Raw genomic sequence first — 72,089 nt, 5'->3', positions numbered from 1 at the left:
CGTAAAGAGTCAAGCTCCCCTGTTAAGAAACTTGTGTACCTAACCGGTGCAGATTCAAGCTCTTTTGTTCGTGGGAACGAGATGCGTTTTAATTTGTTTACTGGGAACCAAAATTTTGCTGAGAGAGAATCGTTTTCAGGTCATCACTTGGTAACTCTTACAAGGCTAATAACTTGAGTTTCCTTATCATTCTATGCTTCTTGATTGCTGATTGCTATTTTGTTGTGATCAGGTGAGTGAGACAGTTTCGGTGCACTGTGGGGTTTTCAACGAGAATGGAGGGTTTAGTATTTCGGATGAAGATAATAAGTATATGCGAAGTTGTAAAATTGTAGTCTCCGCATGTGCCTTTGGACCTTTGGTGGGGGAGATAACCTTTACCAACCCATTGGATTGTCTAAGGCATCAACTCAAAAGGTTTGTCAATCTGATTCTCTTGAACTGTTTTAATTTTTGAACACATCTTTAGTCTTTTGTTGAATTGTTCTGTATGCTGCATTCATTCCAATTGAAGTTTTTATTGTGAAATCAGGTTTGCTACGTTGCGTTTTGGGATGATGTTACACTCGCAACGAAGGAAGCAGAGGGTCATAAAACTGGCGAGAATTCTCTTTGGATAAATTCATAGATAATATGAGAAGTTTCATAAAAGCAAAAGCAACAAATATTCATATGCCATAATAGTAAATGGTCATCAAAATCAGTAGAATCAAAGATAATATGTGACATAAATTATTTTGGAAGGTGGCATGCTCACATGCGATATGTATATGCTATTGTTCATCTTTGTCAGCCAGAAAATTACATTGTTATAAATTAAAGAACCTTCTTCGTTTGATTATGAACTGAAGAACCTTATCTTTTATACTATAAAACACAAGTCAATTGGCAATTTTGGAAGTAATAACTGTCACCAATTTTTTTAAAACATTTGTTTTCTATGTTTTTTCGGAAACAAACGGTTGCACAAAAATGAATTATGACAACTATTATGGGAGAATTGCCAAGTGTGACTCAAAACTTGGAGTCAAACCCAAAACAATACCCCAACTTGGGTCAAACGCAAAAGTAACCTAAAAGGCTATTGAAATTACAACTATCCCCTTGTGACCAAACAAAAAAAAGGAATTTTTTTTACGTTTCTACCCCTCGCAAGTCGTCTGTTTAGACGACTTAAAAATAAGTCGTCCAGACGACTTAACTGAAAGTCGTCTGGACAGTTAGTCTTAAACATAATTTAAAAATTTTGTAAAAAATATTTTGATAAGTGAAAAATGGGAATTATGTAATTAACATATGTCTTAGGAGGTATAAATTAAGATATAACAAATTTCAATTGTTTTCAGCATAGATGAGTGAAAGTAGTGAGTCATGATATTCTTTAGTTTATGTTTCATCAACATATGTTGTAGTATTGTATGTGTTCTTAGGGTTAGATTTTGGAAAGCATTAAAACCGTTTTTGAAAATTTTTAAAATTACTTATGCGTGTTCATTTCTGTGTATAGTAAACACTATTTAAGTATAATTTGATTTTATAACGTGGTTAGTTAGTTAATCTAGTCATTTTAGTTTAGGGGTTCATTTTAGGGTCTAGGACGACTTAATATTTTGTCGTCTGAAAACAGACGACTAAATATTAAGTCGTCTGTTGTACATTATCAGCCAGAATAAGTCGTCTAAACCGGACCAAACCTTAAAGTTTACCAATGTACTTTTAAAGCTAACCGGATTATTTACCCAATATATAAGGTGATTTTTTTTTTTGTTTCATTTTTCGCGAAATTCAGAAACCCTAACAGTTCTCTCTCAAAACCCTAACAGTTCTCTCTCAAAGGCGATTTCGAATTCCCACGATTTCCGAACAAACCATCGTTCTCAACGTCGGCTATCTATCTCACTTCATTCTCACCGTTGTCGCCGCAGCTTCTTCTAACCCTAGCGCCGCCGATTCCTCTAAACCCTAGCGCCGCCGATTCCTCTAAACCCTAGCGCCGCCGCTTCCACTATTTCCGAACAAACCGTCGCCCTCGCCACCGTGGTCACCAACGTTCTCACCGCCGCTTCCTCTAAACACTAGCGCCGCCGCTTCTTCTAAACCCTAGCGCCGCCGCTTCTTCTCTGTAAACCTTAGCGCCGTTTCTCTGTAAACCCTAACGCCGCTAAGTCATCAATCTCGAGGAAAAGATGAACATAAAACGTTGTCTCTATCAATTTACTCATTCTCACCGTTTCACGTTTATTTTTTCAGATCTATAACCGCAATGACGAGTACTCCAACTCCTTCTGCGACTGGAAGACTTGTAAGTAATTTAAGTCGTCCGGCTTTGTCTTCCAACTGGACGACTTAGTAGATGACTTAAATATAAGTCGTCCATTTGGAAGACTTTCCAGACGACTTAATTATAAGTCGTCTACTAAGTCGTCTGGACTTATATTGTTGTCTTTGATTATTTTGCAGACAAAAAGGATGGATATTCCAGAACTCCCCCGTAGGTTATACACATCAGGGGAAGAGCCAGAAGCCCACAATAGCATTTCGTATCATACGGATAACAGCAAGTTGCATACTGCTCTTAGGAAAGCTCTTACTGATGACGAATTTGAAGAGCTCAAGGAGTCGAGTTTGGGAGTTTTCATCAAGTTCAAGGAGCAGGGATTTGGTTGGGCTTCAAGGCTGGTTCACTACATGCTCAGTTTCAAGCTGGACATTAAGAAGAAGTATGAGATGTGGTCTCTCGTTGGTCCAGAACCTTTGAGGTTTTCACTGTTAGAGTTTGAAAACCTCACTGGTCTAAACTGCGAGTACATCGAGGACCTTGAGACACCAAAATGTGACGTTACCCCAGAGATGGTTTCTTTCTGGGGGATGCTGGGAGTTCATCTGGAAGCTGGGCCAACTACTGATCAGATAATAGCAGCACTGAAGAGATGCGGGGATTGGTCCAGGGAAGATCGCAAGCGGCTCGCGTACCTCTCCATCTTCACTGGATTCATTGAAGGGAGAAAGTTTTCAACCGCTACACGATCTACTCTGGCAAGGCTAGTGATGGATTTAGAACGGTTTGAGAATTATCCATGGGGGAGAGTCGCGTTTAAGGTGCTGATGGACTCTTTGTGGAACAAAGAAATTGCTGGCTGTTACACCGTGGATGGGTTTATACAAGTTCTTCAAGTCTGGACGTACACAGCTATGCCGGAATTGGGTGCTAGTATTGGTGGTCCCAGAGCAGACAGTCCGTCTCCACCGATACTGGCTTACGAGGGCAGCAGAGGCCGCAGATCAATGAAAGCTGCTATCTTGAGTCAGGTATTTACTTCAATCCAAAAGACTGCGCAGACGACTGGAAGTCGTCTGGAAGGTCGTCCAGCTTGACGACTTATCGGACGACTTATAATAAGTCGTCTGGAAAGTCTTCCCAGCTGGACGACTTATCGGACGACTTAATTTAGTCGTCTGGAAAGTCTTCCATCTGGACGACTTATTAGACGACTTATAATAAGGCGTCTGGAAAGTCTTCCCAGCTGGACGACTTATCGGACGACTTAATTAAGTCGTCTGGAAAGTCTTCCATCTGGACGACTTATTAGACGACTTATTATAAGTCGTCTGGAAGGTCTTCCAGCTGGACGACTTAGTAGACGACTTATAATTAAGTCGTCTATTTAGTATTTTTTTTCAAATATCTAACTCGATTCTTCTATTTACTGCAGACCCGCGTGATCAACTTTGTTGAGAAGGACATTAGTGAAATGTGGCCAAAATGGGACTCTGAGGTTGAGGACCTGCCCGCGGAGAACATCATTAAAGTCATGTATGAGCGGAGACCGTGGAAGTGGACCATGGATTGCTGGGAAGTCACTGGTACTAAGGTCAATACAAAACCTAAGGTTGTGACTCCATCGAAGAAGGCCAAAGAGATGGTTGTGTTGGAGGAGGAGGAGGAGGAGGAAGACAATCCAAGACCTCGGAAGAAAGCTCGTAAAGAGGCTCCTGAAGAGGCTAGAGAAGAGGCTAGAGAAGAGGCTAGAGGGGTGACCAGAGAGGAGTTGGAAATTATGTTCAAGGGCGTAGCTGAGGCTATGAAAAAAGGGTTTAATAAGTGCATGAGGGAGTTTAGGAAGTTGTCTGATAGATTGGAAGCTGTGGAGAAGAAGGTTGGTGTCACCAATCAGGCTACCCCTCCACCTCTAACCAATCAGGCTACCCCTCAAGATAAACAGCCTACCCCTCTTGCCAAAGAAACCGGGGGTAGAAACAAACAGGCTACCCCTCATGCCAATGAAACCGTGGTTAGTAACCAGCCTCCTCCTCATCAAACCAAACAGCAGCCTCCTCCTCCTCAAAAGAAACAGCAGCAGCCTCCTCCTCTTCAAAAGAAACAGCCTCCTCCTCAAAAGAAACAGCCTCCTCAAATCAAATATGTTAGTATCAAATCCAGGGTTAACTAGTTGTCCAGACGACTGTAAAAGTTGTCTGGACGACTAGTTGACCCTGGACGACTTAAACGTAAGTTGTCTGGACGACTAGTTGACCACGGAAGACTTAATTTTAAGTCGTCCAGGGTCAACTAGTCGTCCAGACAACTTTTATTTAAGTCGTCCAGGGTCAACTAGTCGTCCAGACAACTTTTATTTAAGTCGTCCAGGGTTAACTTGTGTGCAACTTTTATTGCAGAGATGGTTGCCGGAGGATACAGCAACCGAGGCGAACTCGGTAAATAAAGCAGATGGTGTCACCTCCAAAGAGATTGTTGCTGTCACTTCCACCGATCACCAACCGAGCCTCGCTTCCACAGATCAACAACCGAGCCTCGCTTCCACCGAGCCAAGCGATCCAGTTTCACAACCGAGCCTGGTTGTATTGGACAAGCGTGCAAAGAGTAAACGAGCGAAGAAACCTGCTCCTACTGTGAGATCTCCTTATATGGCAGAGAAAAAAAAAGATAAAGTGGCAGCCTATAATCCATTTCCGCCAGTAAACAAAGAAAAGTTGAAGGAACTCGCTGATTGGTTGAAAACTGATCCGTAAGTGATTGCTTTACCCATAATAGCTTGATTTAGTCGTCCAAAACTGATTGCTTTTTTGTTTGCAGTCATTATTTAACTAAGATCGAGGACAAACCACGTACATCACCAACAAGGTGGTACCACTTCCTCCGGACAGCCAGAGGATGGCTGGAAGACTGCGTAAGTCTTCTGCACACGATTTAAGTCGTCTACAAAGTCGTCCAAGTAGACTACTTTCCAGACGACTTAAAGATAAATCGTCTGGAAAGTCGTCTACTTGGACGACCACGTAGACGACTTAAATATAAGTCGTCTTCGTCTGGTAACTTCTAACTTGTTATATTTAATATGCAGCATATAGATGCTTGGATTAATGTGCTAAGGCAGAGGTATCAGGAGAACCCACAAGCTTTCAGGAGCGAGCGAATGTGCTTCCTGGATCACAACTTTTCTCAGTCTTGGAGAGAGCAGTATCAGCTCTTCAAAACATCGGAACCTGATCACAAAGGTTTAGGAAGAGTTCTACCTGGTGGGGCGTCGTATTTTTATGACGGATCAATACCTTCATTTTGCCAATCAAACAAGAAGTGGGGGGAGGACATTGATGATATCTATGCGCCAGTGAACTTGGACGACAAGCATTGGGTTGCTATTTGGATATCGATCCCTAAGAGGCACATAGTCGTCTGGGACAGCATACCTTCATCTAGTGTACCAGACGCATGGGATGCGATAATGGAGCCTTTTCTCCAGATGGTCCCTTATCTGCTTGTTGAGTGCGCAGCCACCGACGAAATGCGGGTCAAATACGGGTTGGAGCCATACACATATGAGAGACCGCTGAAAGGTGTACCCACGGCCAACAATGGTGATTGTGGCGTGTACACTGTAAAGTACATTGAATGTCATGCGCTCGGGGGCTCCTTTGACCCTAAAGACTTTGCTAGGTGCAACGCGAAGAAAATGAGGGATAATATGGCGGTGGATATATGGAAGGAGCTTGTTGATCAGCATCTGAAAGAAAATGTGGATGGTGATAAGTTCGTGGGCATGTATGATTAGATTTGTATTTGAACATGATTTTTTAACATGATTTTTGTATTTGAACATGATTTTTTAACATGATTTTTGTATTTGAACATGATTTTTTAACATGATTTTTGTATTTGAACATGATATAAGTTGTCTGGAAGAAATAAGTCGTCTGGAAGGTTTTCCAACTGGACGACTTACAAATAAGTCGTCTGGAAGGTTTTCCAACTGGACGACTTACAAATAAGTCGTCTAGAAGGTTTGGACGACTTATTATAAGTCGTCTGGAAGGTTTTCCAACTGGACGACTTACAAATAAGTCGTCTAGAAGGTTTGGACGACTTATTATAAGTCGTCTGGAAGGTTTTCCAACTGGACGACTTACAAATAAGTCGTCTAGAAGGTTTGGACGACTTGAAGGGATAGTAGAAGGTAGTCTAAAAATAAAATACACTTGAAGGGATAGTAGAAGGTCGTCTAAAAATAAAATACACTGGACGACTTAGTAGAAGGTCGTCTAAAAATAAAATACACTAGACGACTTAGTAGAAGGTCGTCTAAAAATAAAATACACTGGACGACTAAAAATTTAGTCGTCTGGACGGGTAATCAAGACTGGACGACTTAAATTTAGGTCGTCTGGACAACTAGTCAACTGGTTGTGTACATTGTGGTTTCGTATGGCCAGTTTCCTTGCAGTTTGAGCATCTCCGTGCCCTGTGTTTCTTCCTGGGTTTGTGTCCTCTCATCCTAGATAGCTCCAACCAAGATTGCCATCTTGATTTCTTCGGTCTCCCCCGACCACGCTTTAGTTCTGGAGGAAAGCATTCTCGTTCCTCAATATGTTGTGACACGATAGGATATATATTCTCTGAGTATCCTGCATACAGATAATTCTTTGAGTACAGTGGACATACAAGTGTGGAGATATGCAAACCAGCATGTATTCCAGCAGCTATAGCATGAGAGCAAGGTATTTTCTCCACTCCATAGACACCACAATCACACTTTGCATGTTCCAAATCAACCACACAGTCCATTTTGCCACCTTTGACAAAGAAATGCCATCCATCAATTGGTTCGACCGTCATCGTACCCGCTATCTCTTCTCGAACAGCAAGCAAGTATTCAACACCCCCGCTATGTTCAGTTGTGAGACTCAAAGCATCTTGTCTCCTTTTCCAATACCATTTTCCTAACTTCTGCCTTATGAACTCCAGCAGGAACGTAATCGGAAATCCTCTTGCTCGCTTCAGTGCGGAATTAATAGATTCAGCAATGTTGCTTGTTTTTATGTTGAACCTGTTCCCCTTACAATAAACCCTTGACCATAGCCTGACGTCGGCTTTCTCCAAATACGTTGCAAGTTCCGGGTTTGCACTCCGTATCTCAGCCATGTACCGGTCAAAATCGTAAACCGTGTGAGCATAAGCAGCCCCTTTCACCAAGTACATGAGATGTTTCCCTTTAAACTTTTTGACAATGTTATCTTGAAGGTGATAATAACATATTCCTCGGGTTGCCCAAGGAAACACCTTATCACACGCACTTTTAATGGCCTTGTGCCGGTCGGAGACTATCACCAGAGGCTTGTCATGAGATATACAACTAGCCAATTTTGTGAAAAACCATTCCCAAGAAGGTATATCTTCCTCATCCACGATCCCAAAAGCCAATGGGAATATCTGAAAATTGCCATCTTGTGCGGCTGCAACTAACATAGTTCCTCCATACTTTCCACTTAGGTGAGTTCCATCCACCACAATGACCCTTCTCTGATACTTAAAACCTTTGATAGAAGCTCCAAAAGAGAGAAATAGATACTTAAATCTTTTCATAGAATCAAGTTCTATCGCCGTGATAGAATCAGGATTTGCAATGGAGATTTGCTCGAGATATGATGCCAGACGCGAATACCCTTCTTCTGCTGATCCTCTCACCAATCTTTGTGCATATAACAGTGCTCTGTATGAAGTGGTGTAATCAAGCGCCATGCCAAACATGTTCCTCATTGCATCAGTGATATGCTGCGGAGTTATCCCATCAATGATTCCAACACGATCAATGAAAAGACTACCTACATACTTCGGAGTACAGTGTCTCCGCTGAGCGATTCGGTCTCCCGCTGAGCATAAATGTTTTTCCACATACTTTGTTACCCAAAACGTGTTTGTCCCATGTTTGACACTCGCTCTGACCTTCCATCCACAATAGCTAACCGGACATGTTGCCACAACGAGAGTTTTCGTTGATTTGTATAATCTGAAAGAAAACTTACCCCTCACTGCTGCCAACCGCAGCTCTGAAAGCAGTGCACCCTTGCTAACAAAACTCTGGTTGACATAGATACTGGTACCATTCGATTTTCCTCCTTCAATAGCATTTGTCTTAGCATATGTCTTTTGGATTTCTTCAAAACAAATATTATCATCATCTTCCTCGTCCTCATCTGGAACCTTTCCATAAAGACTGTAATCCCCACCATTCTGATCCGTTTCACCAACAATAGAATTATCAGCATCCTCCTCCCCATTTTCCTCCTCCTCATTATCACCAACATCTTCAAAACATTCATCAGCTTCATCATCATCACCAACATCTTCTTCCCATTCACCAGCTTCATCATTATCACCAACATCTTTTTCCCATTCACCAGCTTCATCAATATCCCTTTTCTCTGAAACCGTTTCGACCTTGCTGCGGCTTGATACACAAAGACATACTCTATGGGTTTTGAGTATCTCCAGCAAGTTTCGAACTTGTCTATCACTTGTAACATGAATGGGAAGACTGCCTGGAGCCATCATCATTTCTGCTGGTAATGAGTAGCTAATCTCCACACTCACTGTTCTCATGTCCAGGTTATAATCTTCTTGAGCCATTGCAACAAGTTCAGCATGTGTTGAATCTTCATTCAATAAAAACAATCTTGCTCCTTTGAGATCATCAACCACAAAATCCCAACGGAAATCTCTCAACAACCATTCTCCATACACTGCATGTAACTGAAAAATCATCTGCAAATATTCAAAATAAAACACATTAGTAAACATAGAGAAAATGAAGAAGTTCAATAAACATTGCCGCAGACGACTTAGCATTAAGTCGTCCAGAAGACTTAAAGGTAAGTCGTCTAAAGAGGTCACTTTTGCAATTGAAAATTAAAAGGGACGACTTAATTCTAAGTCGTCCGGCTTTGTTTGTTAAAAAAAAAACTTCAGACGACTTATATATAAGTCGTCTACGAGAAACGGGCTAGTTTTGCATTTGACCGAATCGTGTCAGATCTTTGACTATTTCTGGACGACTTATAATTCAGTCGTCTCTGGGAAAGTTAAAATTTCAATATTTTATGAAAACTTGACGACTTACGTGTAAGTCGTCCTAGGTTAGTTTTGTAATTGAAAAATAAAACTTGAAATTTAACTTTCTCCAGACGACTTAGATGAAAGTCGTCCAGCTAAACGACTTAATTTAAGGTCGTCCGGGATAAGCAAGGTTTGACCAGAAAATTGGGAAAAATTCTGGACGACTTTGCTTTCCCCGGACGACTTTAAATTAAGTCTTCTGGAGGGACGACTTTATATTAAGTCGTCTGGTTAAAGTTAAATTATGAAGTTTTATTTTTCAATTACAAAACTAACCTAGGACGACTTACACGTAAGTCGTCAAGTTTTCATAAAATATTGAAATTTTAACTTTCCCAGAGACGACTGAATTATAAGTCGTCCAGAAATAGTCAAAGATCTGACACGATTCGGTCAAATGCAAAACTAGCCCGTTTCTCGTAGACGACGTATATATAAGTCGTCTGGAGTGTTTTTTTTTAACAAACAAAGCTGGACGACTTAATTTAAGTCGTCCGTTTGACCAGAAGACTCATTAGTAAGTCTTCTACGCGAACAGATCTTGAAAAAAAATTCAAATTCGTACCTTAAACTAGGTGAGATGACTTCGTTTGCACACAGGGTCTTCTCCAACCACCCAGAACCTCAAACGAAAGCAACCGTAAGTCAAAACGAAAGAAATATGGCTCTGTCAACCATAGCCCATATTTTGAATCAAAAGCTTGAGTTTTTTGGATGAATATAGAGAGAAAGTGAAAGAAATGTTGTTTTTAGTTCATAACAATTGAAACAGAGAGAGTGTAAAGAGATTTACGTGCATTAAAGGGTAATAAAAGCTCCAAACAGTTCGTACAAGGTTGTTGCCACTATTCATTGCAGTGGCAATATTGTAAATACTTGAAGAAGATGAGGTTGAGACAGTAAAGAAGCCATTTTTGAAAAAAAAAAAAAAAATGTTAATGGCATTTTCGTAGATAAAATGCAGGTGTGGGGTTAAAATCTCAAAAAAAAAGGAGTCAAAAGAAAATGTTAGTTTTCTGTTTGACTCCAAGTTTTGAGTCACTTTTGCAAAAAGCCCCAACTATTATTTCCCATGATCTCTTTAACCGTTTTTATGTCCACTATCTCAATTCATATTGGAATTACATAAATAGCGCCTCTGGAGCCTCTGCCATGAGCAGACTGGGGACGGGCATACGCAAAAAAACGATCACCAAAGTAGCGCCATCTCCACGAAAGAGAATCTCAAGAAAAATCCCTTGTAAAGAGGCGAACCATAATGGACAGGGACCTTCTTCTTCAGGTCCTAGTAATATTCCAAAAGCCCCCAGGCCTCGTGCTGCTCGCGGAGGAGCTGCTAAAAATCCAGCTGCACCAGCTAAGACAAAGAGAACGGATTTTCGGGATCCGTCTTCTCTTCTTCCTTAAAGATGGTAGCTTGGAACTGTCAAGGAATTGGGAATCCCTGGACAGTTCGTTGTTTCACAGAGATCTGCAAAAAAGTAGACCCTGATGTATTATTCCTCTCTGAGACAAAAAATTCCCACAAGGTGATAGCTAAGAAACTTGATAAACTGGGCTTTACAAACTTGCGAACAGTAGCTCCTCAAGGGATTGCTAGTGGAGGATTAGCTATCTTATGGAAGGAAGGCTTAAACTTAACTATTATCTCCTCTTGTAAGAACTATTTTGACACAAAGATATGCTATGAAGGAAAGTTAAGCTACTGTACTTTTGTTTACGGTAACAATGATAAGAAACAGAGGAAACGATCCTGGGACTTCCTCACTTCTCTAGCCCTGATCCGTGATGCAGCCTGGTTTGTTACAGGAGACTTCAATGACATTACATGCAATGCGGAGAAAACTGGAGGGACAGAAAGACTAGAAACCTCTTTTGACGACTTCAGAACCTTTCTCTCCGAAGGGGACTTATATGACTTGCAACATGAAGGTGATCCATTGTCGTGGAAAGGTAAAAGAGGAACCCAAACTGTCCGGTGCAGACTTGATAGAGCCCTCCCCAACAGCACATGGGCAGAAGAATACCCTTCTGGGAGATGCGAGTATCTCCGGTTCGAAGGCTCGGACCACAGACCTCTAGTTACATACTTTGATCCCCTGCATAGAAAGAAAAAGAGCATTTTCAGATATGATAGACGTCTAAATCACAATGAAGAAGTCTCAAAGCTAGTGGAAGATAAATGGACAGAGGAGGTGCATTTACAGGTGAAGCTAAAGATAGACAAATGCCGAACTGCAATCATCCTATGGTCCAAAGAGCAACAAGTATGTAGCAAAGCTCACCTGGAACGTATCAAAAGAGAGATAGAAGAGGCAATGGTGGCTGCTCAACCAGATGAAATACTCCTCAAAAATTTAAACACTGAACTCACCACCGCATATAAGGCCGAGGAGGAATTTTGGAAACAAAGAAGCAGGCAGCTTTGGTTAAATTTGGGAGACAAAAATACAGGGTTCTTTCATGCCTCAACAAAGAGTAGAAAGACTATGAATAAATTCTCAATGCTAGAAGGAGCAGATGGAGAACCTGTTTATTTGGAGGAAGAGATCACAAGCACCATTGTGAACTACTTTCAGAATCTCTTCACAGCCACCAACGAAGACCACCTGTTCATCTCAACAACACTTTCAGAAGCGATACAGCCATGTGTCTCGGATGAACAGAATGCTTACCTGATCAAACTACCACTGGCTGCCGAAATAAAGGAAGCCCTCTTCTCCATCAATGCGGAAAAGGCCCCTGGCCCGGATGGCTTCTCGTCTTGCTTCTTCCAAACCAACTGTAATATAGTAGGCCCTGACATCATCAAAGAGGTCCAAGAATTCTTCACTTCCGGCTGTATGCTGAGAACCATAAATGAAACACATGTGAGGCTAATTCCAAAAGGGAGGGAAGCAAAGAAAGTACTGGATTACAGACCTATTGCATTGTGTAATGTATACTACAAGGTCATCTCAAAAATCCTCACTAGACGCCTCCTGCCTCTGCTCAAAAATGCCATAGCTGAGACCCAATCTGCATTTGTTCCAAAAAGAGCCATATCAGATAATGTTTTGATCACACACGAAGTACTACACTATCTCAAGACATCAAAGGCTCAAACCCACTGCTCTATGGCTATTAAGACTGACATGAGTAAAGCCTACGACATGCTAGAATGGAGTTTCATACAAGAGGTTATGAAAAACTGGGCTTTCATCCTAAATGTGTCAATTGGATCATGCAATGCATAACGTCAGTGAGCTACACCTTTATTGTAAATGGAGCTTCTCGGGGATTTGTCAAACCAGGCAGGGGCATAAGGCAGGGAGATCCCCTCTCCCCCTACATTTTCATTCTATGTAGCGAAGTTCTTTCAGGACTGCCGAAGTGCACAAAGAAGAGGGAAAATAAAAGGAGTTAAGATTGCTACCAATTGCCCTAGCATTAATCACCTGCTCTTTGCAGATGATACAATGTTCTTCTGTAAAGCTAACAAGACTACAGCCCTAGCTCTCAAGACTCTAATCAAGACGTATGAACGTGTCTCGGGCCAGCTTATCAATGCACAAAAATCATCTATTAACTTCTCCAGACGCACCAATCAGACAACAAAAGATCTCATGAAGCAACTACTAGAAATAGACAAAGAGGGAGGGATTAGAAAATACCATGGGCTCCCGGAGAACTTTGGCAGGAAGAAGACGGATTTGTTTGCTGAGATAGTGACCAAAATCAAGATAAAATCTGTCAGCTGGTCCACCAAATTCCTATCAAAGGCAGGGAAGATGGTGATGCTCAAGAGTGTTCTGTCCTCCATGCCAACACACTCTATGTCTTCCTTCAAACTCCCACAAACCATGTGTGACATGATCCAAACTGTCCTGACAAGATTCTGGTGGGATAATGAACCTGAAAAGCGCAAAATGTCATGAGTAGCATGGAAAAAGATGGCAAGACCAAAGAAGAAGGGAGGCCTGGGGTTTAAAGATCTTACCGCCTTTAACGATGCTCTTCTCGCAAAGATCAGTTGGAGAATCTTGAAATCACACTCCTGCCTCTTAGCACGCTGCCTCCTTGGCAAGTGCTGTCATGCCTCATCTTTCCTATCTTGTAAAGTGGCTACCTCTGCCTCACATGGTTGGCGTGGGATCCTTATAGGCAGAGACCTATTACTAAAGCAGACAGGTTGGATAGTAGGATCAGGGACCTCAATCAATGCGTGGAACGACCCATGGCTATCCTTCTCAGAAGTTCTTAGACCCATGGGCCCTCCCCCTGAGCATCTGCAATCACTAAGAGTCTCGGATCTGCTCCTTGATGACTCCTCTAACTGGGACCACGCTAAGATAGACCGCTTCCTGCCGTTCCATAAAGAGCAAATTTTGAAGATTAAAATCAGTGGTGAGGGCACATAAGATTCACTCTAGTGGCTTAAAAATCCATCAGGCATCTACACATCACGCTCTGGATACCGAGTCATCACGGAAGAACTTCTCCCTTTACCTCCATTAGCCCCAGAGACAACGCTTGACTGGTTTGCTAATGTCTGGAACCTTAAGACCTCCCAAAAGATAAAAATCTTCATCTGGAACTCCCTACATGGTGCTCTACCAGTAGGAGAACAATTCGCAATCAGGCAAATCCCACTTCCTAATCAATGCCCAAGATGCAGAGCAGAGGAATCAATAACACATGTGCTCTTCACTTGCCCTTTTGCTACAAAAGTCTGGGATCTAGCACCATTTTCATACCTTTCCATGCCAATCTAGTGGAGAATACGCTCTCAGGACTTGAGGCCTCAAGGAAGATTCCATCTCTGCCCCCTGTAGGTTTAGCTGCAGGATCGCTCTCATCTTGGATCGTGTGGTCCATCTGGCTCTCCAGAAACCAACTTCTCTTCCAACGCAGAGACTTCACCCCAGAAGAAACTGTAACAAAAGCGATTACAGATGCCAGAGAATGGACTCTGGCGCAAAACCATCCTACCAACGTCTCCCCTGGTCAGCGGATGATCAACCTCGAACCAAACCCTAATCGACCGGCCCATTCCTCGATCTTCATAGATGCTGCTTGGAATCCTTCAACGGGTTGTGCAGGTTTCGGTTGGATTATTGATGATCCAGTAACACCATCCCAACATGCAGCGACCGAGACATTTGTCTCATCGCCCCTAATGGCGGAAGCCTTGGCTCTTCGACAAGCCATAATCTTCGCCCTCAACACTGGAATTCGATCGGCGGTGCTCCACTCGAACTCCCTCTCGCTTATCAAGATGATAAGAAGTAAAACTTTTGTCCTGGAGGTCTACGGCGGCCTCCACGACATCTTCTCGCTTTCTAATTTTTTTTCTTTCATTGAGTTTGTGTTTGTCCCTAGAGCTGCCAATGATAAGGCAGACTCTGTAGCCAAACAGGCTCTGTATGCACTAAACCACTTCTAAATTAAATCAATTTCGGTTTGCACAAAAAAAAAACTACAACTCTTCTCTTGAAATCAGAGTCCGTTTTCAAAGTGGGTCGCGCAAAAGTTTTAATTGTGACTTTGGGTCGGCCCAAGTGTTTATTTGAGTTTTGCATACCTAAGGGAGTGAGAAATAATTGATTACAATTTTGGCCTTTTGACCCAATAACTTTCAACTTCTGACCCACATAACTTAATTTTTTAACAATTAAAAAATGACCCTAACACTTTCGGACCCAACGAAAAGCAGGTCCGCACACGTGCGAGTCAGACCCCACCTTCCGCTGGATATTTTTTTTTTCTCAACCCGTCGGAGTTACTTTATGTGACTGGTTACCGGTTTTACCTGGGTAAATGTGGGACCTTTTCTTGCTTTTTCCCGCCAGAATTGTGTTGATATTTTGGTTATTATAATAATAATAAAGATTTGGGTCTGTTTAATCGTTAATGGTGAGACATAATAAAGACATGTGGATGATAAAGAGGAACCCTAATAGCTGAAGAGCTTTTGTGCCTCTGATTTCACCGAGATGCATCCACCAAATTTGAAATTGATGGACACTACTAATGGAGTTTGGAGCTGCGGTGAAAGTTCTTTTGGTAAAGGGAAGGAAATCAGTAACAGCATCAGCGAAGGTACAATATTTTATCCAGATTCTACATGAAATTGAGTTGAAATGTGTGTGTTATTGTCAGATAAAATTTAACGGGAACTTTATCTTCGAGTGTAGGTCTCTCTAAGTCGTACATTGTCGTAATTGCGGGAAGGTGGATAATGTATGACAATGGAGCTTGGGATTTCAAGATAGATAATGATAAAATGGGTAGAACAGTTGATTGCTCGAAAATCAAAGGCGTTGACGGGTTAAAAGAAAGTATTTATGCGGAGTATTGTCTGTTGGGAAGGGAAATTTTGGCTGAAATGTCCTATTGGCTTAATGATGGAGAGTGTGATATGGTTGGTGTAGGAGCTGCACCAGTTCAGATAACAGCCGACACTGATTACAAAATTTTCAGGGCTCTTCACCGAGCAGACAAATCAGTTAATGTCTTCGTCACATTTAGAGAGTTTGTCGGGGGTGAAATGATATTTCTAAGGTCGGAACGAGTAATTATGTCGCAAATTAATGCAGCTGACGGTGCTCCTGACAATGATGAAGCTCTACTACAGCTCGTTGAAGCAATTGAAGAATCTTTTGGAGTTAACACAAAGAATGGTAGGATGGGGGAAAATTCGAAGGATCAAGATAAATCCAGAGAACATTTTGATGCAGGATGTGGGATCTTGCTTCTGTGTTTCCGCGTCAACATAGCGTTAGCGAACATGAGAAGGAAAAGATTTGTGGAGGAAATTCGGCGGTGGATAATGGGAAAAATAAGGAAGCTAATGTTGAAGTAGGATGTGGAGTTAATCCGGGTTCAGATGATCTTCCTCAACAAAACTGTATTGTACAAGATAAGGAAAAGAGTTGTGGAGCAGATATGGCAGTGGACAATGAATAGTTTGGTTTGCGTGGAGCAGATATGGCGATCGACAGTGGAGAAAACAAGGGAGATGATATGGGAGAAGATGAAGACGACGATGGCGACTATGACTATAATTACTGGCATGAGTATTGTAGAAATGATTGCGTGACAGATGAAGAAGACGATTTCGAAGGAAGTCCACCAAAAAGAAGGGGTGGTGGACAGAGTGGAAGTAACCGATCTAGGCCGATGAGTGGTAGAGGCCAAGGATCTGGAAAACCAGCGTCTGGTAGAGGTCAACGAACAAGTGCTATGGGCGTGTCTAAAGCAACGAAAAAGGCTTGCATCCGGAGACGTTCCGAGGTGAACACCGATGAAGTAAGAGATATATATGCACTTCTAGAACAGTTGGGTTTGCGTACACCGAAGAAACATATACCAAAGAAGGCGTAGATGTTGTTCATTTAACTCTACCAAAACCTAACAACCAACACAATCGTGTTATTGAAGATGATGATGATTTTGTTGAAAATGTTCGCAGCGGTGACACCGGCAAAAGTGTTGATGTTGTACTGGTTACTCCACCAAAACAATATAACAAACACATCCGTGTGAGCGAAGACAATGATGAGGCAGTTGATCCTCCTATCACCGAGTGTACTGATGATGATTTTGTTGAAAGTGTTCGCAGCGGTGACACCGGGCAAAGTGTTGATGTTGTGCTGGTTACTCCACCAAAACATTATCACCGAGTGTACGGAAGGTCATGATGGAGTAGGGGCTGATGATGATTTTGTTGAAAGTGTTTGCAGTGGTGACACCGGCCAAAGTGTTGATGTTGTGCTGTTTACTCTACCAAAACAATATAACAAACACATCCGTGTGATCGAAGACGATGATGAGGCCGTTGATCCTCCTATCACCAAGTGTATGGAAGGTCATGATGGAGTAGGGGCTGATGATGAGTTTGTTGATCCTCGTAGGTGTACACCTCGAAAACAAAATTGTGTGATCGAAGATAGTGAAGAGTTTGTTGATCCTCCCATCACCCAGTCTACACAAGTTCAGGGTGGAGTATCATTCATGAGAGGTATACAAGTTTCGGAAATTTATGGATATAATGATGTAGATCATGTGTTTGATGAAATGAGGGGAAGCAGTTTCGAGCCGCCGGAGATCGAGTACACCAAGGAGGACTCAGATATATACGTTGGAAGGCTGTTTAAAGACAAAGCACAGTTCAAGTTGACAATGGCGATCTATGCATTAGCGAAGGTGTGCAGGTTTAAGCTGAGGCATTGCAAATGCTTCATCACGGCGAAATGCGTTGACAAACAATGTAGTTTGAGGGGAATGGCTAAGCTACTCGGTGATTCTCCTATTTATATGGTGAAAAAGGCAATTTTGGGACATGTATGCACTTCCGACGTTCGAGAATAGTACAAAAAAAAATGGTACATCAAAAGTGCTTGCAGCTCTTTTGCGGTCGAAATACGAAAGACTCCACTGTGGACCTCGTGCAATGGAACTTCCAGAAGTATTGCAAACAGAATTCAGCTATACATGCACATACTGGAAAGCATGGAAAGCGAAAGAACTAGCAATTGCGTCTGCACAAGGAACAGAAGAGAAGTCTGACAAGATGCTACCACAGTACTTCCACGTACTTAAATACGCAAATCCTTGAACAATCACCGATATTAAAACTGAAGTGGATAAAGAAGGAAAAACAAGGTTCAAGTATGCATTCCTATCGCTGAAGGCATGTATTGATGGGTGGAAGCATCTGCGGAAGGTCCGTGTGGTGGACGGCACCCACATGTTTGGGAAGTATAAAGGGGTTTTGCTTAGTGCCAGCGGGCAAGATGCAAAAAGCCACGTATTCCCTGTTGCTTTCGCAGTGGTGGATAGCGAGAACGGGGTTTTTTGGAAGTGGTTTTTCGAGAGGTTGTCAACTATTGTAGAAGATACCTGTGAATTAAGTATAATTTCCGATAGATGCGCCGTAATTTTTGCAGCTAAAGAGAAATGGTATCCACATGCACACCATGGTATTTGTCTTGTAAACCTTCAGGGAAATGTGTCTGACAAGTATAAAGGGCTGCAACAGAAGGATATGGTCGGCAGAGCAGGGGAAGCATTCAAGGTTTCAGAATTTAATAAGCTCTATGAGCTTATAAAGCTTACGGATTGGAGATGTTGAGATTATTTGGAGAAAATCGACCGCAAGTTGTGGACACGTTCACATTTCGAAGGGAAGAGGTATAACATGATGACTTCAAACATTGCCGAATCTTTGAATAATGCTCTGATTCCAGCGCGTGATAGTCCTATAATGGCCCTGCTAGAGTTTATTCGACGGATGCTGACTAGATGGTATGAGAGCAGACACTGCGAGATCAGTAAGATGAAGGGAAATATTCCAAAGGATATTGAAACAATACTGGTTGAACAGTTAGTTTTGTCTACGGGCCTTCTGGTTTTGCCATGTTTCACTTGGGAATTCGAAGTTACACACGCCCCAACTGGATTCGGTTTCACTGTTGATCTTGAAAAACGAACTTGCACGTGCCTAGAATTCCAGATGCTTGGGTTGCCATGCCGACACGCCATTGTTGCTGCTTCTTCTCGGAAAATGGAATATAGCCTGTTTGTTTCTGAATACCATTTGAAACAAACATGGGCTGAAACTGTAAATGGTATCATACTACCTATTCCAGATCCAAAAGATGTCTTTGTTCCCGCCGAAATACTAAAGGTCAAGCTTTATCCACCAATGACCAAAAGAACGAAGGGAAGGCCATGCATTAAAAGGAAACTTTCAGCCGGAGAGTTTCCGGTAAAACAGTTTGTTTACACCTTCACTAATATTTTAGAAAGGCATACTACACACATTCCAATAATATATACTTTTCTTTTATAGGAGGGGCCGAACAAAAAGAAGAAACCGAACAAGTGTTTTAGGTGTTTTAAGGAAGGGAACAAGAAGACTACATGCAAGGAACCAGTGCCCTGATCTCAATTACGAACTCGTTATTTTGTAACTTGGACCAACCCCTTATTGTTGATAAAAAAAAAGACCAACCCCTTATTTTGGATTTCTTGTTGTTTGTGGAATGATATAAGTTTCATTAAGTAGTAGTTCTTTATTTTCACTTAAAGCATTTTGCGTACTAAAACATGTGCATTTCTTTTGTGCATGAATTATATTGAATCACATTGTGTAGTAAGTTAAACGATAAACTCGTTAGGGAATAGTATTGAGAGGTTACGTTCTAGGGTTTTGATCTTTAGATTTTAGTGTTTAGGGTTTAGGGTTTAGGGTTTAGGGTTTAGTGGTTTAGGGTTTAGGGTATGGTGTTAGGGTTTAGGGTATGGTGTTAGGGTTTGGTACATTCGGTTTTGCGCATTGGGGTTTGGTGCATTGGGTTCATCGAGAAGACAATCTTCGCGTTCTTTGCAAACTTTTGCATAATCTGCTTACAGTTGCAAGTGTTGGTTTAATCCACAAGACACTCTTTCGAAAACACATCCCTCCATTTGTGTTGGTTCCTTACAGGTCCACTCCTTGTTAATACTACTTGTCTGTTAGAATATTTCTCTCTGTACTAGTTCTTAAAACACATCTCCCGATAATAGTAGGGTATCATCAGATATCTTCTCATAATGGCAGAATTCCCAATACTCAGCCTCCCGGCAGAGGTCTAGGCTTTAGTGGTGCAAAGCGTGGCACATAACTCATTTGCAGATCTTTATAGACTCTGCGATACCTGCAAGTCTATGCGTGTGTTGGCTGACGATGGTGGGGTTTATGCTGCGTTCGATTTGTTCAAATACCCTTGGTACGTCGGCATGAGAAATTTATTGTTGAGAAGATGCTTTGAGGAGGGAAACCCTAGTACTCTTTTCGTCAAGGGTGTATAGTATTTCTACAGGCTAGATCGTCACGTAGAGGGACTTGCTTGGATAAAGAGAGCAGCAGATGCAGGATTCGAGCGAGCGTCGTATACCTATGCAATGACAAGAAAAATATTCAGTGACGATGGGGAGTACTTGTCTCGATTTACAAGAGAATAAGTTCCTAAGATCGGAATGGTGGTTAGATCCTCTGAGGGGATATGGAATAGGGATCATAACGATGTGTTCCTCATGAAGAGGCACATGTTCATATCAACAGTCGTTCCGTTGTTCTACAGTTGCCCTTGTTCTCCTATTTTGCAACAGGATTGGGTTCTTTGGCACATTGAGCACAGCAAGGCTGAAGACATGTGCAACCGCTGCTTCTGGACAAAAGAGGTTGCTCTTTTTCTACGTGAAATTCAGCCATGTACCAGTTTTCCGGACTTTGATACTTGGCGGTAAGGGTTCGTCGTCGGTGATAATCTAGGTGTACACTCTTTAGACATATTGTGTACACTCTTTAGACATCTGGTGTACAATGTCTAAAAACTCGAAGGAGATACATTGTATTCAAATTTATGAGGTTTCAATATTTATAATCTAAGAACATCCTATCATATCTGCGTAGGTGATAAACTCGAAGGAGATTTATTGTATTCTTGGTGTCCACTTTTTTTATGAAGTTGGAGTATTTATTTTTAATACACGATTATAAGTTACGAATTTGAAAAAAAACATATAAATAGTAGATGATTTCCAATAATTATAAATGTCAATCGGTTACAGGGCTCATTTCTGATTTTATTAAATAACTCTTCTAATCAGATAAATGTGGGCGGTGGAAACACATTTTAACTTAACATCAAAAGGTGAGATTTTCATTAAATTCTGACATCCCCAATACACATCCATACTTAGCAATCATTTTGTTTAAACGTATAAGTCAACCACGCCATCAGTTACCGGCGAGGGATAATTAATAAAAGTTTTTATTAATTACGGCATTTAATTGTTTAAATGGTATCTCAGCCTTTAACCCTTTCATCTCCATCTCCGCAAACATTTCAAACAAATATTTATCTACGAGATAACTTAAGTTTTACGAATTCTAAACATGGTTTTAGACATCAACCAAGGATCCATGAGCGTAGCTGAATACGAGGAATTCTTCCTCGCTCATGAGATCGTGAGACAAAAAAAGAGCAGTATCTGATTCAACTCGCTCGTGATGGATTAAAGGAAGGTATCCGTGAGGGTTTAGAATCAACAAAGTTTGCAACGCTTGGAGCACTCTTTCAAGAAGTAGCCGAAGTGGAAGAGATTCTGAAGAACCATCGTCGACGACGTAAGAGGAGGAGTGTGATGATCGACCCGGAAGATGAGTACCCCTGGGACCAACCGGAAGAGTAATTACTAGTGTCAGAGAGTGAAGACGAAGAGAGTGACGACGACTGGCTGTATGAAGGAGATACGCGGGGTGAAGTTGATGAAGACGACATGAGTGACAATGCGCTGGTTTCTGGTGAGTTGATGATCTATGAGGACACCGACGAGGAAGGTGAACACGTCGCTGTTGAACAAACCCGTTCCGGCAGCGGCCCTAGCGAAGCAGGTGCTGGCTCCGCCGCATCAGGTGCTACATCTGGCTCGAACAGCACCGTCTTAGGAGACTCCATCGTAGGAGGCTCCGTCGCTGACTTAAGCGCCTCCGGAGTAGCCTCCGTCTCTGGCTCTAACTCAGCCGGATTTGGCTCCTTTGCTGATTCCTGTCCAACGAGCTCAACTATTTTGGACATGATTTCGTCAGGAAGATATTGAAGTTGTGGATTAGCCATATTTGTTTCAACTGTAGGGGTGCTTTGAGTTTTTTTGTTGTCCAATGAGTTTATTGAACATTAAAAAGCAAATTAAATAGAGGAACTAGTATTCGAAGTTGTGTGAATCTAATACAAAATTTATTGTTCCACCAGTATTTGAAACCTAACCCCGTCCCTCAAATAGTTAATGTCACGCTATATATTAGCTCAATAGTTACGCATATTTATATAAAACTTCCTTATAGTGTACGCATATTAAAATATAGTGTACGTATATTAAAATATAGTGTATGCATATTTAAATAAATATAGTACGCATATTTAAATAAAACTTCCTTATAGTGTACGCATATTTAATATAGTGTACGTATATAGTGTACACATATTTAAATAAATAAAGTATACGCATATTTAGATAAAACTTCCTTGTATTCAGAAAATATGGAAACTAAATAACGTACTTCATGTCGAATACAAATAACGCTTCCTTATACAATACTAATGAACCATACTACATAAACCAAAATACTACTGAAAATTATATCCCTTTCAGGCCGAAATACTAATAAAATAGAAAACCTTATCCGCTCCCGACATTGATACGACCTCTTCTTCCCCTTCGAGTTGAACTCTCCGCTTCGACCCCGTTAATCCACTGTGGATGTCCAATAAGGGGTTCATCACCTTTAAGAGCAGTAATCTCCCTCTGAAGAATGAGTGTCTGATAGTTAAGGTTGGGGAAAATAATTTTCTTGTCAGCGTCAGATTCACGAGCCATAACCACGACTTGGTCATAAACCAACCGACCAAAGTCTATCAGCTTGTTTCTGACTTGTCAGGGAACTTATACTTCTAGCAACTCAACCGTCACGTCAGTCATTCTAAAACCACTTAATGGCAGTTAGTTCGGCGAACCACCACGAAATCGGTCTTAATGAGCCTGCAATGATAAACATCGAAATACATTTGGGCCATACTTCTAACCAGTATCGGTTCAAACTAAAGGTAAGAGTAAAGGTAAGAGTAAAGGTAGTTTGGTTGAGAGTTAAGGTTAGAGTAATTGCTTAGGTGATATATTTCAATAAAAATGTACACAACTTCATTTATGGCTATCAAACTCTAACAGTATATGTAAAATACAATATGTGAATCATCTTTCTCCAATTTATTAGGGGTGTACGTGTCATCATTGGATGTGTACATTACATAATAAATTTGACATTAGTTGGTAAATGTTAAATTTAATTCCACGCTTACTTTCACCCTTTTTGTCATAGGAGGCTACGCAATATCAGAACTGCATTTACTGTTTGGGAGTGGGTGGTAAAATAACTTTTCTATTTAACTCAGACAACATTATCAACCTCCTAACAAAGCCATTTTTCACCGAATACGATGGCAGGTCAACTTCTTCGTAATCTTCTCGACGAAATTATTTGCAAAATAATTGGATTGGTTGGGGAGGATTCAATTTGACACCTTGGACTTTTCTTGCGTGCTGGGAAGCGCGGATATGCCCTTGTCCATGAACCCTCGGTCTTGCATACGTGTAATGTCACTCCTATACTTATAAACTTAGAAATCCGCTTAGGTGGAAAATTCCACGAGTTCTTTCTCAAGTGCGTTAGTACTGCAAATATAGACGCCGTCTACTACGAAGGTCTCTACGCAGCAACATTTTATGTGGAGCATGCCATCAAAGTCTTGGAACCAAACGTCCCAACGCACACATTGTCAACGTTGGCCATCGGTGTTTTCAACGTTTGTCTTGGTAAAGATAAAGAAGCTAGTAAAGTTTTTCTGGAGTTCGCTGCAATTCATGACGACCTTACGTCAGATGCCATATTGGAACTGGCCGATGAGCTTGAGTGGAGATTGACTCTATTCCTGGCGCCACATTTAAACAGCTACGCTCTAACCTTCAAATTTCCTGATGATGAGGTCATCAAATCGCCAAAGTGCCTCTATTGCCATGATTACACAATGAACCTTGAAGGTTCCTGCAAAAACTGCATGCTTTTTTGGATCTGTTCCAATATTGCTCACATGCTCTAAAATCTCCCTTCGCTATGTTTTCTTGTTTTCTTTTTTAACACCGGCTATGGTTATGTTGGTTTATCTATTTTCTTAACAAATCCCAGTGCATTAACCAAGTGGTGCACATAATATTTAGTATTTATGTACATGGATGCTGGTGTCCGTGGATGTGGTGTACACGATTATCCACATAAACATGTATTCAGTATTCAAGTACATAAACAACTGTCATCAACTATATTGTGGGTTATCTATTTTCTATACAAAGCGCAGCGCATTAATTGGTGTACCTAACGACGTGTGTAGACCATTTAAAGGGTATATTACGACTGTTGTACATGTATATAAGTGTATATGAGGACTGGTGTACATGGATATACGCGTCCATGAATAGTAGTGTACAACAATTAAAGTGGACATGACCACTGGTGTTCATGGATATTGGTGTACATGACCACTAGTGTACACATATATTGGACAACATGGCTAAGGTTGTACATCGTAATAAGTGTCTATTACAACCGGTGTACATGGATCGATATATGTACATGACTATTGGTGTACATTGAGGGCTTGTGTACGTGATCAAAAAGTGTACATGACTTCAATTAACAATAACTTCAAACACTCCTTAATTTAACAACAATCTGAAGCACGAAAATTACAACGACATAACTGACAAACACACTAAACCTTGAAGTTAAAACCAATGATCCCTCCCAAAACAACAAAAAATCTAACCGACGATGCCACCAACACATTACAAAGCACCGAACTCCTCTCAGTAAGTACCAACACTGCTCTCTTCAAAGCTTCACATTCTTCACTTTTGTCATTCAGCTGTTCAACAAGATCATTCGAAATTTGGACATGCGAGTTCTGGTGTGGCTGTTTACTTACTTGGTTCCTCAGCTTGGAGATCTCCTCTTTTTGCTCATTAATTATATCCCTCGCTTCAAGTAAAGAAAGGTGTTGCCATCCATGTGGTGGTTCCAGATCAAACCACTGAAAGAAATCGCACTTAACATAGTCCCGACCAACTCGCCGACCTCTGCAACTAAGGAATCTCCGCCCGGGGTTTTTACGCGTCCACACCCTCACAGGATTCGCCGTAAGGTTAGAGTCGCAACGTATCCCATGCTTGGTTAAGGATGACGAAATGATACTCTCGGAGTTCGCAGCCACAAAATTTCCACTCTCTGACATTTTCTCCAATAACTATGAAGATCTCTTAATTTTCAATCTCCCGAACCCTAGATCCCCTTTTAATCGATTTACTCATTTGTGGGGATTAAATAGACGAACCGACTAATGAGACCAATTTAACACGATTTATAGTTAAAGATATATAATAATTTTAAAATTTGAAACTAAAAAAAAAACAAATAAATAATTTTCAAATTAACATAATGTAATTCTAATAAAAGACACTGTGTTTGACATATCTCCCGAAACCGTTAATCCCCTTTTACATTTGAAATTTACTCATTCCTGGAGATTAAATAAACAAACTGATTCAAGGGCCCGTATTGGAATCTTCACTGGAATCAGAATCGGACTTGTGGTGCTTCTCTAGGTATTACTGATAGTCTTTAAGATCAACCTTACTGTCCGACTCATCATCACTCTCTTCGACCGGATCCGGAAGAGACCACTCACTTTCGGTATCAGCAGAAGTCTCATTTTCTTGTTCAACATCATGGTCTTCGTCTTCTCGGTCGTCGTTATGATTCTTTTCGGTTCTAGCCTTCTTCTTCGGCCGCCTTCCCGATTCGTCTGATCCGGAATCATCGGATTCTGTGTCAGAGCCATTACTGTCACAAGGGCTTTCACCTTCTTCAACATCCAAAGCTGCCTGCATAATTTCATCTATGGTCGAAAAGACTGTTGTTCCGATCCCTGACCGTATGTCCTCTCGTAAGCCATCTCGATACATCTTTATCAATGTAGCTTCGTCGTGTTTGTCAAGCAAAACCCCTCCCAGAAACTTTGTATTATATTCTCGCACAGAAGTGTCTCCTTGATTCATTTTGCCAACGAAAACGTTGGTCCGGTCTAATTTTGTTAAAGGCATCAATTTGCATCATTTTAATGTTGTCAAGCGACCATTGGGAACCGAGAAGGCATCGTTAGGCGGCGTTTCGTTTATGAACACTGTAATAATGAAATTGTTTAACTGTTCGAGCATGATATTTGAAGAAAGGTGACCGTTTATAACTTAGAGAGCTAATTAAAGTAAGCTGTTTGATCTCATCACACATTCTAATAATCTCATCATCCATCATGACATCATTTAAATTATTTTAATCAAACATAACAGAACACATTAATTAAACACCGGGGACACATAACTAAACATCGAACATAACATCGAACAGAACAAAAAACATTAATTGAAACATAACAGATTATTTATAAAGAGCACAACACCAGGGACACTTAACAGATTCCTTGAGCAGGTTTATCTCTTCACACATTTCCTTAATCTCATCCTCCATCTTCATTCGGCTCTTCGTCTGGTCAACAACTTCCTCCTTCAACTCTTCCAACTCTTCTTCAATAGCATTGAAACAACGATGTCGAATGTGGAACCCATCATCCTGAAGAATAAATATTTGGATTGGGTGGTTAGTGAAACTAGTAAATGCATATAAGATTATGAACTTCGTAATATCACCTCAAACTCTTTGCATTCGTAGTAACTCATTCCTTGCTCGTCGGTTCCCAATCTGATAGGTCCACCGCAGGTACACTTTTTCGGTATTTTATGGTGAGCATAGAGAATACACTCACGCCAATCCGCATCCCTTCTGTGTTGCTTCATATCTGCGTAGTAAGGATCCGTCATTATAATTTGCGAAGGGGCTTTTGAATATACCTTATGGTGTTTGTTGAGAATAGAAAGCATCATCGTTCATTCTCTTTAAATAGGGAAACAAAGTCGACTTTTCTAAATCCTAACGGTAATATTGGTTATCAATCTCTCCCAACGGCTAGATATGTTTTGAATATCACCTAACGGCTCTATTTGTTTTGAATATCACCTACACTATTTAAAATTACATGTGCCAACTGTTATTGCCACATATCACTCCTAAAGACTATTCTCCTTATAAATCTCATTTCTTTTCCTTGTAAATCTCCTTAAATCTAATTTCATTTCCTTATTTCTCTAATTTCATTCAACATGTGTACATCTACACAGAACGCATGTACACCTAAGACAATTCTCCTTAAAAATCTTATTCCATTTCCTTATTTCTCTAATTTCATTCAACAGGAGTACATCTACACCTAACACCTAAAGCCTGTACACCATTCAACAGGTATACATTTTAATATTCGAGTATTTCTCTAATTTCATTTTATTATTTCTGTAACTGCGTTATTTTAAAATTAAAAGATCTTGCAGTTGAATTATTATTGCATGTGCAGCTGCATTTGATTGGTGTACGCATGTTATTTTACATACGGTCTAGAACTCAAAATAGTAAACAGCAATACAAGATTATAATAACACACCTTGAGTTCATTGGTTAACTAGGCAAACACAGCCAACGAAACATTAAGTCCAGACACCATTATAACAACACACCTTAAGTGATCATGCATGCGGAAAACGTTTTGGAAAACTGACAGGTGAAAGAGAGAAACTTCTACTTCATTAAGCCCTCGTTTGCAACTCTAAAATCGCCAACGAATTCTTCGTAGCAGTTCATTGCATACTTCTCTCGAAATCTGTCAACAATTTTGTCCGTAATCAGACTCATCTCCTCCTTGCCATCACCATAGGAATGCATCTCAATGAACTTAGCTGCACATGTCCCGCAGTCGCCAGTCTTTCTGTTGTGATAGATCCCTACAAGGCGACTCCACGAGTAATATCGCTGTCCTTCCTTCATGTGGTGAATAGTATACCCCACGTACTGTTCCAATATATATGGTAAGGAGCTAAGCAGCGGAGCCATGTGTGCATCGACTTCTTCTATAGTTCCACTGTGCGGGATGTAAGAATCAAGGATCGTCACTTTCTCGGTGAGCAAGTTAATACATAGACCCACCCAATGATCTGCACCCCACATCATTGGAGCGTACTGTTGAGATGAGATCAATATATGGGAAGAGAAAGACATGAGGAGTTGAGTATGATGAAGAGGCCGTACATGGCGTAGTAATACTAGTTACCCGAGTAACTTCCAAAGGTTAAACCAAAGTTACCCTAGTTATCCTAGTATACTAGTTATACTAGTTACCCGAGTAACTTTGGATGAAGAAGAGAAGCCGTATTCCCTTTGCTAAGGCATCAGACCGTTGCAAGGGAAGAGGAGGCGCGTGTGACAGGCTGGAGAAGAGCTGGATAAAGCAAAAGGAGCTTTATGCACAAGGAAGAAGCTCACTGGATGGTTTGAATTAAAGCAAACCTTATCTCTTGTAATAGTGCCTCTTTATGAAATCCTCATCCTAGTGTTGCCTCCTCATATATATTGTAAACTCTTATCAGATTAATAATTAAGAATTTTGAGATTATCTCTCTAGACTCTCTCTCTTGTTCATGATGATTCTTAAATACTCTTAAACATGATTACTACCTAATCTCTCTACAAATCTTCCATTAATCTTCTCTAATCTACCTTTAATCTCTCAATACCTACTCTATTCTCTAAAATCATATGGTATCAGAGCAAGGTTGGCTTTGGTATTGAGAAACCTCGTTCCATTTCTTTCTTTCTCTAGCTCTTGTGTTCTTGTGTTCTTGCTCTTGTGTTCTTGAGTCTTCCGTGAAGCTGTGTGATAAAGTTGAGTCATGTGGTGCTGTGCTTTGAGTTCGTGTGTTCTTGAAGTCTGGTACTATGTGTTCTTCAGCTGAGTTGCCAGTTTTAAGCTTTCTGGTCATTTCTGGGTCAAGCAAGAGAAGATGGAGGGAAACAACTTCAGCAAGCTAGTTACTGTCCCGGTTGCGTTGAAAGGTGGTTCAAACTACCTCTTGTGGTCTTGATTGGTGAAGACTGCTATTGGAAGGCTAGGGCTGTGGAACCACATCACTGATGATGGTCCGAAGCCAGTGGCCAAAGAAACTGAAGAAGATGAAGAGGAAAAGACTCTCACCAAAGCTGAAGCAAAGAAGTGGGTGCAAGAAGACTTGATGGTGTTCTCCGTGCTGCAAGGATCTCTTGATGTCCCTCTTCTTGAAGCTTACAGCTACTGTGAGACTCCCAAACACTTGTGGGAGACCCTCTTAAAGACGTTTGGAAACGTCTCCAACATCAGCCGTGTGTTTGAGCTGAAGAGAACCATTAACTCCATGAAGCAAGATGGAGGAGAGCTCACCAAACACATGTGAAAGTTTGGATCATTATGGTCTGAACTTGAAAGTCTAAGACCTAGCACCACTGATCAAGCAGCTCTTATGGAAAGAAGAGAACAAGATCAAGTGTTTGGGTTGTTGATAACATTGGATCCTTGCTACAAGGATGTCATCAAACACATCTTGAGATCGCCTAACCTACCATCCATGGAGGAAGTATGCGCACAACTTCAGAAGGAGGAGGAATCTCTTGGCCTGTTTGGAGGCAAGGGTGAGCTCACTATGGCGCATCAAGCTGAAGGAATGCAAGCAAACAAGGCGGCATACAGAGGCTCATGAAGGAAGTATGAAAAGTATGAGGGAAGCTGTGAGCATTGCAAGAGGACCAGTCACAAGAAGAGTGAGTGTTGGATCTTACATCCTCACCTCAGGCCACGCGAGTTCAACAAGGATAGGGAAGCAAAGGCTCATCTTTCTGCTGAAGCAAATGGTGCTGGTTCATCCGGAGCTAGCTCAAGCGCTAAGGTGGGTGAAAGTGAAGGTAGAGCCTTGGCATCTCATCAACTAATTGGAAAGGGTATGGATCAGGAGGTATTCAAGAGAGCTGACCTTGAAGCCTTCTTCAAAGCTTTTAAGGAGTCAGGTAACACTCTCGGAAACACCCTTGGATACTCATATGCTGCTCATACATTGCCTAGTACTACTGATAAGTTACTAGACATTTTTAAAAGCTCTTACACTGCTGCTAGTAATCCTAGTAATACTGATAAGTTACTAGACATGTTTAAAAGCGCTTACACTGCTACTAGTGAGCCGAGTATAACTAGTAAGATGTTAGGATTACTAGGAAACCTGATAAAACAAAATGAACCATCAAGGACTGAGATTACTAGAAACATGCATAAACCTTTGATCATTGATTCTGGTGCATCTCATCATATGATTAGTGATAATAACCTGATTAAAGACATAGAACCGGCTCATGGACATGTTATGATTGCTAATGGAGATAGAATTCCTATTAGAGGAATTGGTAAACTGAAATTGTTTAATAAGGACTCTAAAGCATTTTTCATGCCTGAGTTTACTTCTAATCTTTTATCTGTCAAAAGATGCACCACTGATCTTCAATGTAATGTTATCTTTAGTCCTGATGATGTTAAGTTTCAGGATATTAAGAGCAGTAAGTTGATTGCGCAAGGAGCAACCAAAAGAGACCTTTATATGCTTGAAGATCTTAGTCTCATCTCTAGTTCTTGCTTCTCATTTAGTTCTGTCTCTTCCTTAAGTAAAGATGCATTGTGGCATGCTAGACTTGGACATCCACATGTTAGGGCTTTAAGAATTATGTTACCAGGTGTCATGTTTAAAAATAATGTTTGTGAGGCATGTATTTTGGGCAAACATTGTAGGACTGTGTTTCAAAGATCATCCACTATTTATGAGAATTGCTTTGATTTGATTCACTCTGATGTTTGGACTGCACCTTGTTTATCTAGGGATGATTATAAGTATTATGTCACATTCATTGATGAAAAATCCAAATACACCTGGTTAACACTCATTAAAACAAAAGATAGGGTTCTTGATGCATTTAAAAAATTTCAAAGCTATGTTACTAACCATTATCATGCCAAGATTAAGATTTTCAGGTCAGATAATGGTGGTGAATACATAGGCCACACATTCAAAGATCACCTAGCTCAACATGGGATTCTACATCAGACTAAGCTATCCTTACACTCCACAACAGAATGGAGTTGCTGAAAGGAAGAACATACACCTCTTGGAAGTGGCCCGTTCAATGATGTTCCACAAGAGTGTCCCTAAGAGATTTTGGAGTGATGTTGTGATGACTGCTTGCTATCTGATCAACAGGATACCAACCAGAATCCTAGAGGATCAGTCTCCATTTGAGATACTCAACAAGAGTCGACCAGTTCTGGATCACTTGACGACATTTGGGTGTGTGTGCTATGTACTGGTGCCAGGAGAGATGAGAAACAAACTTGAAGCAAAGAGCACCATGGCTATGCTTATTGGATATTCCACATCTCAAAAGGGATACAAGTGCTTTGATCCCACTGCTAGAAGAGTCTTGGTGTCTAGGGATGTGAAGTTCATGGAAGATAAATGGTATTATGAAGAGAAGAATTGGGAGGATCTTGAAGAGCTTTCTCAACCATCAGATAGAGCTGTTAGTTTGAGAAACATACTAGAAAAACTCGGTATTGGCGTGTCCCAGGATCAGAGCAGGCGTGAAGAGCCTACTCAAGTGGCCGCTGAAGAACCATCCCACTTTGAACATGAGGGGGGGGGGAAGTGAATCTGAAGCTGAATGGTTAAAAGATCAAGGCTCAGAAGAAGCTGGAGGTCTAGAAGATCAAGTCTTAGATTCTCCTATCCAAAGTGGAGATGAATCAGTAAGAGAAGTTCAGAATGAAGGTCATGAAGCTGGAGAAGAAATCCAGATACAAGAAGAAGCTGTTGAGGAACAAGTAGAAGTTCCTTTGAGAAGAAGAACACGGGTAAGGAGGGATGCTTCCGAGTGGGCAAACACGAGAAACTGGGTAAACACGAGAGTGTACTACAATGCCCAGGCTGTGGAGTATCCTTCCCAAGCTGTGTGCTAATTTGCTGAGTTTCCGGAAAAGCACTACTCCTTTATGGTAAGCTTAGATGAAAGCTATGTGCCAAGAAGCTATGAAGAAGCAATGCTGATTCAAGAGTGGAGGGATTCAGTCAATGATGAGGCTGATGCCATGATTATGGAGCATTTAGAAGCTTAAAAGAGATTTCATCCGATCTGACCATTAGAGGTCGATACGAAGAAGAAGAAAACGATCGATGTACATCCTGTACCATCGATCGATGTCGAGACGCGAGATGCGCGACTTGGTTCCAGCCGACTTTAAACCCAAAGCTTCACCAAATTACAAGATTACCCCTGACGAGTTTTTAACCTAATAGTTATATACTTGCCTAAGTGTTAGGAGGCAAGAGGAGAGCTTTTAGCCACCATTGTATTCTTACTTTCAGGAAGAGAGAGAGAGAGAGTTTTAGGAGAGAAAATCATAGAGAGATTTGTGATTGGAACTCCATTGATTCATCTATTCTATTCTATGCAGTTTTTATCTATATTTTGTGTCATGAATTGCTTAGCTATGTCTGAGTAGTTTACTTGTTAGAGGGACTAGCCCCAACTATAGAATTTCTGAATTGTGATATTCATTGATTGATTGTTCTTAATGCTTGTTTTAGCCTTGCTAACTAGAACATGAACCTAGGAATTTGCATGAGTCAAGCATCCTTGATCATCCTGTCCTGAATCTAATCTGTCATGCTAGGACTGCTAGAGAGAGCTAACCGCTGATCTAGGAGACTAGTGAGCATTATCAACCCGTGCCTAGGGCTTAGCTAGAAGCATCGATCGATATTGTCTTCTGACAATCGATCGATATTTGCGAAAGATGTATCGATCGATATCCATATAGGATCATCAATCAACACTTTCTTGTGATCAAAAGACGACCGCTGAGATCCAAGATCTAGTTAGTTAACCAGTGAAACATTGCCATCGCTGATCACTATGATTAAGGAGTTGAGCTCTAATATATCATGCATGCAACTGTTAGGCATCTATAGGATTATAATCTCCAACACCTGAACAGAAACCATGCATCTAATATCTTCCAATAAAGTTACACCCCCAATCATCTTGTTAGTCGAGCAATAGACTTGCTCAATTAGGATTGCTATTTACTTTTAAACCCATAAAACAACAAACACCTAGAATTAATAACTTGACTAGATTTAATAGGTTCCCTAACTCCTTGTGGATTCGATCCCTAAGTACTGCAACTAAACCTCTTATTTGAGAGAGTAATTCACTCCTTAGGGTAATTTGAGTGGTATCAGGTGGTGACACATAAGACTGAGGCCGAACTAATAAAATATTCGAATACAATGTGAGCTCAGTGCCTGATTTTTCTGGTTGCAGACAATCCACAGCAGCGTTGGGTGTACGCATACCCTGTAAGAAAACCGTATACCACTTATAAAAGTGTACACCAATTACAAACCAACCTAATAACAAAACAAGAGTCACAGACTTAACCTCATCGGCGATATTTTCATCGAATGGTAGACTACGAGTGTTGTGATACTCGTTTTCAAAACATTTCTCCCTCTCAAATAGCGCTGGGGTGTCTCCTTTGGTTGCATGAAAAAAGCGGTCGGGTCAGAACATATAAAATATCAGAATATGTTCAACTTAGTTCATGATCACTTGGGTGTACCACTTCAGATGTGTCGTTGCCGTCTCCGGAGCGAAGTGCATAAGAATGTTTTTTCCTTCCTGGACTACTAGCCGTCGGTTTTTTTTTTTTTTGCCATACGGATTAGCGACCGTGTTCGTTTCCCACCACTGAACTGGAACTTAGACGGTCCATGATTATCCTCGTTCGCCTTCCTCTTCCGGCACTTGTTGATGGTAGCCTCCGGCACCCAGAAGCGCCTACATATATTTTTCTCCATTTCACATAACTGGTGCTTAAACTCAGTCGACAGCTTTTTCAACTGCTCAGCAAACCACAGCTTCAAATCTTCGTGTGTACACCCGCCTGTTTGAGGAGGTCCCTCTGGTCCGCCATCTCCCGATGATGATTCGTCATTGCAAATAACAACCACAGGTTTGCGTGGACGTAAATTCCGGCGGTGGACGGTTCCACCACCAGGTTTCTCGTCCTTAAGCACACGTCCACCGGTTTTTTTCCTCTATCTTAGGGGCAAATGACCTGTCTCCACCTGGGAAATCTTCAGGTTTAAATATTTCTCCACTACGCATCATCTCAACCAAACGAGTTACTCGGTCATCTTCAACCTCCTTCAACCACATATGTTTTTCTCTTTCAGGAATCAGGTCCAGGTGTACGGATAACTATTGACAAAAATAATAATTATTTTAATAAAATTGCAAAAGGACAATGAACCTAATAAATCTATTTTCTACTATCAAGGGAGAATGAACTTACAGTTGCATCTGCTTTGACGACAAGAATGTCCTGTACACTGAGGATAGTAACAGTATCTTTGCAAGCTGTAGGGTCCTCCAAGAAAGTTGCAGAATCTTACACAACACCTGAGGCAAAGTTTCAAAATCGAACAACTAGAGAGCTAGTGGAAAGCCATAGCAAGCTGTTGTCTGTTGAGATAACCGGACCCGCATTGCTTGCACTGGGTCTTTTATAACTTTACTGACTGGGGGAGGTAAAAAACAAGGTAAGGTCGCCAAGAACGATTCTCTACCCCATGGATACGCCAAGAAGCTTTCAATGTCGCCGAGCATCTCGACATACCTCGGGGTGATTTGAGGGTTTTGTTATTGCAACACACAACCCCGTCCACCAAGGCTATTAGAGCCAAAGGAACACATTTCCATCCAGCTAGGAATGGATTCCGCAGCATCTCAAGAACGTGACTCACGGTAACGGTACCCAGTGTTGTATCAAATATCTTGTTCCACATTGTAGAACCTGGGACTTCGTCAGCCTCAGAATCTCCAACATCGAATGATCCGCAGTTTAAACCAGTGACGGCGTGGATGTCATCGAGCGAGAAGCGTAGAGGATGACGACCGAAGGTGAACCAAAGTTCAAATTTGCAGATCATAATAAGCTGACGGCAGAGGAGACTACCAATGAGCTTTGTAGAGTTCTGGCAGCGGACGACATGCAGCTGAAAAAGCTTGCCAAACTGAGAGTGGAGCAAAATGCCCATGTCGGGCAAACCTTGAAGACAATCCGCCACAGCACCGATTACGTTTGCCTTCGAGTAAATGTTCAGACGCAAAGCAGTTGGGTAAGAATTCACAGCAAAAAGTTTCGAAGGAAATTACGACGCCGAAGAACCGACGCCCCCCCCCCCCCCCTTGGGGCTCTACTGGCTAAGATCCCTCTGCGGTCGAGTCCATCAACGATCCCGCTTCACCCGCGTCGGAGTCAGAAACTAAAAAAACAGAAAAAGATAAATAAAAAAGATGAGAAAAGAAAAATTAAGACAAAAACTTTACAAAAACTTTATTCTACCCATAATCGAGACTGACATGCAAGGAACCGGCGGCATACTTGAAAAAAAATCAATAAAGGAGCAGACGAGCCTGGGTACCGTTGATCTTTCGTAGGTGGGGGTGTTTCTGTTTTTCGCTCCTCGATCTGGTAGGCCGCCGCACCAACTTCTCTGTTTTCTCCGCTTCCAACACCATACCCGTATAATATAAGACGATTTGCCGCTCTCCGAGCTGAAACAGAGCTCACAGCCGCGAAAGAGCTCTGGGGATTTAGAAATTCCACGACTAACCGCTGCAGCGAGGAGAGAGGTGTGAGAGCGAGAGATAGAGAGAGAGAGAGACAGAGATAGAGAGAGAGAGAGAGATATAGAGAGAGAGAGATATAGAGAGAGAGACAGTAAAGGTGTTTAATCACCGCGGTGGTTTACCGCCAATAACAGGTCAGTCAGTAAAGACGACGAAGTTAATGGGTCGACGGTGTTGGGAATCGAGACAGTCTCTCACGTGCAAGGATTCAATGGCGTTTTTGTGATTACAGTGGTTGACCAGGGTGTTCGGCGTATTTTACACGTAACTTGCACAGGCTCGCAAATCGCCGCGACCCATTACACAAATCGCCGCGACCCATTACACAAATAAAAACTTAACGTGACTCGAAACCTAAATTGATAACTCGGCTGCAACCCACTTTCCCAATTTTTTCCTTGAAATCATCATCAACGATAACTTTACTTTTTATTCTGTGTAAAAAACAGCAAACATAGTCATACGATTTTTCTGGGTTTGACCTATAAAGATGCCAAAGTTAAGAAATTTTATGCTCTTGGGTAAGTATTTCTTTCTATTGAATTGTCATTTTTTAAGATTTCAATTAACACTCTTCCCAAATTCGCAGATAAGATTGGTGACGATCATGATCCCACTAGTTCCCGAGTCCATTCATTTTTGCAAATCATGTTTTTAACATGTGTTCTCTTTTTACCTTAGGTATTGTTTATTGTTTTATTGTGAATTTGGTTTGGTTAATATGTTTAATTGGAGAAAATAATAATATTGTGTTTAATTGCTAATATATAATTTTTTTAAATGTGTATGCTTTTACTTTTTTAAAAATATGTAAAACTATTTAATCATTTTGATAAATATTTTCATATTTTATAAATATCTTAATATTTTTATAAATATTTTATTCAATCATAAAAAAATTATATTATATTTTAAGAAAAATGTATATTTTACATCACTCATATCTTTTCAAATCTTAATATATTTTTTACTAACATTTGTATTAAGAAAATTAATGTGCTCCTGCATAGCATGGGCCATAATACTAATTTTTTATACATCTCACCCTCTCTACATTTTTTTTTTCAAATACCCTTTCTACATAAGTTTAATAAATTTACACTACACAAAAGTCAAAAAGCAAATGATAGTTTATTATAATAACAGCTTAAGCATTTTAAGAAGAGAAACACAACCGAATAATGAGACATGAAATAAAAATTGATTACCTATTGAATACAAATAAATAAAAAAGATAACATGTTTATAACAAACAATATCTTATAAGCTCTTTTGAAAAACCAATATTTTGGAGGTGATTGGTTGGGCTTTATTTCCTTACTTTAGCTTTATTTACTTTTAAATCACTAAACTTTATCAATCGTGTTGTAACTCTATTTTTAATAGTTAAAACCTAAATCAAGTTTCTATAAACTTTTACCAATCATGCTTTACCTTTATTTTTAAAGTTACAGCAAAAAAAACTAAAGCAAAATTTTTTTTAATGTATTTTAGGTAAAAAACCTAAAGTTTTCTTTTATAGGCTGTAGAATCTGTGAAATAAAAAAATTATCTATAATATCAAATAAATTAGATAATCATAATTAAAAACATCTATAAATATTTAGGTGATGATTGGTTCGACTGTGGCTGTAAAATTTTAAATGTAAAAGTTTAGCTGTAGATAAATTGGTTGTAGCTGTAAAATTGTTACTGTAGATTATTTTTGCAGAAACTTTTGCTGTAGTTAAATTTGTTGTAGCTGTAAGCTATAGGCTGCAGATATTTTAAAATAAAAGATGTGAAATATGTGATGTATATATAAAATAATTATTATTTTTATGACTTAAAATAATTTATATTAATATTTTTTAAAATTATCAAAGTATACTGTTATTTAAAATGTGATATGTAAATAATATTTATTATTTAAAATATTTCAATAATTTAAAAGCACCCAAAATTAGAGTAAAATATTTATAGATTTTTTTTTATTATGATTATCTTATTTATTTGATATTATAGATATTTTTTTTATTCTATAGTTTCTACAGCTTATAAATGAAAGATGTAGGTTTTTTTAACTAAAATACATTAGAAAAATGTTTGCATTATTTATTTTGCTGTACCTTTAAAAATAAAGCTAAAGCATGATTGGTAAAAATTAATAGAAATTTGTTGTACGCTTTAACTTTGAAAAGTAAAGGTAAAGCATGATTGGTAAAGTTTAATGATTTAAAAAAATAAAGCTAAAGTAGGTAGATAAAGCTCAACCAATCACCCCCTTAATTCAATTTTGAGTGTTGTAAAAATTACTGAAATATTTTAAATAAAATATATATTATTTACATATCACATTTTAAATAACAATAAACTTTGAGAATTTATAAAAAAAATATTAATATAAATTATTTAATTGATAAAAATAACTATTTTATATATACATCACAGATTTCACATATTTTATTTTAAAAATATCTAAAGTCTATAATTTACAGCTACAACAAATTTAACTACATCAAAAGTCTCTGCAAAAAAAAAATCTACAATAACAACTTTACAGCTACACCCAATTTACATACAGCTAAACTTTTACATCTAAATTTTTAGAGCCACAATTGAACCAATCATCACCAAATTATAAGTTAAATCACAACCGCTCATATATGAAGTATATATATTACATTTAATTTGCAGCAAAAAAAACATTACGAAGTCAAAAAGGACACATGAAAAATAACAGAAACAAAGCAAAGTTATCATAACAGAAAACATAAAACTACCCTTTTTGGCAAACATAAAACTAACTAATATAGCAACAAAAATTATAATTAGTAACTAAAACCACAATCTATATAAGGTTGTTACCCCCAATAGTTAATTAAAAAGTAATTCTATATTTCACAATAAAATGTACTCCCTCTATTCGGTGAATGTATATGTTTTGGAAATTTATTTTTGTATAGTTTCTATAAATCATTTTTTAGTTAATAATAAAAGATAATTAAACTACAAAAATAATTAATCCTATCTAAAATCGATACATCACATCCTGCGCGTACGCATAGCGCGGACCTACCCTAGTTTTAAAATATATTTAAGTATAAATACTATACTGATGCAAAATTAATAAAATGTGAATTTTACTCAAAACGAGATATGCAATATGTTACAATTTAACAAAGTTACTAAGGGCATCTCCAACCATGACACCAAATTTGGTTTTGAAATAACTCCAAATTGGTGTTTTGATGTCATTATTGTTTTTGCCATCTCCAACCAAAACACCAAATATTACACCAAAAATGATATTATATATTATTTAATATTTTTAGTTTTAATAATTTTTATATTTTTATTATTTTGTAATTGATAAATAATTATTTTATCACACTTAGATATTATGGTTGTTAAATTTGTATAATTTTATGTTTATAAATTATTTAAATTTATTATTTTTTCTTAACAAAATTATACTTTTATGTATTTATTTTATATTAAAAATTATATTAAAAATTACAAACAATTAATTATGAAAATACATAAAAATAATATATTTATTTTATGTTTTGAGTCTTTATTTCAAATTAATATGCATTTTAATCTTATCACCTTATATTATAAATTTCTATATTTGATAAAATACTAATTAAAATTTATATTATTAAAATAAATATAAAAGTTCAATGAAATTTATCTTTTTACAATATAAAATAAATAATAATAATATTTTAGTAATTTTTATTTGAAAAAGAAAAAAATTAATCATGTTAAAATAATTTAAAAATACAAATAATGCATCATATTTCTGTTTAATTACAAATTTGAACTAATTAATAATAATTAAACTATATTATTAAATGAAAATAATAGTATATATATATATATATATATTAAATAGTTGGTGTAACACTATTCACTCTACACCAAATTTGGTGAAATTGTATAATTTTTAGTGTCCCATTGGAGATGAAACTACAACAAATTTGATGTTTTGGTGTCCCATTGGAGTTGGTCTAAGAAAAAAAATGAATCTAGATCATTTAAAATAAAACAAACATATCAAGAGATACACCGTCAAAATACAAAAAAATAGCCCCATTCAAGTTATCTCAAAAACCTGAAATTTATTTAACCTCAACGAAATTGAAACTCAGCATCATAATCAAGGAGAAATTTTATGTTTATCACTTTCATGGTACTACTTTTCATCTTTGCCACCACCAAAAGGACATTTTCAAAAATATTTTCTTTATTAAGTGACAAAAGACTCTTATACCCTTGTTATCTATATATATAATAAATTATTATTTAAATAAAAAAATTATGTTTTCGAATTATACTTTTTCAAATTCGAACTTTTTTATAATTTTTTTTTTGAATTTTTTAATATTTTTATATATTTTTTTAATTTCTTATGAAAATCGAAAATTATGTTTGAAACTATTTAATAAATTTTTTTTATATTTTTTAAGTATTTATTTATATATTTATTAGAATCATAAATTTCAAATTCCAAAAACCCTACCCCACCCTTCAACTCTAGACCCTAAGTCTAGATTAGTTACTTTAGAGGTAGAAGTGTCTTTTATCCTGCATTAAAGTGATGGTAAAAGTGATTAGTGTAAACATGAAAAATAGTACTATGAATGTGGTATTTGTGGCAATTTTCCCGTAATCAAATAGCTTCAAGAGAAAAATGATAAAATAATGAAAATAAATCACCGAAATAATGATTCTAATACAATATATAATTAAGCATTTCAAAATAAATTCAAGTGTTTAAAATATTTAATAAAAGTGCATGAATCACGGATGAACCCTAGTCTAGAATATTTATCAACTAAAAATAGAGGTCGTAGAGTAGGTATAAGATGCAAGGTAATAGGTTTAAGACCAATTTAGTTGTTCCCACTCCCAAAAAGGTTGTGATAGCCCATCAACCATCTCTGAAATGGTTTGTGTAGTAGAAGGATTCACGGGCAACTGAACTTGGTCTCCTCCTCCTGAATCTGATGTTTCCTGTGAGGTTGTGAATGTGTCATATGATGATGTCTCAACACTATTCTTAGGAAGCTTTCTCTCTCGGAGTTGTGATAGCCCATCAACCATCTCAGAGGTTCTTCGTGTAGCAGTAGCACGAGATGATGTCTCAATTCCAAATCGAGGAAGCTTTCTCTCTATGGCATAAACTTCCGTGGGGCGTCTGTCAAAGGCTCTCGAGCTTCCGGATTTTATGTAGATTCGACAGACACTGAATTCGTGCCTCAACTATATTAATAAAAACAAAAGTATCATGTTAAAACCTTTTTGATCTGGAAAACGACATTTTTTTTAACATATATATGAATCAACATTTCTTTTGCAAAGTCTATGGCTCTTTGATACTAGCTAATTAGGGTAGAAATTAAATGAATATAATATTAATAATTATTAGAAAAGACTATACGCGTGAGTTTTTTTTTTTTTTTTTATCGTGTATGTATGTTATTAGGTGGTTGTAATTTTTTAAGCTGTTGTTAGTTGTTGTAATTAATTTCTAAAACCACAAAAACATGTATGTTTTAAAAAATCGACCGCACACTTTTCTAAGTGTAGCACTTTAGAACAGTATAACGAAGTTAGAAGTATGTTCTATATATATATATATATATCAAAAATATGAAAACTCCTCTGTAAGAGGAGTGTTGGACATAACCAAAATGCAGTTCGTTTAAGCACTTCACATGTTTGTCTCAACGGTGTGACATATAATAATAATAATAATAATAATAATAATAATAATAATAATAATGATGATGATAATAATCGGTACTTGAAAAAAGGCTCACAAATCAAAAGAAAATTTTAAGTGGTTTAAAACAAATAGTATTTGAGAAAATGTCACTTTAAAAAAAATGTGCACTTTAAATATGTAGCTAGGCACCTTAGGAATGGTAGATACACTGGCTGTTTCGTCAATTCCTTTATATTCATTCATTTTCCATTTTGTCTTTCTCCCCGTAGGTGCTTTCCCGATGTAGAAAACCATCGTCTTCTTAACTCCGATTACACGATTTTCAGGCGAGAAAACAGGCCCTGGTGAACCAGTTGCTTTCCAGTATCCTAAACCAGTGGTCCTGCTCGGTCTTCCTCCTCTAGCTTCCCGCTCTTGTCTTGGCACGAAGAAAAGCCATTGTTCTGCGTCTCCTCGACAACTCTCTCCCGCAAGATCTGCAAATAAATACCCATCCACATAAACACACACTTTTGCGGCGTAAGGCCTCAATTTATGTGATTTTCCGTTTGCGGTTATATGCCAATTTGTTTTTCACATTTTTTAAAAACCTATTTTTTTCTTGAACATAAACATAAACGCAGATGTCAAATTTAATGGGAAGGTCCTCTGATACTAAATTAAAGTTGTTTTCTATAATAATTGTAACCCGATTTCTTCTTTTTTGTTCTTTTAAAATTTACGTTCGGTGTGTATTTTTTCTAAATAAACTCAATTTCTTAGTATCTTATTAAACAATCTTTACAAAAGCAACAAAAAATTATGAAAGAACACTTAATTAAGTTTTGCGTTTGGGTTTACACTTCAAAAATACTTAATATAGAAAATAAAAAAAATGATGCATTTTAGAAATTTGATTTTCGTGTAAACGATTTTTACATTACATGTTTAGTCAGGTAAAACGAACTTCGCAAACAAGAAATCGAAACCTAGGTCTCATGCATACAATCCCTATATGATCGCATTATTTTACTTAACGAACGCAAAACGTATAACTTTTCAGTGAGACGTATCCGTATAATCTTCTTCATATATAAGTTAAATTATTGACCAGAAATCAACGACTCAACATAATCGTCGAGAATGGTGATTGCATACGTACTTGGAAGCTGAGTAGGCTCAACGCTAAACACATCGAGAATGGGTATGAGACTGTGAATGGTAGCATTTCCTCCGTTAAGCTGGAATCTTAAGTAGAACGAAATCAGCTCAACTTCCGTCGGATAGAAACGAAACCCTACGGGAATCTCGTGCTCCATTTTTTGTTTTGTTTTGTTTTCTGTGTTTCAGAACATTTGCTTTCTAAACCATAGGCTCATGATGAGTTTAAATAGGCGCAAGATATTTTGAAGTAGAAATTGGTTTTTCTGAGTGAAATAGGATTTTTTTTTACGCGTTTGGACTTTAGTTTTTATTGTTTATTACTATTTGTCTTTTCATATTTTGTTTGGGAATTGAGAGGGCCCATATTTTGGTGCTGTTTCAGACGTTTCTACGTAAGAGGTGAGTGCTTTTCACAAGCCAACATACCTTATCATTGAATTAGTCAAGGCACCTTCTCATTAGTTTCCCATTCAATATCTAATGATAAAATTTTAATTTCTTCATATGATTCTTCAATCTTTATTATTCTGATTTTGTACTAGTTTCATTCATATAAAAAAAATAGAAATGCTTAAGAGAATTGTGTTAAAAATATCATTTCAAAATTCTTAAATCAATCATTTTTTCTAAATTAGAGTTTTGTCTTTAGGGTTTATTTTTACAAAAAAGAGTTCTAGGGTTCAGAAATTTTTGGACTAGGGTTTAGGATTTTGAACTTGGGGTTTAGATTTTTTAGAATTTAAATAGTATAGGGTTTATGATTTAGTATTTTATCTTAGATTATTTTCTTATTTTAAAGAAAAAAAATATAAACTACCTTGAAATTTTTAGTTCAATAAAGCATACTGTTCTAAGAACACGTACGTACGAGCATTTGGACTACATTTCTTTCAATAAAGCATACTGTTCTAACGTAATATAGATCTGGTTCGTGGATTGGTTTAAATTGTAGTTATACTTCTCCTACTCCATTTCACAGATCTTAGACTAAAGTGAGGACTGTGGTGATCTCTTCCTACTACTTTCATTCTTGTGCCATAGAGAAGTATTCAAGTGAATCATTCATGCTTTCATGTTATCATAACTACACCCATATTTGTTTGTTGTTAAACCTATATCGTATATATAATATGTATATACATATCGATTTACTTGCAAAATTTGTTGCTTTGTGAACACCTAGATACATCTATAGGTTGCTAAAATAATATTGTTGTGTGACGTTTGAGGCTAATTGTTTGATAGTGTTTGTATTGTTTGATTGGAATTCGCATACGTAGATAAGAGATAAGTTGCAGTTATGAAGCATGTGTGCCAATACAAGTAAGGAGACATGTGCTTTATGCTCAACTATGCTTTCTTGGGCCATTATGGGCAGCGGTGATCACCAGAGGTGGAAAATGGGGAGCCTAAACGCGACTTGAGAACAATCATTAATTGGAGTGGCCAATTAAAACCACATGTGGGTATGGATCGCATTGACTCACTTGGGTGGGCTCACTTCATTTTGAGAAGCATTGGCCTGGGATTTTCCCACGGTCTTTGTTGTTTTCATTGTTATACTGTATTAGTTATACACTTGTACTATGACGTGTGTTTATTGTCTGTGGATGTTGTTCAGGCTCCTCAAGTTTGCCTCACCAAGTATTTGTTGAAATACACTATTTTTTAATTTTCAGGTGAGTTCCAGGAAGTTTTAGACTTATTGTCTCGGTGTGGTTCATGGTATAAGGGTTTTTGTGAGCTTCTCAGTTCTTTATTAAGGGCTTGACTGGTTACACCGCAGCGGTTGCAGTTGCGATAATTTGCGAATGGTTGCGGTTTTAAGCGGTTTTAAAAAATTTGTACGACTGGTACTGCGGTTAGAAATTGATGCGTATTGCGGGATACTTATAACTGGTTAACCACCAAATACAATAGTGGTTAAATAATAAATTAAAAATATTTACATTTTATATAATTATAAAAATATTAAACATTATAATATTATAATAAATATAAAAAATATATTTATAAAATTATATTTTTAATTTTTTAAAAAATTATAGAAAATATTTTTATCTTAAAAATTTATAATATAAATTAAAATATAGCAGATATATTTTAGAATTTCTATTATTTCAATTTAAAATTTTTATTTTTATTTTTGTATTTATATTATTTTTTAAAAAAATTACATTCCCACATCCGTCCGCAACCGCAAACGCTAGCTGAGATCACCTTTTGAATTTAAGAGGTTTAGAGCGGTTTGAAACGGTTTAAAACAGTTTGAGTGATCGTTGCAAATCACCAACAACCGCTAACAATCCAAAAACCACGTTTGCGGGTGGTAGCGGAGAAACCAGTCATACCCTAAGTCATTTTGGTTTAAGAACTTCGTAGCTTGATTTATGCGTTTTCTATTAAGTTAATATATTTTTGTAAGAATTTTCAATTATGGATTTATGGTAGATTTGCATTTGCTTTTTAAATGTTTCTTGTGAGTGAAGGAAATGTAAATAATATGGCGGTGTTTCAAAACCTATTCACGAAGAGAGTTTAATCAACGAAGTTAGACCGCGAACTAACCTGAAGGAAGGTGTAGTCAAGCCAAAGATTAATTGAAATGGAAGTTCATTCGTTGTTGTTCAAAAAAGAAAAAAAAAGGAAGTTCATTCGTTCTGAAACGGAACAGCCAAGCGACGGAAAATACGTTTAATACGATAAAAATGTGTAATTATCAAAGATTAATGAGGTTTAGAAACATAAGCTTGGACAATAAAAGAAAAAAAAGAACCTTGGTAAATTAATACCACACACTTAATTATTCGAAACTACAGTTTTTTTTTTCATTTGTTTTTTATTCGGAGTTTGATTCTAGGCTTATGTATTCTTTGTATTCTAGGCTTATGTATTTTTAGTAGGGGTTATTGGTTGTTGTATTTTAATGGATTTGAAAATCTGAACTAAATTTAGTGTTATTGGTTCTATGATTTTCAAATTTGTATTAAAATCATGTGTTATTGGTTTAATGATTCATAAATTATATATCAAATCAAGTGTTATTCAATCGTACGGATTTTCTAATATATTTGATTTAATAATGGATTTGAATGGATTTGTTTAGATTTTTTAGTTAAAAATACAAAGACTCAAATTCGAGGGAAAACCTCTGGATTTGCATATTTTACTTGGATTTATAAATACTATATGGATTTCTAAATCAGTCAAAATATATAAACCAATAACACCTAAAATCACTAAATTAAAAATATTATTCAGAAATCTTGCTTTGAAGTTTATTTGCTAAATATCCTGTTAAACTTATGTGTTTTATTCACCTAAAATTTGATTTTTAAAGTTTCTTAATCTATAAATTGATAATTTTCCATATTAATAATACACACCTTTATTCGCAGATGCATTTTTCTAATTTCTTTATCATATCGTTGGGGAAAAATGATTTGTTACCTCAGGATATATATATATATATATATTAGCTATGAACTTATTAACCTCAGACATATGATTAGTACATTTCTTTTCCGTGTGTATTTAAATAGCTCCACACAACTCTCTTTCCTAGAACCCCCAAAAAGGAACTCGAGAGATATATATCGTTTTATCATGTCTCTCTCTCTTAGACTTTTACCTCGTAGACTTGTTGGATACAAAGTCAAGATACACTAAGAAAACATATACAGTTAACATGCATAATATCCACACATGTATTAAATATAAATAATATTTGAAAAACTTTGAGAGATTATTGAGATAATAAAAATACGCCTGAACATTTTACTCGATAACTGAAGAACCGAACCCAAATAACTTAAACTAGAACCGACATGAACTCTCAAATATACAAAAACTTCCTATATTTCTATATCCAAAGTATCTTAACCAAATCAAAACTGAATGGAGAACCGAAAGGGTACCTAAATATATATAATTCTTCATTATATATACATATAAATAACCAAACCAAAACTGAATGGAGAACCGAACTATCGAAAATTATCCAAAGATATCCGAATATTTTATCCAAAATATTTTAAATAATCAAAATTATTCGAAATTTTTGTTGAATCATTAGAATTACACAATAATAGTTGATAATTTATAACAATTACCGGAAATAACTAAACCACAACCAAAGGGCCCCACATTTATTTTTCGGGTATTCGCATGTTCCTAACATTACTATCCAAACAGATGCAAACCCAAAATTATCTGAACCGATTCAAACAAGAAATGGCGGTTCTTACATGGACGCTAATATTTCCAAACCGAACTAACTGATATCCAAATTAGCCGACCCGAACTGATACCCTTAATGTTCATAGGTACAAAACCTGTACAGTAAACATACATGACATCCAAATTAGAATACTCATCCATTAATCATCATTAAAAAGTAGTTTTATTTTCAAAATAAAATCTTGATGTTATTTTTGTTTAAATATATCAAATCTGATAAAATTGAGGAAGTGTCTATATATAGATATCTTGGGATTATGGATTTAGATTTTAATGTAACATGTTATACTTCTGAGTTAGAACAAAAGAAATTTAACTGCATGTAAAAAATTTGCAATTTAACAGTTGAAGACATTTAGTTGCACGTCAGATTTTTTTTTTTTTTTTGACGTCAAAAGGCCATTCTATTACTCAAGGTTGAGGTGGTCTGAGTAACCAGACCGGAATAGAACAACCAATAAAAAGTAACTCTATATGGAAGGATCTAACAGTCTTAGCTAAAAAGTCTGAGATATGATTGCGCGCTCGTGGAACATAAATGATGTTGAAATCCGGAAAGCAAATCTGTAGCGTCTCAATCCTTTCCAACTCTGTCGCGAAGCTTGGCCATGGATAAGGTTCCTTTATCATTGCAATCCACTCCTTACAATCCGCCCCAAAGCTCTGTTGAATGTTGAAGCATGCTCTCCATTGCCCACCGCAGTGCTTCTACTTCCGAATGCAAGGCTGATTCACGCCGAGTGAAGTTTCTTGTCCCCATAAATTGGTTGTTCCCACCACTGTCCATCCAGACCCATCCACATCCACTAAAATGAGCATAAACTGTCCAAGATCCATCTAGCAAGAAAATATTACACAAGCTTATGACTTGGAAATCCTCAGTATTGATGTCTTGTATTACTGGTTGTACCACATTGTTCACATCAAACCATGTTTGTCATTCACTCTCTGCATGTCGGACTAGCTCCAGAGGATCTCTGTCTATCCCCCTGAAAAGTTTGTCATTCCTAGCCTTCCAAATATACCAGATTAGTCAAGGATAAGGATCTCTATCTTGTTCTGGTGCAATAATAATGTTTTTCCTCCAGAATAGGTAGTCCATATTTGTGTAAATGCTTGGTACTGGGAATATATTTGGGCTCGTTGGAGTTGATGATAAAATCGAAACTTGTAGCGCTGGCGGGCATTCGAAAATTGCGTGTGTTACTGATTCTTCTAGTTCTCCACATCTTGGACAGTAGTTATCACACCTCATATTTCGTCTCGCCAAATTCCTTGTTACTGCCACAGGACCAGTTAACAATTGCCATATAAGATGACATATCTTCTTAGGCGCCTTCAACTTCCAAGCAAAGGCTTGAAGATCGGTGATACTTGGCTCCATGACTTCCTTTTCCTCCTCTGTCTTCAATAAATTCCGAGCCACCCAAAACCCCGATTTAACCGTGTACTGTCCATTCCTTGGGTAGTTCCAGCAAAATGTGTCACGACGGTGAGTCGAGCTTATGGCCAAACTCTTTATAAGTGGTATGTCATCCCTATTGGCATATTTTTCCAATAGGCTCGCATCCCAATCCTTCGATTCCTGGTTTATGAGATCGCTGACTCTCATGTTGGGATTCATAACTGGGGCCACAGGGTTAGCTGGTCTCGCAGGTGTCGTTGGAATCCACAGATCTTCCCAGATCTTGACTTCATAACCTGAATGAATCTTCTGTCTGATTCCCAGCAACAACACCTCCCTTGCAGCCGAAATGCTAGTCCACACATATGATGGGCTACTAGCTGAGGTTACTCTTAGTGGTGAGCTTAGTCTATAGTATCTTCCCCTCAATACCCGGGCAACCAAAGAGTCAGGGAACTGAACAAGCCTCCATAGCTGTTTCGCCAAAAGGGCCAGATTAAACTCATGGATCAAGCGAAAGCCAATCCCACCCTCCTCTCTTGGTAGGCAGACTTTTACCCATTTCGCCCAGTGTATTCCACGTTTCGTTGGGTTTGAACTCCACCAAAATTGAGCAATAGCCCGTGCTAAGTTTTCACATATCTCTAAGGGGAGAAGGAACGTAGACATAACATAAGTTGGGAGTGCTAGCAAAATGGATTTAATCAGCACTTCCTTGCCTCCTTTTGATAGCCATCTACCTGTCCAACCATTCACTCTATGCATTAGCTTATCCTTGAGAAACGCAAAAAGTTTGCACTTGGACCCACTTATGTCTTCCGGGATACCAAGGTAGGTCCCCATTCCTCCTTCATTTTGTATTCCAAGTGCATCATTAATCTCTTGTCTACTAGTTGCATTGATTCGCTTACCAAAGAGTAAGGATGATTTATCAAAGTTGATACATTGACCTGATGCTTTACCATACTTCATGACCACTTTCATTACTTCTTCACATTCACGGGGCTCCGCCTTACATAAGAAAATGCTATCACCAGCAAAGAGAAGGTGGGATACCGAAAGACACGCGCGTGTGACGCGCATCCCCGTTATCTTCCCTTGGCTCTCTGCATGATTGAGAAGGCTAGCGAGCGCTTCCGTGCATAGAATAAAAATGAAAGGAGACAAAGGATCTCCTTGGCATTGGCCTCTACCAGGAACAATATTTCCTCTTGGCTGTCCATTCATGAGTATCTTATACTTTATCAACGTAATGCATCGCATTATCCAAGTGATCCATGTTTCTGAGAATCCATCTTTCGCATGACAGCCTCAATAAATGACCATTCCATCCTGTCGTATGCTTTACTCATGTCCGTCTTAAAAGCCACGACCACTTTGTTTGGTTCTCAGAGTGTGAAACATTTCTTGAGCTATCATAATGTTATCTGAAATTTGTCTTCCAGCAACAAAAGCTGGCTGGGTTTCCGATATTAAGCCTGGCAGTACTCTCTTCAATCTCTAGCATAAGACCTTAGAGATTATCTTGTAACTTACAGTACATAAGCTAATTGGCCTAAATTGAGTCATTTCATTAGGCTTTGTAGTCTTTGGGATGAGACATATATTTGTATCATTCAGGCCAGTCGCCACCGTCCCCTCAAAAAGGAATTTATTAACCATATGAGTTAAATCCTCCTTTACAATATCCTAGAATTTCTGATAGAAGAGCGCAGTCATCCCATCTGGGCCTGGGGCCTTCTCTGGATGCATAGCAAAAAGCGCTAATTTGATCTCCCATTCAGTGACTGGAGCTGTTAGGCTGTCGTTCATGGCCCTGGTGATCGTCGTTGGGACTTGAGCCAGTGCCTCTTCAATGTCCTCCGGGTTAGACAATTCAAAAATCTGTCTAAAATAGCTAGTAGCAATGGCTACTAGTCCTTCTTCATCCTCAACAACATTTCCATTTGCATCCCGGAGCTTCGTAATCTTATTATGTGCCCTTCTTTGCTTTGTTAAAGCATGAAAGAACTTTGTATTTCTGTCACCTTCTCGCAGCCAAAACACTCGACTCTTCTGTTTCCAGAACATTTTTTCTGCTTTAAGAGCATCAGAGAGTTCCTTCAAAGCTGCTGCAATCTCCTCAGTGGTAGCATTATCATCTGCGTACAAACCCTCCACTTTCTCCTTAAGCTCCTCCACTAATTTCGCAAAATTAACATTATGTTGTCTCCTCCATTCGCTCAAGGCTTTACGGCAACTCGAAATGTGTTCCATAATAGTCGCATTGGGAGGAAGATCAGGTGATTTCCATCCCTCAAGAATGACTTGCCTTAACTCCTCATTATCCAGCCATCTTTTGTCAAACTTGAACTTATATAATCTTCTCGTTGGCTTTGTGAGTATGTCTGCAACGATCGGACGATGATCCGATCCCCATAACCTCATATACTTCACAATTGAGTGTGGAAATTTCTCATGCCAATCCGCATTTCCTACAGCTCTGTCTAATAGACATTTGACAGTTGTCCCTCCTTCTCTCTTTCCTACCCATGATAGCATGTTTCCCGTGAAAGGAAATTCTAGCATACCACAATCATTAAGCATCTGCTTAAAAGGTAGGAAAGAACTATCAGGACGTTGTCTCCCTCCTTCTTTCTCGTTATGACCCGTAATCTCATTAAAATCTCCAATCATGAACCAAGGTCCAGTTCTTGTTGTTGAGAAACGCATAAGACGTTCCCAAACTTGATCCCTTCTTTCTAATACAAGATCCCAATAAACAAACGTCATATAGACTTTTATTCCATCAATGACTGCCTCAATGTCAATCATATGGTTATTCCAAAATAAAACATTAACTTGAAATTCATCCATGAAAAATAAAGCTAAACCTCCGCTGAGTCCAAGTGGCTCAATGGTAAACAAATGATCAAAACCTAAGTCGGCCTGAATGTTTTGCAACATCAGCCTTCTGTTCTTCGTCTCAGAAAGAAACACAAGTCCTGGGCGAAGCTTCTGACACATCTCCGTAAGGCGTCGAACTGTGAGGTCGTTCCCAATTCCTCGACAGTTCCAACTGATTGTCTTCATGGATACTTTCCGGAGGTGTTTTTGGACCCCTCCAAACCATTCCCCTTACGTGTACTGCCTCTCGAACTCTTACCCGGCCCTGGACGTTGTTTTTCTGAATGAGCTTTGTCCCTTGAAGACGAACGACGCGCCTGCGGCGATCCTCGACGAAGTAAACCAGCCATCTTATTCCGTAATCCCAAAGGGAATCCAGACCTACCCCCACTCTTATAAGAAGATGAGGTTCTCGGCTTTACCCGTACACTTTCATGTCCCTTTCGCTCAACCTCACGTACATTGTCATCTGTCTCTGCCTCCATTTCCATCAAGTCTTCCCCCAGCATATCATCGTCCTGAGTTTCCGGAACCGTCAGCGGATCATGTAGCTCCACATCTGTGTTGATTGTATCGACGATCTCCATGCCATTTAGAGCTCCTATAATCTGAGCATCAGACGGCAATGCTTTCTCCATGGGAGAGAAAGTCACCAAACGAGGAGACACTCTAGGACGTTTTGTGACATTATCATCATGATCATGCCTAGCCGGTGTCACAATTTGACTTGCAATCCTCTTCCCACTACTCTTATGAGAATCTTGAGCTGTTTCAGCAGATGGTTGACGTAGAGATGAGTCGCCAATGGACCGCAGATGTGTTCCATGAGCATGTGGTTCGATTCTTCCCTCATTATGCAAATCCCGTGGCGGTGATCTCTCCTTCACTCTCCATGTCGTCGGCTTTTGCTTCCCATAAGGCGCATATCGCGAACTCTGGCGTGTGAAAGCTGAGTTTAAACTCCTGTCCTTGCCACCTTGTTTCCACGCTTTCCTATCACCATTACCATCGCGTCGAGAGTAAGCTGCTCTAGCATCATTCATAAAGCCGCCTTCGGCCCTACGCTCCATCAAAGGCGATCTACTACGGTAGTCCCGCCTAGGATAGCCATCTCTTCCATATCTATTCTCCATCTCTTTATCTCGCAGCAAAGACTGTCGAGAAACATCAGAAGCCGGGAGATGAACCCTTGAAAAGACATCAGCTCGCGCTCCTTGCATGTCAGAATTTTAAATGGGAGGTTTTCTGAAAAAGACTATCAAATAATTGAAGGTCTCAACTAAGTTCACTAACACGTGATCGATTAAAACGACAATGGGGTCAACGCTTACAAATGTTCAACTAGTTTATCAAAACGTGATAAGCTTAAAAATGGTTCCATATCTTAAAATGCTTTTTTTATAACATAAGTTTTGGGCAAAAACCCATAATCCTTTTATTATGTACAAAAGCAAAATGTTAAATCCCTTCTTTGCAGCTGCGAGACTCAAATCTAGTACCTCTACTTTTAAGGTAGAAAGCTTTACCGGTAAAATTAAGGGTAAAATTAACTAAATTTGAATCTGTCTTTGGATATATATATATACTGATTTGTCAAATAACCAAAAAAGAGATATTAGATTTGTAGAAGATAGAGAGGGAAAGTAAGAGAAAGCAGGAGAGAGCAGGTGATTTTGGATAGTTAGTGAGTTTGTGTGTGTTTTTTGGTTATTTCGCCTAATTTTCCATATATACATGGACGAGATAAGTGACGATAAAAATAAATATAAAGATAGTGTGTTGACAAATCCAAAATAATTAAAATGCTTTAGTTCAGATTTTTTTTTTATAATGAACGACTATTTTATTACTCAAACTTGAAGTGGTCTGGTTACCCGGACCAAAATAGTTCAAACTTTGAAATGCAATGAACGTAGAAAAATTGGTCCAAGAAGTCATGTAGCTGATTAATTGTATATATGTACTGAATATGACAAAACTTTTTGAGAGAGATATAAATTTTTTTTTTTCGAGTTATTGGTTGCCACTACTCACTTCCAGCTTTCTTTTTTCCATTTTGTCTCATGTTGTTTAACAGCTTTCCCACCTCTTTTTTGCTTCAGCATCTGTGGATTTTTGTTGGATACAAGCAAAATCCCGTATATCTAACCAGTTGTTGGGTGTGTGCTCGAGGTTGTGAATGGTCGTTCACCCTCATGAAGCTCTGATCTGATCTGGAGGTATGTAATAACCCGCAACAGAAATAAGGACGCTGACGAAACCAAAGAATGGCCGCACAGAAAATGGTCGATGTATGGACACATATATGGCTGAATAAGAAAATTCGAGCCATAACAGTTTTGATGAACATAATAAGTTATAATGGGTCAATAAATAAAGATAACGAATTTCAATAAGCTTCGCATGAGGAAACAATGCATTAACTCGAATGTCTAGAGGAGTGTTACAAGTTTTAAGAAATTCATGAAGCTAAAAATAGAAACGAAAGTATTGGAAAATCAGAAATCTGAGTTCAAAGGACAATAGACTTAGAAAAGTAGTTGTGGTTGGAGTAAAAGTTGAATTGGTCAGAGTATCCGTTACATCGGTCAAGAAATTACTTCTTCGATACTTTAGAAAAGATTATGGAACACTATAATAGAAAGACTGCAAGTGATGTCGAAAAATAAACGGATAGCATGGGATGAAAAACCAAGTGGTGATAATGCTTGAGAGGTGCTTAAATTTGAATTTGAGTTTTGAAAGAAGTAATGGTACGAGAAAATTCTTCGAGAAATTTAACGGGTTGTAAACGCTCGTAGTTTGACTTAGATCATCCTAGAAATCTCAGTATAAAAAATCTAATTTTGTCTGGGAATTCAAAGTTTTGGCCAAGAATAACCATTTTCGAAAATCCTTATCAGACAACAACAAGTTCGGAATTAAAGGTGGCTCGTTCGGGTCTGTCTATGATGTGTTGAGTGTGTCCGAAAGCTGCTTGATGATGCAGCTGCCTGCTTGCCTCGTCCAAGAAAGTGGACATGTGTATCTCTTTGACTGGGCCACCTCCAAGCTGGTCATGTTGTACCAGGATTGGTTAGTTTGGTGGCTGGCTATATATCTGGTCCTTATTGGAGATATTTGAGGTTTGACACTAAACTGCCTCTCATTGGCAATTTTGTGCACTCAGGCCACCTTGTGCTTGTTACACACGACCTTAACCTTAACTGGCCTCATTCTCACCACCTATAAATAGATTCTCACCGATTAGTTCATTCACATCAAAAAGCTTACCATATGGATCCTGAGCGAATGTTCAAGCCTAAAGGTAAACCTTCTAGTCTTTAGTTTTTTTTATAGAAAAATTAGTTTCTAATTCATAGTTTCTATTTAGGTTTAGATCCTGGTTCTGACTAATGGAACATCATGAATCCATTCATTCTAGGATTATTTCGCTAGAAGTTCCGAGTCGCACCCACCAGAGATAGAGGTGATAGAGTCTGATATGGACATCGTGCTAAGTCCATACTACTAAATCGCCCATGTGAGTCTCGGTTAAGGGTTGCGATTGTTGAGTGTGAGGTAAGCGCCTGCAAAACAAGAGTATTGATTGATTCATGGCTAGGTTGCATGCTTAGTAATATGATGATTATGATGGATGCACTTGTGAGAGATATTGGGTTATATCGTTCTGGGCTTAGCTCAGGGTGGGGGGGGGGGATATAACAGGTTAGGGTATTTTTGTGTAGGATCTTTGTGAGTACTACGAAATAATAGAAGAACTAATAAACAAGCAAGAATCGAGATGAAAAGATGTTTTATTGATGATTTGAGCAAGAACTACAACGTTTGGTGTATAAACCTTAGTTCTAGCCACCTACCTCTAATCTCTTAGTATTTGATTGTCGATCCTTTGTTTTAGGGTACGGGCTCCCCTCATATAGTCGTGGAGAGGTCGGTTAGGTAGGTTAAACTCTTCCATATTCGTAAATATGGAAGATTCCCCTAAGTAGAAAACTTTCATTTTACCCGGAGGTGGAGCCGAAAGCAGGGTTCGGAACCAGATTCCCTCCTTGCAAGAACCTGGAGGCCAGTATCTTGCCCGAGGCCTGGAGAATATTCATACCTGAGTATTTTTCCCCAACAGTTTGCCCCTTATCTCTCCATTTCATCATCAAATTCGGGGGATAACCTGTGCACTTAAATTTAACTGGAGTTGGTCCATTTCAGCAGGTTTCCCTTCGGCAAGAAATCGCTTCAGTAATTCCGTTCTCCAGCTTCTATCTAGGCCTGGACTGTATTTGAACCTGGATGAGAGTCGGCTTTCCTTGGATAGACCGGGGTCTTTCTTTGATATCCATAGGTACTGGACCTGTTTAGAGGTGATTTTGCAGGGTTATGGACCCTGAGCTTGCATTTCACCGGGTGATGAGGCTGATGCGCAAGGTTTAGGACCTGAATTACTCTTCTTTAGCTGGCACGAGATCCGTTGAAAAGGTTTTTATGCGGATCTTATGTTCGGTGGCTGGGTCCTTGGACCTAGTGCAAGATTCTGGATGAGACAGTGGAGGATCCACAACTGCCTTTTTAAGACATTCCTTTTCCCGCAAAGAGGCTGATTTTTCCTTTTTCTTCAGCATTTGGAAATTCGCCACTATCTTGTTGCCTTTTTCAGAAAGAATTGGAAAATTCCATTTTTTTATTTCTCCAGACCGATTAATGGAGAAAATTCTATATATAGATACATCCGGGACGTCGTCATCCTCAACCCGCTTCTAAGAGTCTATCTCCTCTGTGCTAGAATGGATCGTCCCTCCAACCTTCCTGTTTTTCCAGCTTCGCTCGTGGGCGGACGCATGCGACCCCAGCGTCTTTTCGGAGATCCCTTCTCCTCTCCTGTGCTTTCTTGGGGGGGATATTCTCGAAGCCGATGAGGGGATTCCGATGGCTCCATTCAGTAAATGGCATTCCCACTTACCTGATGATGATGATGGTCCTTGTTCCGTGATTCGAGGAGAGGAGTTGATGGAAATTCAAAGGAAATATTCAATCTCTCCTTCGGTAGAGTTGAGGTGTCCTTCCGAATTCGAACGTGCCCCGGACAGGGGTATGAATGAAATAGCTATTTTTGAAGCATACTTGGAGGCAGGCTTCAGAGGCGACAACTCACTCCTCTGACTTGGCGCGCATTGATTGCTATTCAGGTGTTGGGAGAATTTCATGGCATATTGTTTGGAACATCTGAGATCCTCTATTCCTACTATTTCGCTCCTCTAATCGGCAAGAAAGGATTCTATCATATCCGATCTCGAGATGGGAATCCCTTGGTGAATGAGACGTCGAGAGGCATCGAGGGCAACTATCCCTTCGGAGATCTGTGGAACAGGCGATACGTTTTTTATGAAACCTAACAGAGCTTCTGGCTATCCTCTGTCTTCGCGTTCGGTTGGTAAGTTATTTTGACAATCTTCTCTTAGTATACAACTTTCTTTTTGCACTAATGCAATTTTTATTTTCAGCTGTATCTCGTCATGTGTCTTTTGCTGGAGAGGCATCGGTGAGGTTGGCGATGGAAATCCCCAAACGTTTCCGACGGGTAACGTTCCTAGTGAGCCGGGTTTGGGGTGAGACTGCTTTCTCCCTTTTTACTCTTTGATCCTCTTTTTGAGCTTCTTACCTTGATCTATTTTCAGTGAGCGTTCCTTGTCGTTTGATTTCTGCCGTATAGGATGAGTACCATAAAGCCAAGACCTGGAAGAGACATCCCTATTCTCCTCTTATGCCAAGGTTTGATTTTGCGGTGTCTCCTACTGGCAGCTCGTCTTCTCTTCCGACAACTGTTTCCGTAGGTTCTCGTAATGGTGGGCTAACCGGTCCTCGATAATGTTTGATGAGGGACGATCATCGTTCTGCTCGATGGGAACTTATGAAGGAATGGTTGGAGAAGAAGTTTGACCACTGGAATCCTGAGGAAGAATACCGTCGATATTTGCTAACAATAACAAGAAGAGGTAGTCAGTTAGGAAGCTTTCCACTAGCAATATCTTCGTGTTCTGCGAGCGGGCCTAGTACTTAGGCGATTTTCGGCTTGAGTTTTATCTTTTTTTTTTGTTTCTTGTTTTGAGCAATGGCTTTTTGTTGTGGAATAATGGCCCTTCGTGGCTTTTTCTTTTGAATGCATTTTGGAATTTTCTAGATTGCTTCATACTCTTTTATTGTCTTGACCTTGCGATCAAGTATTTTATGCTTGGTGGGAATTTGATCTTTAGGAAGTGTTGCTCCGGCTTCCTTCGGAGTTGGTCTTGTCTTGAAGGCGCTAAGCCTTGGAGTTTATTGTCTTTGGTCGTATTTTGCCTTCCTTAGATAGGCTACTACCAACTACGGACTAGGTAGATGTTAGTAGGTGCTTTTAAACCCGGATACGACCTTAGTGAATTAGATCACCTATGTCCGGAGGCATTTCTTATCGCACTTTGTCTCCCTTAGGTAGGCCTATGTCGATTTGTAAATCCGTAAACTTTCAAATACCACATTACACCTCCCTTAGGTAGGTTGCTAATGACATGAATTCTAGGGGTCCTTGGACCCTAGTTCCTGACTTGGAAGTCGTTCTGGTAATCAGGGAGTGGATCCGGAGGTTACTGCTTAAAACTCGGAGGTTTCTGCCTAGGACCGGAGGTTTATCGCTTGAAACCCAAAGGTTCTCATCTGGATCTCGGAAGTTACCACTTTGAACCCGGAGGTTGCTTGATGAACCCTGGGGTTGAACCCGAAGGTTGTACCCAGAGGTTGAACCCTGGGGTTGTTTGTTATTACCCAAAGATTGTTTGTTTTAAACCCAAAGGTTATTTCTTCGAGATCGTACTTTGCCACCCTTGGGTAAGCTACCACCGATTTCGGCTGAGGATTCGTCTTCTACCACTCAGAAGTAGGTCACTACCAAGATCCTGTAATGCTGTACTCTACTTTCTGCAGAAAGCTGCTCTCAGGCTTTTATTATTTGGTGTGAGTCAACCTGGTGGAGCGAATCAATCACCAGACTTAGATACTTTTCACGTCTGGTCAAGTAGAGATTAGTGTGTGTCCCGGACTTTGCCTTTTTGCTCCATGTATCAACCCTGAGGTTTGTTTACAGTACTTTTGCAAATGTACTCCGTGCCCCTGCATCGTTCGTAGCACGTAGTGTTTTAATGCATGGTTAAACACATTTCGTACTAGAGACATGCATATAGTCGGGCTCGTGGCCTTTATGCAGAGACTTAGGTACTTTTGACAGCATACTCAGGCTTGCGCATACCCATTCTTGCTTAAGTCGTATACCCATTGTTGTTCTAGTGAACGGATCACTTTAGATGAAGGGTTGGCCAGGATCAGAAGTCCCTTGGGACATGATCCAACTTGTATGTCCCTTTAAGTATGTTGGTTTTTCCTTCTGCTCCCTTAGTCGGAACTAACTTTTATTATGTAAGCCTAGTCCGGAGACATTTTAGCATAAGTAGGAGTAGGAAAAACCAGGATACTTAAATAGATAATATATAGTAAAGCAATAATAAAGCATGATCCAAGATCTTATTAAAAATGATAGGTTTTTAGGTGCAGGGCATTCCAACAGTTAGGCTGAACCTTGCCACAACAATATTCCACCTTATAGGGCCCTTCCCATCCAGGGGTGAGCTTTCCTACTGATTTGTCTTTCGTGTTGTCGGAGACTCGTCGAAGAACTCAGTCCCCTTCCTGGAAGGTCGTGGTTCTAACCTTTCGTTTATAGCTTTTGGCGATGTCCGGTTGGTATAACCAGTTTCGCAGTCGTGCTGCTTCCCTCTTTTCATCGAGCCGGTCGAGGCTCAGGGCTACCAACTCGTCGTTTTCTTCCTGGGAGATAGGTCCCGATACTGTCGTCTTTACGTGCACCTCTGTCGGTGCCGTAGACTAGTGAGAAGGGAGTTTCCAGCGTGGCTGTATTAGGAGTAGTCCGGTAGGCCCAGTGTACTCCGTTAGTTCTTCTGCCCATCTTCCATGAGCATCCTCCAGGCGTTTATTTGTCATGTTTACCATTGTTTTATTGGTAGATTCCGCTTGTCCGTTGGATTGAGGATGTCTCGGTGTAGCGAATGTAAGCTTTATGCCCCAGTCCTTGCAGAAATTTTTTGAAATTGTAGCTGGTGGACTGAGGTCCATTGTCTATGATGATCTTGTGCAGAGATTCCAAAGCGGGTGTTAATGTCTGTCCAAAAGAATTTCTTGATCTGGCAGTCCGTTATGCTGCTCAGTGCTTCTGCTTCTACCCATTTGGAGAAATAGTCGGTGACCACGATGAGCAAGACCTTTTGCCCTGCTGCCATCGGGAATTTCCCCACTATATACAAGCCCCACTTCCCGAATGGCCAGAGTGAGCTTACATATTTTAGATTCTCTGGTGGGAGCTTGGAGACCGGGGCGTGTCGCTGACATTGACTGCATTTCTTGGCCTGGTTGTTGGCATCTCCCGCCATTGTGGGACAGTAGTACTCGGCTCTGCGGGCTCTGAGAACTGGGCTCCGGCCGCTGGAGTGGGATCCGCATTCTCCATCGTGCAGTTCCTCTAGTATCCTCGTTGCTTCTCTGGGGGATTGACACCGTAGATAAGGCCCGGAGAAGGATCTTCTGTATAGTTTTCTTTGGTAAAGGCAATATCTTGCTGCTTGTTTCTTGATCCTCCTGCTTTCGTTGTGATCTTCTGGCAAGATATGACTCTCCAGGTAATTGACGATCGGAGTCATCGAGTCATCCAAGTTATTCCTTCGTTTATGGCATAAATTTCATCAGGCTCCAGTTCCTTCTCCGTCAGTGGCCATTGAAGCACTAGCAGGGGGATACTCATCTGGTTCTTGGTCTTTAGGGTGGACCCTAGATTAGCCAGAGCGTCGGCCTGGGAATTCTGTTCTCTGGATATTTGCGTAAGCTTGCAGCTTTGGAATTTCCCGATCAGGCATTTGGTTATCGACATGTATCTGATCATGCTTGTGTCTTTAGTCTGATACTCTCCCTAGACCTGGCTGATTATCAGATGCGAGTCACTGAAGACTTGGATGTTCTTCGCCTCCATTTGTTCGGTGAGTGACAAGCCTACGATTAAGGCCTCGTACTCGCTCTCACTGTTGGTTGCTTTGAAGTTGCAACTTACTGCTCTTGAGGCTATCTCTCCTGCGGGGAAGGTTAGGACTATTCCTACCCCTGCGCCTAGAACATTACTGGAGCCATCTACGTAGAGCATCCATTCTCATGTCTCTCCTTTTTCGTTTCGGGGTTCGATCTTTTGTTGCAAGGCTGGGATCATAGCGGGAGAGAATTCAGCCACGAAGTCAGCCAGGACATGATATTTGATAGCGGTGGCCGGTTTGAATACTACATCATATTCTCTTAGCTCTACCGCCCATTTGGCCAATAGCTAGTCTGGATACTTTGGGCTTATGTAGAACCGTCTTTATAAGAAGTGATGTCACCACCACGATTTGATGAGCCTAAAAGTATGGTCGCAAATTTCGAGCTGCTATTACTAAGGCAGAGCCAGCTTGTCGAGGTGACTGTAGCGGGTTTCGGCATCATGCAAGGATTTGCTGACGTAATAGATTGGGAGTTGCTTCTTTCCTTCTTCTCGCACTAGGACGGCACTCACTGCGTGCTCAGATACTGCTAGGTATAGTTGCAACATTTATCCGTCCAGGGGCTTTGATAGTAAAGGTGGCGTAGTGAGATAGGTTTTGAGTTTGTCAAGGGCGAACTCGCACTTGTCGGTCCACTGGAGGTCCTTCGGTTTCTTGAGGGCTTTGAAAAAGACATGAGACTTGTCGGACAGTCTAGAGTTGAACTTACTCAGGGCCGCCATTCTTCCGGTTAGCCTTTGAACTTCTTTCACGTTTTGAGGTGAAGGGATTGCGTGGATAGCTGTTATTTGGTCCGGGTTGGCCTTGATGCGTGGATATACTCCATAAATTACCCGGAGCTGATGCCGAATGAAAACTTCGCGGAGTTAAGCTTCATATTATATTTACAAAGGGTGGAGAAAGCCTGCTGCAGGTCAGCTATATGATCCTCGGCTTCCAGGGTTTCACTAGCATATTGTCGATATAAACCTCCATGGCCTGGTCGATCTGTTCTGCGAACATCATGTTCACCAGTCTTTGGTAGGTGGACCCAGTGTTCTTCAGACCGTAAGGCATAACCTTGTAATAATAGATGCCCCGGGACGTCATAAATGAGGTCTTCTCCTGATCCTCTAGGTGCATGAGTATTTGGTTATAGCCGGAGAAGGCATCCATGAAGCTCATCAGGTGGTGACCGGCCGTGACGTCGACCAGGTTGTCGATGTGAGGTAAGGGGAACGAATCCTTGGGACATGACTTGTTAAGATCGGTGAAATCTATACAGAACCTCAATTTCCCGTTCTTTTTCTTCACCACCACCATGTTGGCTAGCCACTATGGATACTGGACTTCTCTGATGAAGCCCGACATTCTGAAGATTTTCGACCTCTTTGTTGATAATTTCGTCCCTCTGCGGCATGAACTTCCTTCTTTTCTGCCTAACGGGCTGGTGTAGTGGATCAACTTGGAACTTATGCATGATGATCTCTGGATCGATCCCTGGCATATCCTCGTGAGACCAGGCGAAAAAGTCCGAGTTGGACTTGAGGAAGTCTATCAACCTCCGTCTCAATCCTAAGGCGAGCTTGGATCCTATCTTCAGGTTCCAGGTCGAATCCCCCTCAATTAAGGGTACTTCGTCCATCTCTTCAACCTCTGGCTCTTCGGAATGCAAGACCGGGGGTTTGCTCTAAAATTGCTATAACACCTGGATCTTTCCCTTCAGGGTCTGTTTATAGCAAGACATGGAGTTTTCCTGATCTCATTTGATCGCTTTTATGCCCCAGAGAGTAGGGAACCATCGGGCGAAGCGTCAATGGGACGGCTCCCATGCTTTGAATCCACGGTCGTCCGAGTATCATGTTGTACATGTTGATTCCTTCGGCATATACTGAGAGAATGATTTCCCCGACGGTCTGATTGACCTCTCCGCTGAATCCTATGAGCGGAGTGACCTTGCGATTTAGAGCGCCTTCTTCCAGTCCCAGGTCCCAGTAGGCGGCTTGGAAGAAGATGTTGCTAGAGCTCCCGTTATCCACCAGTATCCTTCTTATTAGGCAGTTTGCTACAGTGAGCGATATGACCAAGGCGTCGTGGTGAAGAGACTGGGAAAACAAAGCGTGCTCTAACTTGAAGCTGCATGACTTATGCCATTTACTTCAGAACCGCCGGAGATGACATGGATCACTTTATCATGTCTGGGAGGTGAAGCATGAACAACTTCAATGGGCTGGTTGTTGGTTTCCTTATTGAGGAGATTCTTGGCTTTATCGGAAAGGAACTCCCGGAGGTTATTGGGGTCAAAATCGGTTACGACAAAATCAACGTCGGAAAAACTTCCGATAAAATCTTCTATTCCGTAAAAACAAAAAAGAAGTCAAGAAAGAAAGGAAAAAACTATCAAAGGTCTAATGATCAGTTCGTCGAAACGAACAAGTTAGATAGTCCGTGGAATTCAGCTCGGCCGTTCGCCGAGCTGGACCATGTCCAGTTCGGCGAAGGGCCGAGCTGGATCAAACACGGATTCAGCTCGGCCATTTGCCGAGCTGGACCAGTCCAGGTCGGCGAACGGCCGAGCTTGATCGACCGGAGTCCATCTTCACCTCGTCCTCATAACTCCTCTCCCGAGATTACATCGAACTCATCCTTGTTTCGTCTCAATCGGAGGTATCGTTGGAACTGTACGATTTAAAAATCGTAAAGTACTCATTTTTCCGAAGAACATTCGGATTGATCGTATAAAACGACAACAGTTAGCTGAACACTCAAGGTTGTCTACGCTATACGAGGAATTTGAATGTTCTTCGGAATCGACGTAGTTTCGGAAGCATTCTTTTTATAAAATCGTAAAAATGCCAAAGTCGGAAAACGGCCCAAAAAGGGCCAGAACACGGCAAAGAGGCCACTTATGATTTTATGAACCAAGCCCAGTCGTTACTACGGTTTATCACTTGTCGCCTAGAAAAAGATAAATGTCAAGTTTCCGAAGATACAGATATCGAAGAAAAATGGAATATTTCCAAGAAGCGATAAACTCGATCGAGGGCAGAAAGGGAAAAGGTAAACCGCCTTAGAAGGAGTATATAAGGGGATCAAAGCTGAAGGGACGAGGGGACACAAGAATTTTTACTCAGAGAAATACTTAGAGCGATTTAGGCAACTTTCCGTTTTTGTTATTCGAGCTGCGACTCAATTAGGTTTTCTGCAATCTTAGGTGCTAGAACTAAGGGATTTCGCCGACAGCTCTAGCAGCCGAGGCCTTTACCTTGTTGTAACGCTCATACGCAGATTCGGAATAAGACCAATTTCGTTCTCTTTTTGATTCTCATATTTTTCCCATCTGTCTTTTCGTGTTCTTGATTGCTTGACGTGTGGTTTAGCAGATATCCAGGACTTCTGGGAAATTAGGGCTTTCCTAACTTTCCTAATTCAACGGAAATCGACGGTTGCGAATTTCAGTTCCCACAGAGGTGTCTTTTCTTCAGCAGCTCGTTGACCTCGTTCCTTAGTGCGACGCAATCTTCCATCTTGTGACCATGGTCATTATGGAAGTTGGACCACCGGTTTGGGTTCCGGAAGGAATCAGGTGCTCTCATCTTCTGAGGCCACTTGACCTGTAGACCCATCTGCCTCAGAAAACGTTGATCAGCTCTGGTTTCAATATAGCCATGTCGGAGATGTCGGGCCATGTGGATATGTTCACCGCCTCGGCTCTTTCTAGGGGCCGGTTTTGGTACCTTCCCCGATTCCTGCTTCCAGCCTCTTTCCTTTGATAGGATCCTTCATCTCGATCGTTTTTTGTCTGTTTGGAGACCTTCTTGTCTTGCTTTTGCTGAGCCTTCTCTCTACTTGCGACGTCTTCTTCCCACTTGAATTGTGCTCAGGCTCGGGATAGTATGTCTTCCACAGTCTTGCACTGATCGGGAAGCATACCCCTCTTGAAGGCCGAAATTGCTGTAGAGGCATTGCATTCTGGGATAGCTACCTTTTCTTGATTGAAGCGAGCTATGTAGATGCGCAGCGGTTCGGATCGGTGTTGGAGATCCTCGTAAAGGTCATTGGCGGTTTTCTCCAAGCTCCTACTGCTTGCGAATTGCTCCACGGCGAGGGTCGCAAAGGATCGTATAGATCCGTTAGGCAAGTTTATGTACCACTGCAAGGTAGGCCCCGTTAGTGTCGAACCGAAGCCTTTGCACAAGGCTGCTTCTCGCTGCTCTTTCTGGATTGCTACAGTGAGCATCCGTTGCTTATATTGGGCGACATGGTTATCTGGGTCACTGGTACCGTCTAACATCCTCATACTGGGGAAGGAGAATTTGTCGGCATCTCCATCAGTGCGATCTCCTCTGGGAAGGGGGTGTCGGCATAGTAGTTAGGATCAGATGGGAGGAGCTACACCCGGGAGACTTTCGACCATTGATTGAATGACATCGAACTTCTTGGAGAATACTTGTTCAAGATAGGCGGTCACGGCGGATTTTAACGCCTTTGCAGCTTCTATTGTCTCCTCTTTGTCCTCCATCTCAGAGTCACCCTATCTGGTGCAGGTTCGAGCTCTCTTTGCTGTGCCGTCTCCAGTCTCCTTCTCCCTGTCTTGCGGTTGAGATCGTCGGGCTTCGTCACCTTCGTCGGTGGGAGTGTTGAGAGGTTGCATGGGCCGAACCCGCATTAGAAATCGACATCGTTTGGTGCCCGTCGTATGTAGGTCTTGATTCTCATCTTGGAGGATGATATTTTTAGCTTCGAGCTGGTTGAGCTTCTCGGCGCTTTGCTCCAGCTGTTTGGAGTGCTCGCCTAGCGTCTCCTTTAGGTTTTGAACTTCTGAAAGGAGTTCGGGATTCTTGGTAGTTGTTTCCCGAGCTCTGAATAACTCGGTTACTTGGCTTTGAAGAGCATCGAGTTGAACTTGTAACTCGATCTCCCTCGGAGTAGCTTGAACGTGCTCATCGTTCTCTTCTATTGCCATCGTCACGTAGTTACGATTACTCTCCTCCTTCTATCGCCAAATTGTTAGGGTATTTTTCTGTAGGGTCTTTGTGAGTATTACGGAACAATAGAAGAACTAATAAACAAGCAAGAATCGAGACTAAAAGATATTTTATTGATGATTTGAGCATGAACTACAACGTTAGGTGTATAAACCCTACTTCTAGCCACCTAGCTCTAATCTCTTAGTCTCTGAATGTCGATCCCTTGTTCTAGGGTATGGGCTCCCCTTATATAGCCGAGGAGAGGTCGATTTAGGTAGGTTAAACTCTTCCATATTCGGAAATATGAAAGATTTCCCCTAAGTAGAAAACTTCCACTTTACCCTGAGGTGGAGCCGGAAGCAGGGGTCGGAACCGGATTCCCTCCTTGCAGGAACCTGGAGGCCGGTATCTTGCCTGAGGCCTGGTATGAAAGAGAATATTCATACCGGAGTATTTTTCTCCAACATAACATGTGAGGGATATATTAATGTCGCGATGCATATACTTGTATGATTGCATTATATTGTTCAGGCCTCGACTCAGAGGTTATAACATATTGAGCATGTTATAACAGGGAAATCTGTTAGGCCACAGACTTCCTGTTAGGAGTGTGGTCTGTGAGGGTAGAGTCATTGGTTCCAACTGAGTGTTGTGCCTTGTTCGGGGCGTACCAAAGTTAGTTCCAGACATGATGCGAAGAAATGTGTGATGGGGCTAGTTACCCTTGACTTTGTGGCTGCATGACGATGCATCAGTGATATGCCTCTGCCATCAGGTTTTTGAGACTTTGTGTCTAGGGTCGATATCGGTGGATATGACTCTTCAGTCCGATTTTTGAGACTTTATGGGAGAGAATGTATCATGTTGGGTTAACCAATGACAAGAGGAAGCCTCAAATATCAATGATAATCTAACTACTCGTGAAGAAGTAGATGATTGAGTTACTTATTGTTTTATTTTTGCATTACATATTGCTTGAAATATTTTGATCATTGCTGCGTGATGACTGATGCATATTAGGGGAATGATTTAATTGTTAGGGAATCCTGACCATTGTTCATTAGAATTTTTTTTTTTGCAGGAAACGATAGGGGTATCTCGGGTTGCGTAGGAGCAGTGCTTCTCGCGTAGTGTTTATGCCTTTTGCAAATAAATATGTATTGTAATATGTAATTAATATTGAAATCGGTGCACCTTGTATATTTTTGATGTAGTTTGAACCTCCGTATTATATGATATTAGTTCTAGTTTCGGATGCACCAACTAACGGTTTCAAACTCGGGTTGTCAAGCCTTAACTTAAGCCGTTAGGAGGCCAATTATGGGAGATTTTACCTTGGGATTGCGGATCTGATTTGGGAACCTCGGGTTGATGTTTAGGCACGTGGTAGTAGCATCTTTGATCTTTTTAAATTTATCTAGTTCATCGTTCATGTTCTTGTTTGATTGTTGCACGAAATATTAATCAACTTTAACTTAAACCGGATCGGGGGTGTTACAATATAGATCTTGTTCTCGACTTTGGCTAGATAGGGGCCTTGGTCCTTCTCGACCAGCTCGCCATATGGCGAGTTGGGTTGATCATGTCCAACTAGCCGCATGGCGACTACGACTGCACCTTATCAACGTCATGCACTCTCGTCTCGTCTTCGTAGCTTTCTCCTTCGAGCCTTGGCTATACTGTCTCTTGTTTCGTTTTGATTGGAGTTACCGTTGAAACCTTACAATAAAAACCGCAAAGACTTGTTTTCTCGAATCAATCGTATAAAACGATGACAGTTAAATTTTTTTTTTTTTTATAACAGTTAATTTAACACCATAGTTGTCTCGATTATACGATTGGTTTTCGCTATTTCGTAAAACCAACATCGTACATAAGGCAATTTCTTCAAAAGAAGTAGTAAAAACGTTTTAGTAGAAAAACGGCCCGAAGGAGTCTAAAACGCGGCAAAAGCCTACTTACAATTTTTATGAGAATCGGCCCAATATCACCATAACGGTTTATGGAATATCCACGAAAGAAGATAAATGTCAAGTTTCAAGAGATAATCATGAAGATCGAGAAAATTGAATATTTCTGCGAGCAAATAAACTCGACCCATGAGCGGAAAAGGAAAGCCAAAACCGACCTAGGAGGAAAATATATAGGGGATTCCAAGGCGAGAGGCGCAGGGAACGATTCTTTAAGACTCTAGAACTCCCTTGCACTTAGAAACCTTAGGCTTTATTCTCGACAAGTTCGGTTTCTATGACTTACATTCATACTAGACGAACTCGCCCATGCAGTTCGATCTCTTGTACGAATCTTTCTAATTGAACTACGTTGGACTGGATCCTTGAAAGGGTTACATAGGCAGCCTTTCATAAGGTCCAGTCCCAAATCTTACAAAACCTTTTCGTCTTTTTCGTCTATTTCTAAGCGAGTTGCGACCACATAGATATTTCTCGACACAGGAGGTAGTGCTAGCAAACTTATTCTCGTTTAATTGCTTGTGTTTTACGTTTTCCTTTGTAATCTTGTTTCCAGACAACTTTTGTCCCTTGAACGCTCATACGCAAATTCGAAATGAAGATTTATTGTTCGTTTTGTTATCTTTCTATTTTTTCTTCCTTTGTTTGGTCACCTGTCGTTAGCTCTCGCAGAGAATCCGGACTTCAAAGAAAGTAGGGATTTCTTTCTTTACTTCCTCCATTCATTAAAATTGATAGTGTGAATTTCGGTTTTTACATGAACACCAGCAGCTCTTCCAGGCTTTGATTCTTTAAAGACTAATTGTATCTTCTATATCAATATCTTTATAGTGAATATTCACATGCTTATAAAAAGAAAAATAATATGTACTCAATATGACCTCTTATAAAAATACATAACTCAAACAATTTGTGACAATCTAATTGTGGGATGAAGACTAATCTATCTATTTTTTCAGCGTTGTTGAAGACTAAACAACTTTAAGCTTTCATGCATGTGCACTAAATAACTTTTCTTTTTAAAATCGTTTGAGCATTTTCCATGAAAAAATATGCTAGACTCTTAAAATCATTATTGTACAAAGGAGAAATAGTGAAAAGTTGACTCTAAGTGTCCCATGTAAGACAACTGGAGACATTTTCTTAGAAACTGACTTGGCTTTTATCCCCGGAGACCTATAAGGCAAAAAGTCTTCCTTTTTTATCCAACATTCTAAAATAACGAAAATTTAAGAAACAAAATTCGCCGCCAAATGAAAAATAAAACGATAAATTTAATATTTCAATGACGAGGACAAACTATAATCCAGAAATAAATACAAGCGTATTGCTCAAATACATTTGTAGTTTTTTTTTTCTATCAGGATTTTGAATTTTTTTTATAGATTATTTCGTAAGTCATCAAGTAGATCTTAGTTTTGGTAGAAAAATGAGTGACCATAATCAGCAGCGTCCCCGGACTAAGCAAAGTGAAGCATAGACCATGAGCTCCGTTTCTAAAAGAGCCCAATTCTAAATTTATTATTATAAATTCTATAGTTAGTCTTTCTATTTTGTTTACGTAAACACAAAAAAAAATAACAATGTCAACTGAATTAAATCAGGCCCACTTTAAAAAAGTTATAATAAAAATAAAATTTAAATAAACATATTTGTATTAATAAAATAAAATTTAAACAAAGTAGTCATTTAATAAAAAATAAAATTAAAATAGATTAACCATTATGAATTAAAATGAAGTATTTAATCTATTAATTTATGATCCTATTTTTATCTATCATTGACAAGTCATAGCATGACCACTTAAAAAATTAGTTAATATGATATATTTGATTATTTACATTAATAACAAACCAACTATAAATTCGAATTTTATTTTTTAATTATAACAAAATCTGTTCAAAATAGATAGATAATAAGTAAAATTGAAAAATTTCATCATTTCCTTCTTGACTCTATAAAACTCAATAAAACCTCATAAAACTAAAACTCAAAATAAAACACAATATCAGAAGAAACCTCTCCCTGACTTAAACAACACTGTCCCCAGTGTTATACAGTCTGAGATTGGATAGAAAATAAATCATATAGCTCTTTGTGGACAACATCCAACCCCAGATTCAAGTATGCACTCGTCTTCTGCTGAATTTCTAGGACTCGTTCCATCATAGATTCCATCTTTTTAATATGGCCTTGATTCTCATCCTTCTCTACGGCATGTTCCACCAATGAGACTTCATGTACTGAACCAATGTCGGCCTCAACGATTTTGTCACCATCCATTACAGCCGATTTCATCCTGTGCAATTCAAGATTTTTGGTACTGTTGCTAGACACCAAGTTCTCCATCAGTTTCTTAGCTTTCTCTGGGGTCTTTGTCTCAGAGTTTCCTTCTCTTGCAGTATCCAACATTATATTATATCGCACATCAATGACCATGTAGAAGATTTGCAATAGCTGAACCTCCACGAAACCATGATGTGGACAATCCCTTTGGTATCTCTTAAACCTGTCCCAAGAGTTTCTAAAAGCTTCTGTAGGTCCCTGAGAGAATGTCCAAATTCTATTCATCATCTCTTCACCCTTTGCGTGATCTACAAATTCAGTCAGAAACACACTCTTGACCTCATTCCATGTAGTGAGAGATCCTGGTGATTAGGAGTTTTAGCCAATTAACCGCATTCCCAGAGAGAGAATATCTGAACAGCTTGCAGAGGATGTAGTCTTTGGTTCCTTCATGCTCCTTGATGCCAGACACAAAATCCTCGAGTGTCTCAATATGGTCCAAGGGTTTCTCATGAGGAAGACCATGAAAAGGATGCTGACTCACTTAGTTGGCGGGTTTTATATCAGCTCCCTGGATTGCTAGAGGTTGAATCACAGATCTGTTAGCGTAGAACTGACTAGGCATGATCCATTCTACAACCGTTATCCGTCGAAGAACTCTATCATCCTCGGTAGCAGCAGATGCCTCAGGGATTACAGCCCCATGTGTATCTATTTTATGACGTGCTGCATTACACAGATGACAATGTTGTTTGTTCGTGGGTTGGTATCGATCGATACTCGAGTTGAAGTGTCGATCGTTGCTCGGTCACAAGTTTCGATCGACAAAGTAGAGGTGGTGTCGATCGATTCTGCGCGTTTCTCTTTGCGGATCAAACATTCCAAACGTGTTGGGTCTGATAATACTAATATGCATGTACCTGAAAGAAAAGAAAATTTCTTTATGTAAGTACACTACAAGAAAACAGCGACATACTGAGGGAAAAAATCGTCGGTATGTCGTCGGAATAACGTTATTCCGACGACATACCGACGAAACAAGTCCTCGGAAATAACTCCTTGGAAATTCTTTTTTCGTCGGAAATCCCTCGAGAGTAAGAGGGAGGATGAAGATATGGAGTGAATGAAGAGGAAGAGGGGTACTTGTATTTATAGTTGAAATCCTGCCGACAGACCGAGGAAATTCCGACGGAATTCCGACGAAAACGGCTAGTTCGTCAAAATTTCCTCGGAATTTTTAAAATACCCCAACGGCTCTCTAACTGCTATAATATATCCTCGGAATTCATCGGTTTTTCTTGTAGTGGTAACGTAAAACAGAAAATAAAACCCAGACTAAACCTATTAATCAAGTCTAATGGCGATCCAATGCTCCATGGCAACGACGCCAAATTTGATATCACTCAAATTATCCTAAGGAGCGACTTTATTCTCTCCAATAAGAGGTTCAGTTGTAGTACTTAGGGATCGAATACATATGGAGTGTGGGCACACAATAGAATTTAGAAATCAAGGTTAAGCTAGGCAATCAATATGAAAAGCAGTAAATAAATGAAAGCAGGGTGAACAAGGTAGTTGTTCAGTTGATTGATTGAGATTTGTAAACAATAAGGAAGAATGCTAGATCTAGGGATTTATCAATCAACAGATTCAATACTACAATAAAGGATGCTAAGAATTTTACAGATTCAATTCTAGAACTCGGATTCAATAGAAAGTAATTCAGCATTCGCATGCAATTACTAATCAGATGTCTAAGTCCTATGTTCCAGCTGACACATGCGAACAAGGAGCGAGCGTCGACCGATGCTATGCCTGAGCGCCGATCGATGATTGTTCAGACAAGCATTAACGACCTAATCGATTATGTTCAATTAAAACCCTAGACCAACTGTCGTATGCGCCTAGGTATCTAATTCACTCAGTGTTAAGGTTTCGATAATCAATTACACTTTTGTGCCTCTCTATTGTCCTATGATTCTAGGTTCAAGCAATCAGTCACACTGTCGTGCTTTTCTAACTATTCCAGATCCTAGTATTACAAGCTACCCTAGTGTAGAATTCAATAAGAAACCCTAGCAATCCTAACAGATTGTCAGTTTGACATTAAGCTCATGGAATCCCTAAATCTAACAAGATGATTGATAGACCATGGATTTGACTAGGGGTGTTCAATCCGAATATCGGTTCGGTTTCGGTTCGGTTTTTTCGATTTTTCGGTATTTCGGTTAGTAAAATATAACTACCATTCTAAATCCATATTTACTTCGGTTCGGTTTGGTTTATATACCGCCGGTTTTCGGTTTATTCGGTTTTATACCAAAAAATAAAATTCTTTATTTTGGGATCATATTATATGAATTTTAGAGTCTTGTTGTCAACACATTCATGTATTAAAAAATATTATAAGTTTAAATAAAAGAACAAAAATAAAAAATGTTTCTATCATCTAATAAAATAATCAAATCTATAATTAAAATCAAAGCTCAAAATTTTGATAATAAAAATAAAAAAACAAAAAATAAAACAGAAGCACAAAGCACAAAAAATAAGTTATTATATTCTTTCATATTTAGCGTTCATTAAAGTCATGTTTCTTCTATTAAACACGAAACTCTAT

General features: G+C 39.5%; 3 protein-coding genes across 3 annotated transcripts; all 3 read right to left on the bottom strand.

Annotated features, from left to right (window-relative positions):
- Positions 1-24,762: 24,762 nt before the first annotated feature.
- Positions 24,763-25,281, bottom strand: BNACNNG33480D. The gene has a single exon (XM_013809834.2). It carries the CDS (start codon positions 25,279-25,281, stop codon positions 24,763-24,765), a length of 519 nt encoding a protein of 172 aa, XP_013665288.2.
- Positions 25,282-40,432: 15,151 nt separating this feature from the next.
- LOC106370379 (putative NAC domain-containing protein 61) lies at positions 40,433-42,858 on the bottom strand. Its single transcript, XM_013810393.3, has 3 exons — positions 42,611-42,858; positions 41,659-41,945; positions 40,433-41,003 (listed from the first exon to the last, which is right to left on the bottom strand). The coding sequence occupies exons 1-3, from the start codon at positions 42,765-42,767 to the stop codon at positions 40,623-40,625; spliced, it is 825 nt and encodes a 274-aa protein (XP_013665847.2). The 5' UTR covers positions 42,768-42,858; the 3' UTR covers positions 40,433-40,622.
- A 19,118-nt stretch (positions 42,859-61,976) lies between these two features.
- Positions 61,977-63,869, bottom strand: LOC125583148. Its single transcript, XM_048749734.1, has 3 exons — positions 63,710-63,869; positions 62,402-62,592; positions 61,977-62,348 (listed from the first exon to the last, which is right to left on the bottom strand). The coding sequence occupies exons 1-3, from the start codon at positions 63,867-63,869 to the stop codon at positions 61,977-61,979; spliced, it is 723 nt and encodes a 240-aa protein (XP_048605691.1).
- Positions 63,870-72,089: the final 8,220 nt, after the last annotated feature.

This window comes from Brassica napus, chromosome C3, assembly GCF_020379485.1.
Source record: "Brassica napus cultivar Da-Ae chromosome C3, Da-Ae, whole genome shotgun sequence".
In the NCBI taxonomy this organism is placed as follows: Eukaryota; Viridiplantae; Streptophyta; class Magnoliopsida; order Brassicales; family Brassicaceae; genus Brassica; species Brassica napus.
Note: the sequence above shows the minus strand (reverse complement) of the source record. Positions and strands in the feature narration are given on the sequence as shown.

Coding starts and splice junctions, on each gene's coding strand:
- BNACNNG33480D (XM_013809834.2), bottom strand. CDS start 25,281: ATGTCAGAGAGTGGAAATTTTGTGGCTGCGAACTCCGAGAGTATCATT.
- LOC106370379 (XM_013810393.3), bottom strand. CDS start 42,767: ATGGAGCACGAGATTCCCGTAGGGTTTCGTTTCTATCCGACGGAAGTT. Junction 41,946..42,610: donor TGAGCCTACTCAGCTTCCAA/GTACGTATGCAA, acceptor ATTTATTTGCAG/ATCTTGCGGGAGAGAGTTGT. Junction 41,004..41,658: donor GTGTATCTACCATTCCTAAG/GTGCCTAGCTAC, acceptor TTATTAATATAG/TTGAGGCACGAATTCAGTGT.
- LOC125583148 (XM_048749734.1), bottom strand. CDS start 63,869: ATGGGTCTACAGGTCAAGTGGCCTCAGAAGATGAGAGCACCTGATTCC. Junction 62,593..63,709: donor GCTGAAGAAAAGACACCTCT/GTGGGAACTGAA, acceptor ACGGAATAGAAG/ATTTTATCGGAAGTTTTTCC. Junction 62,349..62,401: donor TCATCTCCGGCGGTTCTGAA/GTAAATGGCATA, acceptor TTGTTTTCCCAG/TCTCTTCACCACGACGCCTT.